Raw genomic sequence first — 71558 nt, 5'->3', positions numbered from 1 at the left:
CGCCCCAGCATGTGAAAATGGCCTAGGTTGGTAGTGACATTTCTTGAGACATGCAGAGTCTTGCTCCCATATCACCAGGTGTAATAACAATAACAGGAAAGGCCGAATATGGAAAACTGATTGTTCAGCTTGCTTTTGACCTGCATCATATTTTGCAATATATTCCAAGTAAGGAAATTAACGTGCAACGTATGTGTCATTGTTTGGGGTTTTAAGCTTTAAAAGGCTTGTGTGATTTTTAGCTCAGGGGGACAGTATTCCAATAGCTGTTGCTCCCTGTGCACTTTTAACCAAGAAAAGAGCCTCAGGCTAAGCTGATTCAAAATCAGTCATGTGGTTGTTTTCCACAACAGCTTCAAGAGGTCCCTGTGATGGAATGTAAATGTCTTCTTCACACCTTCCCCCTGCAAGAGAATGGCTGTTTGACCAGCTGTTTGCCTTGCTGTCTCTGAGGAACTGCTCTGTGGGTGTTCCCCAGAATTGTAACTTTTTCAGTAATATCATACAGTAAAATCTCATAACTTTACATACAGTGTTACTACACATTTTAACAGGAGGATAATATTCAGAAGATTATGCGTTTTCAAATGATACCTCACAAGCCATACTGTGTACAAAATTGATCATAATTTTCTAGAAGAGTGAACACAGGGGTATAGACTGACACAGTGTCTGTGTGTGTGTTCCCAGCAGATATGTGGGTATTTCAATCCCTCATAAGCATAGTGTTCAGCATCTTCAAGGACCTGGGGTACTGGTCCTGGGAATTCACTGGTTTACCAAGTGTGACACTGTATGGAATTGTGAGACACTTTGGTATTAATAATAAAATAATAATATAATCTGATAAAATTGCAATGAATTGTGCTAGATATGCCATGCCAGGTGTCAGTGAAAATGTTATGATTTGCCAAGTATGATAATATTGTTTCTATGTTTGTATCACCTTTGTATTGTGAGTTATAGATATGTAGGGTATATCTATAACTATATCTATACCGAATGGCTGGGCAGCAGTTCTGCAGAAAACGACCTAGGGGTTACGGTGGACGAAAAGCTGAATATGAGTCAACAGTGTGCCCTTGTTGCCAAGAAGGCTAATGGCATTTTGGATTGTATAAGTAGGGGCATTTCCAGCAGATCGAGGGACGTGATCCTTCCCCTCTACTCAGCACTGGTGAGGCCTCATTTGGAGTACTGTGTCCAGTTTTGGGCCCCACACTACAAGAAGGATGTGGATAAATTGGAGAGAGTCCAGCGGGGGGCAACAAAAATGATTAGGGGGCTGGAGCACATGACTTATGAGGAGAGGCTGAGGGAACTGGGATTGTTTAGTCTGCAGAAGAGAAGAATGAGGGGGGATTTGATAGCTGCTTTCAACTACCTGAAAGGGGGTTCCAAAGAGGATGGATCTAGACTGTTCTCAGTGGTAGAAGATGACAGAACAAGGAGTAATGGTCTCAAGTTGCAGAGGGGGAGGTTTAGGTTGGACATTAGGAAAAACTTTTTCACTAGTAGAGTGGTGAGGAACTGGAATGGGTTACCTAAGGAGGTGGTAGAATCTCCTTCCTTAGAGGTTTTTAAGGTCAGGCTTGACAAAGCCCTGGCTGGGATGATTTACTTGGGTTTGGTCCTGCTTTGAGCAGGGGGTTGGACTAGATGACCTCCTGAGGTCCCTTCCAACCCTGAGATTCTATGATTCTGTATTTCCAGACTTGTGCAGTGTTTCTGGGTGACACCCCCAGACATATTGACATCAACACTGCCTAGCCTGTTTGATGGCCCATTGAGGGTCATCAGCGGTACAATGAGCCCATGGAAAGGACCAAGGGGATACACCTATTGAGTCAGCAAGACATGTCAGGGTATGCCTATCTACTGAGAACTCCAAGGCTTTTCCATGCCACATGCTGTGAATCTTGTGTTTGGGACACAGGAAGTACAATCCACATGGCAAAAGGAATATAAAGGGCAGCTGCATCATCTCCATTTTATCTGCAATCCCCCTTCCTACCTCTGGAGCAACTTCTCTACAAACTGAACTCTGGAACAAAGGACTGAATGACCCATCCAAGCTGTGGATGTGTTCCAGACGGACTTTCAAGCCAGCAACTCACCAATACTGCTAAGAATGGGGGGAGGGATAGCTCAGTGGTTTGAGCATTGGCCTGCTAAACCCAGGGTTGTGAGTTCAATCCTTGAGGAGGCCACTTAGGGATCTGGGGCAAAAATTGGTCCTGCTAGTGAAGGCAGGGGGCTGGACTCAATGACCTTTCAAGGTCCCTTCCAGTTCTAGGAGATTGGTATATCTCCAATTATTACCTAACCTGATATATCAATTTTGGAATGTATCTGACTGCTTTCCCATTTAACGTCTTTCTTTCTTTCGTTTAAACCTTTAGTTTAGATGCTAAAGGATTGGCTAGAAGGATGGAATTTCGGGTAATATCCAAACTTATACTGACCTGGTGATGTGGCTGACCCTTTGGGGTCAGAGGAACACTTTGTTTATGTGAGCAGAGTTTTTAAATAACCTCTCACTGTACTGGACTTAGTTGCTGATTAGGAGCCAGAGAACTGGGATGGAATAAAGGGGGCTGCGTGATTTCTTTTTTCAGCTTCTCGATAACCCATGTGGGGGATCAGAAGCACAGCTGGTGACTGGTCGGTGAGTTTAACTTCAGTGTTAACCAGCAGTTTTGGGAGCATCTGCTCTCCCTTTTTCAGCCTGCCCTAACTTTGGCATTTTCAGTGAGAACTGCCCCTGGCCCACCAGGTCACACTAAGCACTGAAGTTAAATTAATAGAATGTTTTTTTATGACCAAGTCTTATGAAATCAACTGAATTCCTTTGTTTTCTTTCATCTGAGCAGGGTTTCTAGTTTTCCAGCATGATGTGATCTCCCAGCTGGAACAAGGGGAAGAGCCATGCGTCCCAGACCTCCAGGGTTCAGAGGAAAGAGAGATCCTGAGATCTCCCTGCACAGGTGAGGAAACATTAAACCACCTCAGAATCTGTAAGTGCCTGAAGGAAACATCTGGGATGCCCAACAAAGCCCTTGGGAGGTCTCTCAGTTCATTATTGTCCCTAGCAGGGGTTATATCCTCAGGGTAAATATAGTTCTTCTTCGAGTGCTTGCTCATATCCATTCCAGTAAGTGTGCACGCGCTGCGTGCACGTGCTGCGTGCACGCTCGTCGGAAGATTTTTAGCCTAGCAACACTCGGTGGGTCGGCTGGGCGCCCCCTGGAGTGGCGCCGCTATAGCACCGGATATATACCCCTGCCGACCCATCCGCCCCTCAGTTCCTTCTTACCGCCCGTGACGGTCGTTGGAACTGTGGAGAGTGGCTTTGCTGACCTCCACATCCCTAGCTTCTCGGAGTTATTTACCCTTTATCGTGTATATAGTTCAAGCTCTTGTAGTTATAGTTAGTTTTAGTACGTTTTTTCATAGTTAGTGTATATAGTTAAGCGGGGGATTGGGGGAGTAGCCCCCTTTCCTCCGACCCGGTGCGGGCTCATGCCCAAGGCGCCGGGATTTAAACCCTGCTCGGCGTGCTAGAAGCCGATGCCGGTGGGGGATCCTCATGACTCCTGCCTAAAGTGTTTAGGAGAATCCCACTTGACAGACAAGTGCCGAATTTGCAAGTCGTTCAAGCCAAGAAGGAGCGGGACTTCCGACTAAAGCAGCTCCTTATGGAATCGGCCTTTAGTCCCACGGTGCCGGCACCGACCGCCCAACAGACCGCATCGGTGAGGAGCGCACCTTCAGCACCGGATCGCTCTGGTACCAAGAAGGACTCCTGGCACTGACATCTGCCGGCACCGGCTCTCCGGCACCTCTCCCTTTCCTCGATGGGGAAACGATGTACTGCTCCGACCCCATCCTCGCAAAAGGAGCAAGCATCAAAGTCCATCCGTCAGACCCCAGTAACGGCTGCGGCACTGTCAACACAGGCACCGCAGTTGGCAGCTGCTCCTAGCGCGGCACCGTCGATTCTGGTACCGCAAGGGCTGTTGAGTCCGGTGCCACATAGCTCCCCGACTGACGCTGTGATCGAGCTCGCTCTCCCTTCTACGCCGGAGACATTCTCAATGGCAAGAGAGCTCATCATGCTGATGGAGTCGATGCAGCCTCAACCCCCGGCACCGCCGGTGTGGGTTATCCAATCCATCGGCAAGCCGGCCCTCATAAGGCCTCCTTCTGTTGGTCCACCGGAGAGACGTCTTTCCAGGTCTCGGTCTCGGAGACGTTCCCACTCCCGCCGTTCCCAATCCCGGCACCGCTCGCAGTCCCGGCACCGCTCTCCATCGTGGTACTGGTCGTACTCGCGGAGATGTTCAAGATGTCGATCACCGGACAGATACTCCCGGTACCGATCCGGCTCTCGGTACCGATCTCAGTACCATGCGTCCCGCAGTCACTCTCGGCACAGGGACTCGAGATCCCGGTCGACCTCCCGGCACTGGCACAGTAGAAGGTCCCGGTTTCGTTCGCGGCACCGACAAAACCGGTACCGCTCACTGGTACCGCCCCATGACCGCACGTCAGCAACAGCAGTACCTTACCAGGGTCTCTCGGCCCCGCCGTGTCCTTCGAGACACACATCAATATCGTCTTGGGCTGGGAGTGCTTCTTACTGCCAGGACCGGGCATCTGATATTCCGTGCCACCATCCAGAGGCACAAAGCCAGGAGCAAGGTCCTCATCAATGGGCCTTTTGGACTCCGTGGGCATATCACGAGGCCCAAGGTGCCCCACTTGTGGCTCAACGCTCCGGCCCCTCAGAGCACAGGGTTCCTGAAGTGACAGTAAGTCGTCCTCCTCCCGCGGGCACGGACGAGGATCCACTTCAATCTGCAGACCCTGAGATTCCACCAGATGCAGATGGTGCTCTGCCGGTCCATGACCCACCTCAGGACCCGTTGGTACCGGGCCTCTCCTCCTCCTCCTCTCCTGATGAGGCAGTGGCAGGAACATCCTCCTCTGGTCCTCCGCCTATTGACCTCCGGGCCCATCAAGACCTCTTGCGGAGAGTAGCACAAAACATGAATTTGCCAGTGGAGGAGGTTGCTGAAATAGAGGACCCTGTCATAGACATATTATCGGCGGATGCGCCCCTTCGAGTGGCTCTCCCATTCATCCGCACTATTCAAGCCAATGCAGACACAATTTGGCAATCCCCAGCTTCTATTACACCTACAGCTAGGGGAGTAGAGAGAAAATATATGGTCCCCGCCAAGGGGAAAATATATGGTCCTACACCCACCCACCTCTCTGCCCCCTGGTTGTCCAATCCGTGAACGAACAGGAGCGTCATGGCCAGCAAGCACCGGCTCCTAAGGCGAAGGAGGCTAGGCACATGGACCTCCTAGGCCGTAAGATCTACTCGGCTGGAGGCCTCCAACTTAGGGTGGCAAACCAGCAGGCCCTCCTAAATCGTTATAATTTTAATACGTGGGTGTCTGTGGGGAAGTTTGCACAACTCCTTCCCCAGGAGTCCCACGCAGAGTTTACGGCCCTACTAGAGGAGGGTAAAAAAGTGGCGAGAACTTCCCTCCAGGCCTCTCTGGATGCAGCGGACTCAGCAGCCAGAACGCTTGCGTCCGGGGTAACGATGAGACGCATCTCCTGGCTACAAGCTTCAGGCCTTCCCCCAGAATTGCAGCAGACAATTCAGGATTTACCTTTTGAGGGCCAGGGCCTTTTCTCGGATCTGCGCAGAGCCTCAAGGACAGTCGAGTCATAATGCGCTCGTTGGGTATGCACACGCCGGTGACCCAACATAGGTCCTTCTGGCCCCAACCATACCGCCCTTATAACCAGCCTAGACCGCGCCAGAATACGACCAGACGGCGCGGCATTGCAATCGGTGGAGACAGTCTGGCCTTCAGGGAAACCAAAGTCAAGCGCCCCCTAAACCACCTACGGGGCCAAAACAAAACTTTTGATGGGATGTTTGAGGACGGCCCACCAGTTTCCCTGCCGGATCCTTCTCCCTCCTTCTTCAACCGCCTCTCCCATTTCCTCCCTGCATGGTCCCAGCTCACCTCCGACCGTTGGGTCCTTTGCACGGTGGAAACAGGATACCACCTCCAATTTGTTTCTCCACCCCCATCCCACCCTCCCCACCCGTCCGTCTTCAGGGACCCCTCTCACGAGCAATTCCTCTTACAAGAGGTTCAGGCACTCCTAACGCTGGGAGCCATAGAAGAGGTGCCAGAGGGCATGAGGGGCAAGGGGTTCTATTCCCGCTACTTTTTAATCCCCAAGGCAAAGGGTGGTCTACGACCGATCCTCGACCTGCGAGAACTCAACAAATTCATGATAAAGCTCAAGTTCCGCATGGTATCCTTGGGGACCATCATCCCATCCCTGGATCCGGGAGACTGGTATGCCGCCCTCGATATGAAGGACGCGTATTTCCATATCGCCATTTACCCGCCGCACAGACGGTTTCTCCGTTTTGTGGTCAACCAACAGCACTTCCGGTTCACAGTGCTTCCCTTCGGTCTTTCTACGGCCCCGAGAGTCTTCACCAAATGTATGGCCGTTGTAGCTGCCTCCCTCCGCCGTCGTCGAATACACGTCTACCCGTACCTCGACGATTGGCTCATTCGAGGGACTTCCCAGGTGCAAGTATCACAGCACCTGTGTGTCGTCAAAGACCTCTTTGGGAGGCTCGGCCTCATGATCAATGTAGAAAAGTCTACTCTGACTCCAACGCAGAGAATAGACTTTATTGGAGCAGTTCTGGACTCCAATCTGGCCAGGGCCTGCCTTCCTCTGCCACGTTTTCAGTCAATGTCTTCGATCATTCGAAGTTTTCAATCCTTCCCGACAACGTCGGTGCGCACCTGCCTCAGTCTATTAGGTCACATGGCGTCCTGCACCTTTGTGACCAAGTACGTGAGACTGCGACTTCGGTGCTTCCAAACCTGGCTTGCTTCTCTATACCGTCCACACAGAGACAATATAGATTCGGTGATCACTATCCCCAGGACGGTTCTCGACTCCCTCACTTGGTGGCTGGACCTCACTGTAGTTTGCGCAGGGATGCCGTTCCACCCTCCTCAACCCTCGGTGGCACTAACCACAGACCCATCATCCCTGGGTTGGGGTGCCCACCTCGGGAACCTTCACACTCAAGGCCTCTGGTTGCCCCAGGAGCTGACCCTGCATATCAATGTGCAGGAGCTGAGGGCAGTCCGTCTAGCATGCCAGGTGTTTCGGGTCCATCTCCAAGGCCACTGTGTATCTGTGTTCACAGACAACACGACGACCATGTATTACATAAACAAGCAGGGCGGGGCGTGCTACTCCCTACTTTGCCAAGAAGCCACTCACCTGTGGAACTTTTGCATAGCCCACTCAATCGATTTGGTAGCGTCTTTTCTCCCAGGAGTCCAGAACACTCTGGCAGATCGCCTCAGCAGGTCCTTCCTGTCTCACGAATGGTCGATCCGTCCTGACATCATCCATTCCATTTTCCGGAGGTGGGGCTTTACCTGCATAGACCTCTTTGCCTCCCGAGAGAACAGGAAATGCCAGGTGTTCTGCTCCTACCAAGGACGCTCCCCAGGCTCCCTCTCAGACGCATTCCTCCTCCCGTGGACAAGGCACCTATTTTATGCCTTTCCGCCGTTTCCCCTTGTTCACAGAGTCCTTCTCAAGCTCCGCAGGGACAGAGCCAACCTGATCCTCATTGCTCCAGCATGGCCGAGGCAGCACTGGTACACCCTGTTGTTCGACCTCTCAGTGACGGATCCGATTCCCCTGCCACTGTGGCCGGACCTCATAACACAAGACTTCGGCAGGCTTCACCACCCAGACCTGCAGTCCCTTCATCTCACTGCATGGCTCCTGCGTGGTGGAACCAATCCGAGCTCTGCTGCTCTGCTTCGGTACAACAGGTCCTCTTGGGAAGTAGGAAGTCTTCCACCAGGACGACTTATCTCGCCAAGTCAAAGCGTTTCTCGCACTGGTGTGATCAGAGTAACTTGGTCCCAGGACAGGTTTCCATCCCTACTATCCTGGATTGTCTCTGGTCTCTCAAAGAGCAGGGCCTGGCGGTCTCTTCTATAAAGGTTAATCTGGCAGCTATTTCCGCCTTCCACCCAGGTGAAAGTGACTGTTCAATTTTCTCTCACCCCATGGTTTCCAGGTTCCTTAAGGGACTGGAACGGTTGTACCCCCAAGTCCATCACCCAGCCCCCACCTGTGATCTAAACCTGGTGTTGACCAAGCTTATGGGGGCTCCCTTCAAGCCTATGGCCACATGTTCCCTGCTGTACCTTTCCTGGAAGAAAGGTCGCTATCACCTCGGCGCTATCACCTCGGCGAGGCGAGTCTCGGAGCTTCGTGCCTTGACGGCTGATCCCCCTTATACGGTCTTCCATAAGGACAAGGTACACATGCGGCCACACCCCTCTTTCCTCCCTAAGGTGGTGTCTGCTTTTCATGTCAATCAAGACATTTTCCTCCCAGTTTTTTTCCTGAAGCCGCACTCATCGCACCGGGAACAACAACTACATACTTTGGATGTCCATAGGGCTCTCGCCTTTTATATAGAGAGAACAAAACCCTTCCGGCGTTCACCTCAGCTCTTTGTAGCGGTGGCAGACCGCATGAAGGGCATGCTGGTCTCTTCCCAACGGATCTCATCTTGGGTAACATCCTGCATCAGAACGTGCTACGAACTGGCTCACGTTCCCACTAGCCATCTCACTGCCCATTCTACGTGGGCGCAGGCCTCTTCTGCCGCCTTCCTGGCTCATGTCCCCATCCAGGAAATATGTAGGGCGGCTACCTGGTCATCGATTCACACCTTTGCCTCACACTACGCATTGGTCCAACAATCCAGAGACGATGCAGCCTTTGGCTCAGCAGTTTTGCATTCTGCGACGTCTCACTCCGACCCCACCGCCTAGGTAAGGCTTGGGAATCACCTAACTGGAATGGATATGAGCAAGCACTCGAAGAAGAAAAGACGCTTACTCACCGTTGTAACTGTTGTTCTTCGAGATGTGTTGCTCATATCCATTCCGCACCCGCCCTCCTTCCCCATTGTCGGAGTAGCCGGCAAGAAGGAACTGAGGAGTGGACAGGTCGGCAGGGGTATATATCTGGCGCTATAGCGGCACCACTCCAGGGGGCACCCAGCCGACCCACCGAGTGTTGCTAGGGTAAAAAACTTCCGACGAGCGTGCACGCGGCGCGCGCACCTAACTGGAATGGATATGAGCAACACATCTCAAAGAACAACAGTTACAATGGTGAGTAACCATCTTTTTCAGTGTGACGGGTTTGGGATGTGAGGATGTGACCCTTCGCTTCCCAGCTTATGGCTGCCCCTGCTGCTTAGCCAAAGGCCTTAGCCTAAGAACAAGGCCTCAGACTGTCACAGTAAGAGAAGGCCCTTACAAATACAGACAATGATTTTGATACTTTGTTTTCATACTCCTGTAAGTAGCTAAGTGATAAAAAATACACCTAAGTTCTTAAACTATAGACTTTACAGGCAGGCCTGAATATTTCTATTTTAACAGTGGGGTCTATCCCTTCCCCCATTCTGTGTCTGTCTTGTCTATTCAGATTGTAAATTCTTCAGGGCATGGGCCATCTACTGTTCTCTGTTTGTACTTTGCCGAGCACAATGGGGACCCACTGTTAGTCGGTCCTTAGGCACTAAGGTAATGCATATGATTTATAATCATAATAACTCTCCTGCCACTTTGAGCCAAGGAAGCTGGCCTTGGGATGTTACTGCTTAAAAATGAGCTGGGGGTTAAAACCATGGAATATTCTTTGTGACAAGTATCCCACAAATTTCACTGACCTCCCTCGTTTTCTTTACCTGCAGTAGGGTTTCCAAATTCCAAACCTGATGTGATCTCACAGATGGAACGAGGGGAACAGCCGTGGGTCCCAGACCTCCAGGGCTCTGAGAAAGAACTGCTTCCAAGAGCTGCCTTCACAGGTGAGGAATTGGTTAAACCAACTCAAAAACTGTGTGGGAATGCAGGAAACATTCGGGATGCCCTACAGAGATCCTGTGAGCTCTCCAAGTTCAGGATTGTTCCCTGCAGATGTGGAATCATTATGCAGATGTCAGTCAGAATAGGAGGGAAGCCATGAGTGACAACTGGCAGCAGGTCCCTCCCCAGTCTCACTTTCCCCCAAGTGTTCTCGTGAGATGCAGACCAAAACTGATCCCTTCCTCTCTCTTCTGTGGAAGGGTTTGGGGAAAATCAGCACCTGATAGGTTTGATCTCTCCCACACTTATTTTGGATTGTTCATCCCTTTTACCATTCCTCTCTCTGAGATTTTCTTTCTTTCCGGCAAAGGGAGTGACCTGTGTCTGGATTCTCTCTGTCTCCCATCAGGTGATGGGATGGTGAGTCAGAATGAGGAGGAGAAACCCCAGCAGGAAGATGCTGAGCAAGGAGAACCACATGGAACTTTATCAGGAAGATCCAAAGGGAATGTTTCTGGGAGTTGTCCACTCGCAGAAAAAACAAAAGCCTGTGAGACTCAGCAGAGGCCAGAGGAAAACTTTAGTAGCCACTCAGACCTTATAACAAGTGACAGAATTAACTTGGAAGAGACACACTACATGTGCCATGAGTGCGGGAAAAGCTTCAATTGGAGCTCTGCCCTTATCAGACATCAGAGAATCCACACAGGGGAGACGCCCTACAAATGTTCTGAGTGTGGGAAAAGCTTCAATCGGCTCTCTACCCTTATTAGACATCAGAGAATCCACACAGGGGAGACGCCCTACACATGCTCTGAGTGTGGGAAAAGCTTCAATCAGAGCTCTGTCCTGAGTACACACAGGAGAATCCACACAGGGGAGAAGCCCTACACGTGCTCTGAGTGCGGGAAAAGCTTCAATCAGAGCTCTGTCCTGAGTACACACAGGAGAATCCACACAGGGGAGACGCCCTACAAATGTTCTGAGTGCGGGAAAAGCTTCAATCAGAGCTCTGTCCTGAGTACACACAGGAGAATCCACACAGGGGAGACGCCCTACAAATGTTCTGAGTGCGGGAAAAGCTTCAATCGGCGCTCAAACTTTATTAGACATCAGAGAATCCACACAAGGGAGACGCCCTACACGTGCGATGAGTGCGGGAAAAGCTTCAGTCGGAGCTCACACCTTATTAGACATCAGAAAATCCACATAAGAGAGAACTGTAATAAATCCCTTGACTAGGGCTGGGCAAAATTTAAAAAAAAAATCACATTTCCTAATTCCCACATAGTGATTTTTGCACCATCTTCACCGTGGTCTCTCAGCTCCACCAGATGAGTTACCTGCTTCTGCCTTTTGCAGCTCACCCTTCTTTGGGGTCAGTGTGATCTTTTCTATCAACTCCTTTCCTTTTGAGCCAGGAATGTTCATCAGCTCCTGGAGGTTTGATCCCAACAAGGTACAGTGAGGCAAAAAGTATCTGTGCCTTCCATCCACTAGGGCTGTACATGGCGTTGTCTGCTCAAGTTAGTGATCTTGATGTAAAAAGACAATTATAGTTGTAGAACAGATGCCCAGGTGCAGTGGTTGGCATTAGCTTCCCCCTTCAACTGACCTAAATTCCATCACTTTTCCTAGTCTAAACAAACCCTGAGCATCACGGTTATACTGTTCCCCCATTTCAAAGCCATTGTTAGTCATCGAGTTCCCCTTTTGGAAATAAATTGTTTCATTCCCAGTTGCTCTGATGTTGCTTCAAGTTGTGTTGGAGAGCAGATTTTTTTTTCTACCATTTTTCTCACTTAAAATATATTGAACTAATACAAAGAGCAGGAACAGGGCAGGGATAGGAAAAATTGTCATTTCACCCTCTGTAAAAACAGTAAATCAGAGGGATTCCCAATGAGAGGCGTACAGCTTTCTGCACCGGGACTACAGCCCCGTGGTGCCAGTGTAGACACCCTGGTCGATTACAGTGCTGTGATTGGCCTCCGGGAGGTGTCCCACAATCCCTGTTCTTGCTTCTCTGGTCTTTGGTTTGAATTCTACTGCACTCCCTCAGGTGACCAACCGTGAACCCCACCCCTTAAATTCCTTGGGAATTTTGAAAGTCCCACTTCTACAGAGACTAATTATGGTTACAGACCCATCCTGAAATTAGAGCAGGATATTGTAAAGCTTTATCTCATAGTACAGTAACACAATTCAAACCTGTCGGCACAGAGGAGAAAGCACTCCTTCAGTTCACATTTATTGCTACTGATCTCACTGACAAACTTCATTTTCTCAGTACTGCTCCAGGTGTTTTCCCTCTGTTCCCTCCCAACTGTGGTTACGGGACTGCAGCAGCTCCCCAGGGCCAGCTTTGCTCTTTCACTTACATCCTTCACTTGTTTGGATAGAGCTGGGTCTGCCCCCAGTTTAATTCACATCTGAGAGCTCAGGTACCAGCAGATCGTTACAAAGGCTAAATTCCCATCACCACCAGTGGGAGGTTATCCTGGGCTGCCAGGGCTGCAGGATTTAGCCCATGGTCAGTCAAGGTGCTACAGCAGCTGCAGTCTTACATTGTGAGTCCTGCAACTTAATACCAAACTGCTCTGCCATAGTCTGCAGGGGGCCTGACTTGCTGAGAATCTGGCAGAAGAGAGACCCTGGAGTAGAGAAGGAAAATGTCCTCAGCAGTCACAGCTGGCAGGAGCAGGGAAGGTTCGGTTTGTTTTTAAACTTCTATCCCTGCTCAAGCCTTTAATCATTCCTGTGGCTCTTCTCTGAACGCTCTGCAATTTATCAGGGACAACAACCAACCAACCAAACCAGGCTGTTCTGCCCAAAGTAACAGTCTATTGCCTTTCAAGGCTGACTATAAATCAGCTCATTCTATTCACCCAAGAGTTCAACTTTAAGGGCTTTTTGTTTTCTAATTCCAATCAAATCCTATGCAACAGCATCATTGTTAACTCATCATCTGCTCACTTCACATTCACAGGTCACAAAGGGGGCAGGTCTAAGTCTTTCCTCCCACACCAACATGAAAAAAATCAGTGACAGAAAATGCCGTAAAGCGCCTCTGCTGCCTTGCACAACAGCCTGGGGAAATACACGAGGGGAAGTGCTTTCCTCTCTCCTCCTGACACCGGGTAACATTTCTGTCAGTCCTCGAGATCCTGCCTCAGGGACAAGGCTTGAGGATGCAAATGACATGTTAAGGCTTCATTGGTTTGCACGTTCCTTTACTCCTTCAATAGTGATAAGGGTGCGTGAGCGTGAAACAATCCAGCTCTGACTTTCACACAGGAGGCAATTTTCAGGCTCACAATAAAAAAAACCCAACTTTCTTTCTAACCTGAGCAAGTTGAATCGAGTCGTTGCGAGATGATAAATCCGGATCCCCAGGCTGACTTTCTGTCATCACATGTTTTTAGAGTAGATCACATTCACGGGGTGGGGCTCCTGTTGGGAAGTGTCTGTCCAGTGGCAGCACCCAGTGCACATTCCCCACTTACAAACTCATCTTCAGTATATCGGCCACTGAACCTAGCGAGGGGGGAGGGTCCCAGTGGTCGGGCTCCAGCCCCTGGATCCCGAGCCTGGCAAGCCCGAGTCAGCCGGCCTGGTCCAGCTGTGGGGTTTAATTGCGCTGCAGACATACACGGGTGTCACAATCCCAGCTTTCTCCTCAGGGAATCAAGCCCTCGTCCCCCCCGTGACAGGCAGGGAGCGTCGCCACTGTACTCGTGAGGTCGGAACTGACACTGCCCCTGCACAGGGACCCAGGGGAGCGGCTCGGGCAGCTCCTTGGCCAGCTGTGGCTGGCAGGAGACCCAGCGAGGCAGGAGCTGCTCTGGGTTCTCTGCAGGGGAGAGTAACTGGGAGAAGGGGGGAGTTTGTCTCTGATTTACAGGGAGCTTTGCCAGAGTGGAGCCTGTAGGTCACATGCTGGGGGGCTGTGACGGGCACACAGGCTCCGTGCTCTGGAACAGCTCTGAGTCAAACCCAGGCAGGAGCCTCGTCAGTGTGACCCCTCCAGGGGACGCTCTCACTGGGAGAAGCCTCCTTGGCTTCAGCACCTCCTGGGACTGACCTTGGACCTTTCAGCCCCCCTGTTCCACACCAGGAGCTTCCTGCAGTGAGTCCACCTGAATCGGACACCTCGGAAAGCCTCACCCCCCCCAAAGGGGAGTCCTGCACCCCCAACTTCCACAGTCACCAGTGACTCTCCGCCAGCGCTGTACAACAGAAGGTTTGTTAGGGGTCTGGGATCCAGCCTGGGAAAGTTCTGTGTTCGCGCAGGAAGATTCAGCAACGTCCATCTTGGGGAGACCCCGAACTCAGAGCCTGGGCTCTCCCCTCGAGTCCCCAACCCAGCAGACTCCTTGCTCCCAACAGCCCGACTCAGCCAGGCCCTTTGCCCCTCGTCTGTCCTTTGTCCTGTTTCCCTGGCAACCTGCTCAGCTGGCCTCCAGCTCGTTCTTTGTTCTCCGACTCCTCCCGGCCAGCTGGCCTCTTGCAGCAGGTGCGCCCCGGCCATCGGTTGCTAGGAGACAGAATTTGTGGCCATGTCTGGGCCCAGGCAGCCAGACAGCAGCCACACCTGCCCTTTGGGGGTCTCTGCCAAGATTTAACCCCCTTGTCCCACCACCGAGATCCGTGGTCCCAAAGCACTTCAGGGTCATGCCCCCCACCCCGTCCATGCTCCCCCCGAGTCGTGGCTGGGAGTGGGGCCGCAGCTACGGGGGAAGGGACACAGACAGGAGTAAGGGGGCTGAGGCAGGGGCCAGAGATGGAGCCAAGAGTGGAGCTGGGTGGCTCCTCCTCCCCACCCCAATGGGGGCTGGCCCGGGCCCAGCTGCATCCCCCTGAATGTTACTCCATCCCCCTGGCAGGGTGCACCCCACATTTTGGACTTTTAACCTAGATAATCGTGCAACAAATAGGGGAAACTGAGGTACACACAAGATGCAAACAAAACATCCAGAAAATTCCCACTTCATCACAGGGGTGTCAGTGGGGTCTGAGCTGGGCAGCAGCACAGGAAAGTGGGGAGGTTAAACTGCAAAACATCCCCCTGCGTTCCCGCAAAAGCTTCTCGTTTATCCCCTAACCCCCTCCCCATGAAAATCTCCACCCCTGCCCTGGCCCACAGAGACCCCCCTCACTCCAATGCAGATTTCTAACGTTTCTTACTTGTCCTTGGCCTTCCACAAACATTGTTCCCATCAAAATGGTCCAGGGCTTTTACAATGAGAATGAGAAAACAAACTAAATCAAACCCAAAGAAACCGCTATCGACCTCCCCACCACACACAGTTTGGGTCAGAATTTTTCTACTGAAATGTTGAGGCAATAAAACTCTCACTGCTCTTGTCCAGAAACAAACCTAACCCCCCCATGAAGTACCTGGGGCATCTATGTCTGACCCACCAAGGCTTCAGCTCCTTTGGGGAGATTTCCAGCTGCCCAGTCCTGCTGCTATTCCAGGGGAGCAATTCCAGACTCCTGTCAGCATTTATCTCAGCCCCGTTCTGGGCATCACAGGTTTCTCTGGGAAAGGGCAGCGAGTGGTTCTAGGGTCCAGTGATCCTCCTCCAAACCGAGCTAGAACCTGAGACTCCTTCCCCTTCCCCAGGCTGTGGGCGGGGAGGCATTTCACAGAGCTCTCGGAGCAATAGCCCATGGCTAAGGAGAGAGAAAAAGCCTCCCATCCCCCTCTGCTCTGGGGGCTGGGTTTCCTCCTGAAGCCTCTGCCCCCCACCTAGTGCCTATGGCTCATCCCTGACCCTTGCTGCTGCTCCTTGCTATAGACTGTGAAAGGAGCGGAGGCAGCAGAGGAGCTTTCTGGGGACGCAGATCTGAGGCTTTGGGAAAGACACATTGTCTGAGACATCAGAGCTCTGCAAACCAGGCAGCCACCCCCTCAATCCGAGGCCTGTTCCAGCCCTGAGTCTGGGCTGCCGCGATCCCTCCCCCAGAGCAGGGCGCCCACAGATTACAGCCTGGAAATAGGCATGTGAGATTAACTCCTGTTCTCCCTGACAGGGCCTCCCCTAGACCAAGTAGCGTCCCAGGCAAGACGTGTCTTCAGTGCCCCCCCCACTCCATATGTTAAACCATTGAATACCTTATTTTTATTGCATTTGTAGCTCATTTCATGATTTCGATGCACAATCTGGATGCAGGATTTTCTCTATCATATAAGACAATAAATGTTCATGCTAGGATGTGTAAATCTGTATTTATTCATGCCGTATATAAGCAAATGAAAAAATAATTTCTTTTAAGCATATAGAAACTTTTAATTTTGACAGTAACTGAAATGTACTAACATCTAGAAATGGAACTGTCACCAGCACAGGGTGGGCTGGTATTAAATAGTGTTACAGTCGGAGACAGACAGCGTTAGGATGTTAACCCCAGCCCTTTGTTCAAAGGTCGCTTCTCTCGCCTTTCCCCCATGAACTGAAGCGCAGCATTCAAGAGATCCAGAGACTAGTTGATGACGTTTCCAAGTGCTAAAATAGCAAGCGATGTCCGTCTTGCATTGGCCATTATTGACTGGAGCAATGGTTTATGGAGAATAAACTTCAAGGTGAGAAGCAGTAGCCCAAAGAGGCCCCTGCAGGTGCTGAAGTAGCTCAGTTGGGAGAGCATTAGACTGAAGATCTAAAGGTCCCTGGTTCAATCCCAGGTTTCAGCAGGGTGTTTTATCCCTCTTCCTGCAGCAGTGGGCTCTTTCCTGGAAGCACAGTACTGCCTTTACTCAATGCAAGTCCCTCATTTTGGGCTTCACTGCAGGAAAAGGCAGCATTGGCTTCTGCACCCAGTTGGCCCACCTGACCTACCTTTCTTCTCTTGCTGCTTCTCAGCAAGGGGAAGAAAAAGAAGCTCCCCTTCAAGCTAGAATCACAAAGGTGATGTAAGGACGACTTCCTGATCCCTGGCTCCAGTCCTCTGTTCTTCCAGCTGACCCATCAGAGAGCTGCTGCCAGTTTCTCCAGGTTCGCCCATCAGTGTGTGCCAGGGTGAGCACCACCAAAGTGCAGGGAATTTGAGGGCAGGGCAGGGCACTGTAATGGAGTTTCTGTAGTGTAGTGGTTCTCACATTTGCCTAACCTGCATCAAGCCGGCTAGGCAGAACTGACACCAACTTGTCTGGGATGTTCCCCAGAAGCAGAGCACAAGTTTGAAATACAGGCAGCATAGAACCAATATTCATAATGTCAACTACAAAAATGATACACATCTAGAGAGAGCATCATTATCAGCCAATCAGAACCTCTCCATAGACCCCCCTACACAACAACCTTTATACAATATTGGCTGCAAATATAGAACAGTGGTTGCAATGGTGATCTATACAGTTACAGTTTATGTCAATAACGTCACAGGAGGTGACACGGCATCAGTGAGACTGATACTGGAATACTGCCTCCAGTTTTGGTGTCCTCGTTTGAAAAAGATGTTGTGAAATTAGAGTTTGGGACAGCAAAGATCCACCAAATGTTCTGAGGGCTGGAGAAGATTGAAAGGTGACTTCATTGAAGTGTTGAAGTGTCTTAATGGAGAGAAAAGACTGGGTATTAAAGGGCTCTTGAATCGAGCAGAGAAAGGCATAACAAGACCCAGTGGCTGGAAGGTGAAAAGAGATAAATTCATATTACAATTAAGGCACAAATATTCAACAGCGAGGATGATTCACCACAGGAACAAGCTACCAAGGGAAGTGGTGGATTCTCCATCTCTTGATGTCATTTCATGAAGACTAGATGCCTTTCTGCAATGTGTTTGCCCCAAAAGTAGCTATGGTGTCCTACAGGAGGCCTGTGATATGCAGGGGGTCAGATTAGATGCTCTAATGATCTCTTCTGGCCATAAAGTTGACTCATTTCTGAAAATCTGAGTGTAGCATTGGGAGCAGCGTCTGATGTTTCCCTGTCTAGCCGGCTTGCTGCCTAGAACGAACGCTCCTTGAGTGGGGTGATCCACAGGGAGTAGCTCAAACCTGCAAAGTGCCTGGCCAGGGCAGGACATTAGCCCAGCAAGGGAGGGGTGTGGCAGTGACATCACAAAGGCCTTTTGCAGGACCTCAGACTATTGGTCCAAGGTGGTGGGGAGGTGGTGACCTCACAGAGAGATGCTGACATCAGCCAGGTAGGACAGGGGCGAGGGGCCAGGGAAACCTCAGAGACCCCTGTGGCTTTACTGCAGCAAGTCTCCTTCTCCAGGTCTCTCTCTGAGGACTGAGAGAGTATTCGGGTTCACGGACGTGAGCACCAGGAGGAACCTCTTTCGAGTTTTCTCCTTCCCCTTTAGTGATTTTACTGGAAAACAGCCGTCCCTGTTTACAAGGTAAGAGCCTCCTGGAAGTTTGAAACCTGTTCAGTCTGATCCAGCTGGTGACAGCTGAATTCTAGGCATGGAAAACACGAGCTTAAGGAGGCCGAATTTTATTCCGCACCTGGGATTTTGTCCCTTAGAATCACTGGGGACATTGGGGTTTGTCCTTTTTGTTTCACCTTTTTCTCCCTCCTTTCTCTTCATCTCTTCCTTCTTTTGTCCTTTCTCCTATTCCCCTCCCACTACCGTGTGTGTGTGTGTGTGTGTGTTTTGGGGGAGTGCTCTGCAGCTCCCACTGTGGGAGGTCCACTCAAAAATGTGGGGCTGAAATAGTGCTCGGGCAGTGATCCCCACCAGTGACCTGGGCCATCCTTTGGGCTCTCTGGTGAGAACCCTCAGCCTCCCGTCCTCAGTCTCTACCCTGATTGGCTCAGCAGGGGGTTACTGACAGGGAGGAGACTCAGGTCCTTGTTGGTCTCTTTCAATACCAAGGAAATAAGTCAGAACCAGTTCTATGTTTGATTAATTTTGCTGCTTCTCTGCATTAATGGTCTCTGAGCTGTTCATGATTCTCTCTAACATTGCAGTTCTCCTCAAATACTTGCTGAATAATTCCTGTGCACTGTTGTTGGTCTGGAGCTCATCTGAGAGCACTTTATTCAGGTCACTCAATGTCTGAAATTCAAGATCCGATGGTTAGTTTGAAAATCAGAGCTCTTGGGTCCTATTCCCAACTCTGCCACTGACTGGCTGTGTGACCTCAGACAAGTCAATTCTCCTTTCTCAGCCTTAGCTTCTCCCTCTTTCGAGTAGGGATAATAATGATCCGCTCCTACCTACCTCAACGTGCGTGGAGGCAGGGCTGGCTCTAGATTTTTTGCCGTCCCAAGCAAAAAAATTGTTTGGCTTCCCCCACCCCATCCCTGGGCTCCCCCCTGCACCTCCCTGCCACCCCAGCCCTGGGCTCTCCCCACACACACATACCCCTGCACTCTTCTTCCACCCCAGCCCTGGGTCACTGGTAACTTGCTCCCATGTGGGTCATTCAGCAGGGATTTTGGATGTGCACAGAACACAGACAGGACTGGTTCCCATATGGTTACAGAGCTGCAGTAAAGTGGAACAATTTTCAGCTTGTGTGATTGGAGGAGATCTGGATGCATATTGTAAGACTGTCCTCCATACATGAGGAAAAGTTGAGGTGCCTTTATTATTCTTTTGTTCCACTCTTTGTTTCTATGGGGAATTTGCCAATGCAATATCACTGTCTTCCTTTTAAACAAATAAAACAAAAACAAACAAAAAGGCAATGGCTGTTGAAAATAGCAATTCCAGTCCTAATAACCCCTGGGAAGCATTTCTTGCTCAATTTTATCCTACTTTTTCTACAGCAAATGACAGTGGATCAGTATATTTGATTTGGAAGAAAACAGCTGCCCAAACTGAGCTGGAGCACTCCTGAATGTTGAGGTGTTCAAATCTGGAAGGCAGGTGCTAGATTCCCTTTCTGAACATTAGCTAAACCTGGAAAGGAAAAGTCAATTCCTGCTTCCATGGTTCAGGAGTGGAAATCCTCCTACGTGCCTGGTGCTGTATCTAGAGCTGCCCAGGTCCAGCAGAGCCTCCCCTCCCTCACTTTTCATTTTAACTTCTGGTGGGATCCACGTACCTCCCTTGCCGGGCTTCAGCTAGAGAGGGGCCCTGTCCATTTAGTCCCCCCAATTCCTTCTTTGGGGGCTGCCAGGTGAGGTCACACCAGTATCCCTTAGCCGGTCTGGGGATGTCTTCTGAAGGGGATGTCTGGGGCAAAGCTTTCTAGTCCAAAACGTCAGTGGCTGGAGGGGGGCACCATTTTCAGTAGTTTAATTTTTGGTATTGCACTGATTGACTGCTGGGTGCAGTGATATAGTGACCCCCCCTGGGTCTCTGAATGAGGCTTTATACTTGGGGGGGTTGAGGGGGCAAGTGGGGAGCAGGTGGGTGAGCGGGTGGACAAGTGGCAGGTGGGCACAGAGGTGAGCAGTGAGCCAGCAGGGGCTCTAGGGGTGGGCACGGGGGTTTCTGGCAGGGGAGGGAGGAGGTGAAAGGAGGCGAGTGGTGGGTGGGGGACTGACTAGCAGGAGATGCAGCAGGCCAGCGGGAGGCTAGGGGGTGAAGAGGGGTGTGACGGTGAGATCTGGTCACTCTATGGGGGCCATTTCTTCTCCCTCCCCCAAACCTTCCTTTTTGGCCCACAGCTGTTTCGGGGGGGGGCGGCGCTGGGGAAGGAGGGTTTGTTTCCACAGGGATGGGTGGTGCTGGGGGGGTGTTTCAAGGGGGCTGGGTGGCACAGCGGGTGGGGGGCGCAATTTTATATTCTTGCCTTGGGTGTAAAAATAGCTAATTACAGCTCTTGGACCCCATATTGCGCTAGGTGCTGTACAATCCCTGGACAACACTGGGACACCCAGGGGGTTCCCCTCAATCTCCCTGAGCCTCTGCTGCCCAACTTCTTCTGACTCCATCTGGATCACACCTCCCCCCCCCGCAAAAAACCCACCTTTCCAAAGAGTCCTTCTTTCCCTGCCCCCTGATTCTGCTTTCACACCCTGGGCCCATCTCCTCTCTTCATCCCTCCCGCCCCAGGTGAGCAAAGATGGAGGCAACTTCAGCCACTGGAGCCAGCCCCAGCGAGCGCTGCAGCCCGCCCGGGGGGTGTTTGCAGACACAGGAAGGGAGCAGCTGCGGGTGGGGGGTGCTGGGAAGTAGGAGGCAGGAGAACAAATCCCAGAGGGGGGGGCAGCTCCTGGGGGCGGGGCTGTGGCACAGGCTGGGGGCGGGGCAGCTCCTGGGGGCGGGGCTCTGGCACAGCCCGGGGGTGGGGCAGCTCCTGGGGGCGGGGCTCTGGCACAGCCCGGGGGCGGGGCAGCTCCTGGGGGCGGGGCTCTGGCACAGCCCGGGGGCGGGGCAGCTCCTGGGGGCGGGGCTCTGACACAGCCCGGGGGCGGGGCAGCTCCTGGGGGCGGGGCTCTAGCACAGCCCGGGGGCGGGGCAGCTCCTGGGGGCGGGGCTCTGGCACAGCCCGGGGGCGGGGCAGCTCCTGGGGGCGGGGCTCTGGCACAGCCCGGGGGCGGGGCTCAGGCTGGGGGCGGGGCTCTGGCACATTGTGACGCAGGAGCCCGGGCCCAGCAGCTGCTCCCTGGTGGCCACGTGCTGCCAGCAGCGCTGGAGCCGTCCGGGCCGGAGCGGAGCCGCTGTTCTCAGCTGCAGCAGGAGCTGCCCCCGGCCCCGCTGGGCTCCAGGTGGGGACAGAGCCTGGGGCCCGGGGCTCCCCTGGGTGCGGCTGGCGGGAGGGGAGGGGAGAGGCCGGAGCTGCAGGCGGGGAAGGGTGGGGGGGCAGGCGGGGGGTTGATCGGTCTCTGGGCACCAGGGGAGCCCCGGGGCAGAGTGTGTGTGTGAGTGTCCCGGGCCCAGGCGTGCGCAGGGGGGGAGCCCCGGCACCCCAATGCCCTGAGCCCCGGCTGGGGAGGCTGCTCCCCCCCTCCCGTGGGGGCTCCGGGGGGGGAGGCTGCGGCGGCTGCAGGCGGGTGCTCGGCCCCCCCGGGAATGACCCGCTGCCGGCAGCTTGTGGCGCCTCCTCCGCGGAGCTTTTCCCCGGGGGCGGCCTGGGCGCAGCTGCGATCAGCTGTTTGCTGGGCAGGCTCCGCTCTGCTGCTCCCCCCCCGCTCCTGGGGGGCTGAGTGAGCCCCCCCCAAACAGCCCCAGGGGTCTGTGGGGGGGGCAGCAGCTCCAGTCCGAGGAAGCTGGAGCAGCTGGCGGGGAGGGGGGTGTTGCAGGGAAGGGGCTGGAGCAGCTGGCCGGGGGGGGGGGTTGCAGGGAAGGGGCTGGGGCAGCTGGGAGCGGGGGGGGGGTTGCGGGGCACAGGGAGGGGCTGGAGCAGCTGGGAGCAGGTGGGGGTTGCGGGGCACGGGAAGGGGCTGGGGCAGCTGGGAGCGGGGGGGGGGTTGCGGGGCACGGGGAGGGGCTGGAGCAGCTGGGAGCGGGCGGGGGCAGGAGCAGCGGGGTGCAGGTGGGGGTTGCGGGGCACGGGAAGGGGCTGGGGCAGCTGGGAGGGGGGGGTTGCGGGGCACAGGGAGGGGCTGGGGCAGCTGGGAGCGGGGGAGGCGCCGGGAGGAAGGAGGCAGGAGCCGGGAGGAAGAACAAAGAACCGGGACCATCAGCCCCCGGCAGCTCCGGAGAGACCAGACGCTGCTGCCTCCATCGGGAGCGGAGCAGCTGCTGCTTCCCCAGCGGGGTCTGTGCGGGGGGGTGGGAGGGAGTCTGGCATTAAACCCTCTGTGCCCGGCCGGGGGCTTCTCTGGCTAGAAACCGCCCCGGGCTCTGCTGAGGCTCCCGGTGACGGAGCCCGGGGGGCGGGGCGGGTCCCGGCTCTGCGCGGTGCCCCCCCCATCGCTGCCCCCCCCCCGGGGGCCCGGAGCTGCTGCAGCGCTGAGGCCGGGAGGATCCTTCCCGCAGCGAGTCTGAGCCGCCCCCCCGCGGCTCTGCTGTGCCCGGTACCGGGGGGGTGAAGCGGGTCCCCCCGCCCGGTGCCCCCTTCCCCGCACGGGCGGAGCGGGGCAGCCGCGGGGAGAGACCTCGGGAACGGGGCGGTGACCCCGGCTCCCAGCCCGGGGCAGGGCGCTAGGGGAGGGGGGGAGGGGACGGGAGAGGGTGTGAGGAGAAATTAGAGGGGGGGGGCAGGTTCCCAGATCTCTGCCCCCCCCCCCCCGGCACACTCACTGCAGCGTCCCTGCCCAGGGTCACTTCCCTGTGACCGAGGGGAGGAGCAGAGAGAGGAAGAACCAGCCCCGGACTCTCCCTGCTCCCCCTGCGGCAGGAGTGCGCTGCCCTGGGGGCAGTGTCGGGGGGGACCCCCCCCAAGAGGGCTCCTTTGGGTCTGGTCTGGTCCAGGGTTTGGTTCACACCCTGTGGCTGGGAGGGCTTCAAAATGTCTTGGTTGGTTCCTGCTGCTGGGGGGAGCACAAGGGGGACAGGAGGGGCCAGGGGCCAGGTCTGTGCTGCACTGTGGGGACTGAGCATGTTCCCAGCCTGGCAGAATCTACAATCTCTGTCTGCAGGGAAAGGGCCTGGGGGAATCGTGATGTGAAATGAACTGAAGCCTGTTCTGAAACCTCCACAACTGCCCTTCTCGCCCTGCCAGGCTGCAGAATGACGCCCACCTCTCGCTCCAGCTCGTCCCAGCCTCCCATGGGACAGGGAAGAGAAATGGCTGCAGTGGAGCCAGCTCAGGTAGGGGTTATTGGGGGGTTGCTGGTGGGTTCCTGCTGGAGGGGGAGGGGCAGGAAATACTGAAGAGGTGGCAACTTCCAGGGAGTTAGGGCTGGGGGGGGGCAGGGAATACCCTGGGTGAGGATAGGGAGGGGGACAGAGTGTGACAAACCTGCTGGGACTTGTTAACATGGGCCTAGATCCTCAGAACAAACACTTGGGTGTTGGGGGAGAAAATTCCCTAATTTGTGAAACAGGAAACAGACAAAGCAACTCCCTGGGCGGGGCTGGGAAAACTGACCAGATTTCCAGTGCTGGGAACCCTCAGCCTGCTAGCCAGGGGCTGGTGTGACATGGAAAGGGGGCACCCAGCAGGGAGGTGTAGGGAAGATGTCCCGGCCCCTCACATCCAGCTGCTGGCAGTGGGGAGGGCGTTGGGTTCTCTACCATGGGGTTGTGCCTGGACCCTACTGGGGGCTCCATCTCCTGTATCAGCCTCTGGCTAGTAGGTCTGTGGTGGATCTGCTGGGAGAGACAAGGGGCTCTCACTTCGTCCCCTCACCCAGATGTCTCCTGGCTGCTCTCAGCAGTGTGGGGATAGGACTCTGCTGACTCTCTCAGAGCTTCCATTTGATTGGCTCCTTTCCTCCATGAATAGTGGGAATGTGAGTGGGGCAGCAGGTACTGAGTGTGGGACTCTCGCTCTTTCAGGGGCCGGTGACCAGTGGTTTCCCCAGGAATTGAAATTAGGGGGGGTGTTGGAATTTACAGGAGGGGTGTCAGGACCAATGAGATATATAAAAGAGATATGAATAAAGTAAATGTTTTGTTAGGATTATGCAAATTTAACATAAGAATAATGCAAGTTACACCAAAACACATAACAGGTCTAGATTTCTAAAAAAATATACATTTAAAAAAAATATTTAATTTAAATTGACTTTTGAAAAGTAAGCCATCATGGGGTAAGAGGAAAGTCCTCTCATGGATCAGTAACTGGTTAAAAAATGAGAAACAAAGGGTAGGAATAAATTATCAGTTTTCAGAATGGAGAGAGATAAATAGTGGTATCCCTGAGGGGTCGGTACTGGGACCAGCGCTGTTCAACATATTCATAAATGATCTGGAAAAATGGGTAAACAGTGAGGTGGCAAAATATGCAGATGATACAAAACTATTCAAGATAGTTAAGTCCCAGGCAGACTGCGAAGTATTACAAAGGGATCTCATAAAACTGAGCGACTGGGCAACAAAAATGGCAGATGAAATTTAATGTTGATAAATGCAAAGTAATGTACATTGGAAAACAATCTCAACTATACATACAAAATGAAGGAGTCTGAATTAGCTGTTAACACTCAAGAAAGATCTTGAAGTCATTGTGGATAGTTCTCTGAAAACATCCACTCAGTGTGCAGCGGCAGTCAGTGATTCCCAACATTCTGTTTGCTTTTTTAAAAAGAACAGGAGCACTTGTGGCACCTTAGAGACTAACAAATTTATTTGGGCATAAGCTTTCGTGGGCTACAGTCCACTTCATCGGATGTAGCCCACGAAAGCTTATGTTCTTTTTGCAATACAGACTAACACCGCTGCTACTCTGAAACCTTTGCTTTTTTAAGAAGGGGATAGATAATAAGACAGAAAATATCATATTGCCTCTATATAAATCCATGGCACATGTATACCTTGAATACTGTGTGCAGAGCTGGTTACCCCATCCCAAAAAAGACATACTGGAAATGCAAAAGGTACAGAAATGGGCAACTAAAATGATTAGGGGTATGAAACAGGAGAAGAAATTAAAATGACTGGGAATTTTCAGCTTAGAAAAGAGACGACTAAAGGGGGATATGCTAGAGGTCTGTAAAATCTTGCCTGATGTGAAGAAAGTGAATAAAGTAAATGTTTTGTTAAGATAATGCAAATTTAACATAAGAATAATGCAAGTTACACCAAAACACATAACAGATCTAGATTTCTAAAAAAATATATAATTTAAAACAAATGTATTTAATTTAAATTGACTTTTGAAAAGTAAGCCATCATGGGGTAAGAGGGAAGATCCTCTCATGGATCAGTAACTGGTTAAAAGATGGGAAACAAAGGGTAGAAATAAATTATCAGTTTTCAGAATGGAGAGAGATAAATAGTGGTATCCTTGAGGGGTCAGTACTGGGACCAGTCCTATTCAACATATTCATCTGGAAAAATGGGTAAACAGTGAGGTGGCAAAATTTGCAGATGATACAAAACTATTCAAGATCCCAGGCAGACTGCGAAGAGCTACAAAGGGATCTCACAAAACTGGGTGACTGGGCAACAAAATGGCAAATTAAATTCAATGTTGATAAATGCAAAGTAATGAACATTGGAAAGCAATCTCAACTATACATACAAAATGATGGCATCTGAATTAGCTGTTAACACTCAAGGAAGCAATCTTGGAGTCATTGTGGATAGATCTCTGAAAACATCCACTCCATGTGCAGCAACAGTCACAAAAGCAAACAATGTTGGGAATCATTAAGAAAGGGATAGCTAATAAGACAGAAAATATCATATTGCTTCTATATAAATCCATGGTACGTGCACACCTTGAATACTGTGTGTAGATCTGGTCACCCATCCTAAAAAATATATATTGGAATTGGAAAAAGTACAGAGATGGGGTATGATGAGGGATATGAAACAGGAGGAGAGATTAAAGTGACTGGGAATTTTCAGCTTAGAAAAGAGATGACTAATGGGGATATGATAGAGGTCTACAAAATCTTGACTGGTGCGAAGAAAGTGAATAAGGAAATTTTATTTAATCCTGCATATAACACAAGAACTAGCAGTCACCCAATGAAATTAATAGGCAGCAATTTTTTAAAAAACCAAAAGGAAGTATTTCTTCACACAATATAAAGTCAACCCAGGGAACTCTTTGCCAGGGGATGCTGTGAAGACCAAAACTATAACAGGATTTTTAAAAGAACTAGATAAATTCCTGGAGACCAGGTCCATCTGTGGCTATTAGCCAGGATGAGAGGGATGCAACGCCATGCTCTGAGTGTCCCTAGCCTGTTTGCCAGAAGCTGGGAATGGACAACAGGGGATGGTCACTTGATGATTACCTGTTCTGTTCGTTCCCTCTGAAGCACCTTGTCTTGACCACTGTTGTAAGACAGGGTACTGGCTATATGGACCATTGGTCATACTGGGTCAGACCATTCTTATGTAAAAATTAATTATAATAAAAATGTTTAGTACAGAAACTCCCCAACATAATGACCTCCCAAGATAGCAACAATGTGAGATAACAACCTTGGCAAATACTGCATTTTAAAAATCTTGGCCTACTGGGAAACATATTTATATAAGTTTCCATTCCCAGTCACAAATCTAGCATTCTGGAGCAAAGTGACTAAAATATATTCCAACAAACAAATGTTTATTTAACATGCCCCTCACTTTTCCCTCCACCGCACTCCACTCACCGGTGTTGTCCTTGGTCAGTGGAGACTCAGAGTTCAGAGGTGCTTTTACGTGAGTACACCTCCCAGGTGGGGGACAAAAAGGCACAGTTCGCTCTGGCCACGGCTGTTCATTGTGCCACTGTTCACTCCACCGCTCTGTTGCCAATGGCCCTGCACAGTCACCTTCTGCTGTCACCTACCACTGTGAGTTGGTCTCTTGAGGTTCCACCAGCTCTCAGTGATTTCAGCTGAGCTCTCAGTGCGGGAACCTCGCTGCTAGTGAAGTCTGGGCTGTCTCTTACACAAAAACACTGTACACTGTCCCCACAACAGGACTAAGCACTTAGACCTGATTGTCAGTGATTTCAGCTGCAGTGGTCACTTAACAGAACAAAAGACTCTCTATGGAGCCTAATCAGCTCTGTCTTTAAACAGTGGAGAGGGACAGGTCCCCACCCTCTCTCTTGATGCCTTCAAATCATCACAGGCTAAGTACAGTTCTACTGCCCTTTACTCATACAATAAGAACAAATTTAAAGTTTATTAGAGAATATTTAAAAATAAACAATACAAAGTGTTTGAGGTGTCAGTTATTGTGTCATTGGGGGTAACATACAGGTTGTAGGGGGGTGTTAGCGTTTTGGTATTGGACGGCATATACATATACACAGTCTGTCATGTCCCCAATGCGGGGTATACGGTGGGTGAGTTCAAGGTACAGCCAGCAAGCAGTGAGGGTACATCACTCATACAAACAGGTTACGGATAGTCGTGGGCATGAATAAATGAGCGGACTGGGTAATGATGATAGGATGCCCCTCACAGGGCAGAGTTCAGTTTGGTTGGTTCAGGGCTCAGGGGATAAAGTCCAACAGGGGAAGTTTCCAGGTCTCTTCCTCCTTGTGGATGCGTGGAGTCACGCCGGCTCACTCTTGGTATTGACGGTGGCCGGTGACGTGCTCTGTGTAAATGTCTCTGGACCACCGAATAGTGTCCGAGACCATTAGGCATCTCATGAGCCGCGCGTAGCGACGGCCCACCCCACAGGTCCGCAGTACTCGTTCATTAAGGGGGTCCCAGGCGCCCAAGGCCCCAACGATCAGAGCATCGGTGTAGACCTCGTAGGCCTTTGCTCGCAGGGTGTCAGCCAGGGGAGCGTACTTTTCGAGTTTGCGGGCTCGGGCTTGGCGGAAGGCCATGGTCCTATTCTTGAACGGGACCATCACGTCGACGAGGATGATCTTTTTCCGGTCCTCATCCGTGATGACGATGTCCGGGCGCAGCAGGCTGTCGGTGCCGGGGATGGCGCGATTGACAGTGATCTCTCCCAGGTGAGGGGCGATGGCCTTCACCAGGCGGTCCTGGACGGCGTTGTGGCGCAGCTGCCAGGCTCTGCCATGGGGCCTGCAGCTGCACAGGACGTGGGGCAAGGTCTCCAGGGCGTACCCACACTTCCTGCAGCGCTTGTCCGGGTTCCCGTGGCGGATGGCTCTGTTGAGAGGGACACAGTTCAACCGGGCGCAGTGTATGAACCGCCAGTCGGCGAAACGGATGAAGCTGCCAGAGGGGAGGAAGTGGTTGCTGGAGTCCCACTTGCTGGTGACCTCGAAAGCCTTGCCCTGGTCCGGCTTTTTCTTCAGGGTGTGCAGGTAGAGCGCGCGGACGGCGACTTTCAGCGACCTTTCCAGCACGCCTCTGGCTCCGGGGCCGACAATGGTGTTGCCCTCCGTCCCGATATGTGGCACCAGGACTCCAAGCTCCCGCCGTTCCTTGCTCCACACCCAGCGGCAGCCCAGTCGTTTTCCCAGTCGGCGCGTGGCGTTGCGGGCGCGGGTCCACAGCGAGGCGATGTCGCCTCTGCCCCAGGCGAACTCACCGTCCAGGGAGCCGCTCAGGAAGGTGGCCACATCTTGGTCAGAAGGAGCTCCACCGATTCGCTTTGCGGTGGCGGCGCACAGGGCGGCTGTCGCAATGTTCTTTACCACGGCGTCCGGGCACGTCAGGAGGCGGAAGGCATGCGTGATTACCACGATGTCACACAGGTCTCCCATGCGGGGGACGTTGGCGCCGCTGTGACGGTGAGCAATGTATACGAGCTCGTTGCTGGCATTCTGGGGTAGGGACAGCCACTTCTTCACCAGCTGCCGGATGTTGTTGTCCGCCTTGTTGAGGGGCACCTTTGCTACGGCGGATCCTCTCAGGACGAAGGCGATGCGGGGGATCAGGAAGGTGTTGAGGGCATTGATTTTCTGCCATGGCGCCAGCAGGGATGCGTCGATCTTGGTGGCGTCCTGCAGGATCTCCCGGATGGTGTCCTCGGGGGTCTGCCAGACGCGGAAGCCCGTCGGCGTGCCGAGGTGCTGGTACGCCTGCCCCTCCGCCAGGGGGACGACGGACTCGCCCTGGATAAGGAACTCCATCGTCAGCACCGAGTCCCTCTTGTTCCCGTCAACGTGGAGGGACGCGCACTTCTTGGCGTTGAAGCGGAGTCCTGTCCAGTCCGCGGCTCTCCCGATGGTGTCAAGCATGCCCTGGAGTCTCTCGGGGTCGTCCGCGACCAGGACCAGGTCATCCGCGTAGGCCAAGACGCTCACCCTCTCGCCATGTAGGTCGAAGCCGTCGGCGCCGTCAGAGATCGCCCGCAGGAGCGGCTCCATGGCGAGGTTGAAGACGATGGGGCTGAGGGGGCAGCCCTGCTTCACGCCACATCCCCCCTTCTCCCAACATTCAAGTGATTTGTAACCCAACCCCAGCCAAAATCTATCACTTGGACAACACAGCTCTGTTTGCTGGATACCTAGGTAGATTAGGTGTGAATGTAAATATAATCTGGCCCTGAAGCCTTAGCCCCCAGCTCATCACTAGCTGTCAGGGAGAACTCATTTAGACTTTGCTTCAAATAATCATTTGAAATTATTAGGTTGGCCAACATCACCAAAATGAATGCACTGACATAATAAAAAACAGCTGTATAAGGAAGCAAGGAAGCTAGTCTATGTTCATACTTTTCAAATCTATTATACTTTTTCAGATACACATATTTTATCATACACTGTATAAGCTTTTAAAGTGTGTATTAATGTTTGTTTAAATTCAGATTTCCAAACAGTCACTAAATTGGTATGTAACTAGCTCACAAAACTGGGGGGGGGTGTTGGGAAAATTCAGGGGGGGTGTAGGGAAATCACTGCCGGTGACCTTCGAGGAGGTGGCTGTGTATTTCACCAGGGAAGAGGGGGCTCTGCTGGACCCCACTCAGAGAGCCCTCTACAGGGAGGTCATGCAGGAGAACTGTGAGAATGTGACCTCGCTGGGTAAGGAGTCCTGTTCCCTCGGCTCTTGGAACGGGAAATGCAGAGTTAAGGTTCATGCCACTACCCCAATGCCACCTCTGCTCTGCCCTGTTTCAGCATCACCCCGACATGCCAGAGACACCCACACTAGCCCTCTCCCCTCCCCCGTTACAGAGCGCTCTGGGAACAGAGCAGTGCAGCAGAATGTCTAACATGTTCTTCTCTTCGCTAAGATAATATTCCGGTTCAACTCCATCATAGCAAACAGAAGCTTCCTCCCCCTGGCCTGCTCTCCAGTACTGAACCTCCTGCACACAGGCCAGCTGAGACTTGCACAGTGTTACTACCCCCTTGCCCTCAACCTGAGTTTTCCTTGTGAGTCGCTGCCTTCATTTACCCCTCACTAAGCCCCACAGATCACTCGAACATACGCCACCAGGGTGCTGACAACCCCCATGGCAAGAACATACCCTTGGGCACCTTTGCTGACCAAGCCTACAACACTCAGCATGGAAATGAGGCAGAATTGCCCCCCAAGTTTCACATGCACCTCTCTGCATAGCACAGGCACAGCTCTGCCCAGCTGCTGCAACCCATCTCTCCATCAGCCAGTCACAGCTACAGCTGGCCCAGTGCACACAGCTGGAGGCATGCGGATAGATGCTGGGATTCCCACCTGTGAGCACAGCACAGACAATGTCTTAGTCTTTCCTCGGGTCGATTATCGGTTCATAGATTTTAAGGCCAGATGTGACTATTAGGTCGTCTACTCTGACGTCCTTTATACCACAGACCATAGAATTCATCCCGTTACTGCTGCATTGAGCTGAATACCTGAGTCCCTGTGGCAGTTGGTTAACCTTTGCACGGCCCACGCAGAACCATTCTCACTGGTTCTGGCCAGCTACAGGGTTAAGGGTTGGGGGAAAGTTTACATTAACTTTTCATTTCCTGGTCTGCAGAGGTTTAAGTTTACTCACCGTCCATATGGTGCAAAGCAGGAGACAGCACTGGGCAACCTTAACTCTGCATTAATGTAGCTTATGAGCATTTAGTTTCCTGTTTTAAAGAATGGATGCTTTTGCCGCTATAGCTGTGTCTGTAATTGAGCTTTGGCCAGCAGAGCCATGTTGGATGGGGTGCGTGTGTGCGCATGCGTGTGGGTACTTTTTCACAGCCTTAAACAATAGAGCTGGACTGGCAAAGCTTTTAAGAGCTACCTAAGACCTACCTAACTAGTTCCTCGACAGACACCTGACACGCCCCCTTTGGGTGAACGAATATGCGTGTACCTGGTCTGTGGGATCCCAGTAAAACATTAGGCACCCTGTGCCCTCTGCCAGGTGGCATCAAGAGGTCCATGATGAGTCACATCCTTCTCCTCCTCCAGTCACTGCATTAGAGTGTCTTTAGAATGAGCCGGCTGACCCCCGTTCCAGCCTTCTGTTTGGGTTCCACGGGGCTCTGTCCTTGGTCCTCTTCTTTTCCTCCTCTGCACCTTATTTCTGGGAATCTCATCCGCGCACACACACATTCAACTACCATCTCTGTGCTCCTAACTCCCAGTTCTGCCTCTCTGCTCCTGGCCTGTCTCCTTCTGTCGCAACTGAAATCTCAGCCCCTCTCTCTCTCATCTCCTCACTGATGTCCAGCCATCAGCTAAAGATCAACAGCTGAAGCAAAGCTCTTAATATTTCCCCCAAGCCCTCCTCCCACCTTCTTTCTCTACCGCCGCAGACAGCACCATTGTGCTGCCTGTCACTCAGGCCCATAACTATGCACACGGAGCTCCCTCTGGGGCCTCCTATCCAGGCTGTGCCTACACCTTGCATTTTCTTTTTGCGTAACATCCTGAACAATTGGCCTTTCCTATCCATCCGCGCAGCTAGAGCTCTTAATCATCCTCTCCTGTCTCAGTTACTCCAAGATCCTTTTCTCTGACCTCACCTTGCGCATCTCCATTCAGAAGGAAAAAGCGCCCTCCTGGTCCTCGAACATGACTTATGAGGGAAGCTTGAAAGAACTGGGCATGTTTAATTTTGAGAAAAGTGTGAGTGGGGAACTGAGAACAGTCTTCAAATATGTCAAGGGTTGTTATAAGAGAGCAGTGATTAATTGTTCGTCACATCCACTGAAGGTAGGAGGAGAAGTAATTGGCTTGATCTGCTGCAAGGAAGGTTGAGGGTGGGTAATACAAAAACCTTTGCAGCGATAAGGATAGGGGAGTGCTGGAATGGATTACAAAGAGAGGTTGTGGAATTCTTGTCCCAGGAGGGTTTTAAGAACAGGTCAGACAAACTTCTGGCATATTTACACCTGATCCTGCCGCAGGGCAATGGGAATGGAGTAGATGACTTCTTGAGGTCCCTTCCAGCCTATATTAGAAGATATTAGGATTCATTGTCTTAGCCCTTCGCTTTGATCACGTCTCCTGGTGGAGAATTCGGACCATTTTTGTGGATCGGCTGCGGGAACAAATTTTGTTCCTAGAGCCCTGAAAATCTGCAGATATCCATGGACCATTTTTGCGGATCGCAGATCGGAGGCGGATATAAATTTTGTATCCATGCAGGGCTCTACCTGTCTTACTTCTGTCTATACCTACAACTTAAATCTATTTCGTACACAGTGACTACATCTGAAATAACATATGAGATCACCATAACATTGATCAATGAATGATAAAACGAACTAATTGGCTCCATGAACCACAGAGACTCTTCCTTTTCCATCCCCACCTGCAAGAGCCGCCGTCTCTCTTCTCTGCATGTTCTTTGGATCTTCGAATTTGTCCCTCCTGAAGTCACATGGCCTGATTCTTATTTTTCACATTCTTCTTTGGCAGAAGAATTGGTCTGTGGCTCTTGAACTACACCATCTAATTTGCCAGCTTTCTCCACACACAGTGTTTTTTATGCTCTCTCCCTTTATACCTGACTCGCTAGGTTCCCTAATGCCGCAGGATGTGCTTTCCTGACATCTAATGCTGCTGAGATCCTGCCTTCAGTGATATCCCTGCCCTTCCTGGTCCTTACTCCACTGAACCCCCCCAGCCCATGCTTCCTGTTCCCAGCTTCCCCTGGACTCTCTCTTTGGCTCTGGACCTGTCTGTCAGCAAGAAGCAGTGCCAGGGACACTTGCCCTCTGTCTGGAGTCTTCACTTTCTGGGAAATGCAGTTCCAGTCTCTGTTTTTTAGGAGCCTCTTTGATAATGAGTGTCTGGCTGTGTGTGTTCCCAGCAAAGATGGGGATAGTTAAATCCCTCCTAAGCAGAGTGTTCTGCACCTTTGAGCACCTGGGGAGCTGGCCCTGTGATTTTATTGTTTAAAATGGACTGGGGTTAAACTAATAGAATGTTTTTTATGATGATAGATGGCCTATGAATTCCCCTGATCTCCTGTGTTTTCTTTCCCTTTAGCAGGGTTTCCAGTTTCCCAACCCTCTGTGATCTTCCAGCTGGAAGGAGGGGAAGAGCCATGGGTCCTGGCTCTCCCTGGTTCAGTTGAAAGCGAGATCCTGGGAAGTCCCTGCACAGGTGAGGAAACATCAAACCAACCCAGAAACTGTAAGTGCCTGAGAGAACCCGCTGGGATTCCCCACACAGACTCTGTGAGCTCAGGACAGTCCCCAGCAGATCTCACTCCTGGCTTCCTACAGATGATGATTGACATCTTGGCTGGAGCTCCCTCCCTTCCTACTGAGTGTTTGGATGGGATGTGGGCAGGGCCGGCCTTGGGGAAATGGCACCTTGGGCAAACTTGCATTTTGGTGCCCCTGGCTCCCATGGGCTCCCTAGGCAACCCACGTTCCCCTCCCCCCAACCTCTGCACTGTGTCCCTTTGCCCCAAATGCCTGCTCCCCCTCCTGCACCCCTAATCCCTACACCCCTTCATTCCTAACCTCTGCCCCCCTCGTGCACCCCAACACCTGCCCCCTCCTGAGCCCCTAACCCCTGCACTGTGCCCCCTTCACCCCAGCCCTTGCACTCCACTCCTGTGCCGCAATCATTAATGATCTGGAGGATGGCGTGGACTGCACTCTCAGCAAGTTTGCCGATGACACTAAACTAGGAAGAGTGGTAGATACGCTGGAGGGTAGGGATAGGATACAGAGGGACCTAGACAAATTAGAGGATTGGGCCAAAAGAAAACTGATGAGGTTCAACAAGGACAAGTGCAGAGTCCAGCACTTAGGACAGAAGAATCCCATTCACTGTTACAGATTAGGGACCGAATGGCTAGGAAGCAGTTCTGCAGAAAAGGACCTAGGGGTTACAGTGGATGAGAAGCTGGCTATGAGTCAACAATGTGCCCTTGTTGCCAAGAAGGCTAACGGCATTTTGGGCTGTAAATAGGGGCATTGCCAGCAGATCGAGGGACATGATCGTTCTCCTCTATTCAACATTGGTGAGGCCTCATCTGGAGTACTGTGTCCAGTTTTGGGGATCCCACACTACAAGAAGGATGTGGAAAAACTGGAAAGAGTCCAGCAGAGGGCAACAAAAAAATGATTAGTGGGCTGGAGCACATGACTTATGAGGAGAGGCTGAGGGAACTGGGATTGTTTAGTCTGCAGAAGAGAAGACTGAGGGGGGATTTGATAGCTGCTTTCAACTGCCTGAAGGAGGGTTCCAAAGAGGATGGATCTAGACTGTTCTCAGTGGTGGCAGATGACAGAACAAGGAGTAATGACCTCAAGTTGCCGTGGGGGAGGACTAGGTTGGATACTAGGAAAAACTATTTCACTAGGAGGGTGGTGAAGCACTGGAATGGGTTCCCTAGGGAGGTGGAGTCTCCTTCCTTAGAGGTTTTTAAGGTCAGGCTTGATAAAGCCCTGGCTGGGATGATTTAGTTGGGAATTGGTCCTACTTTGAGCAGGAGGGTGGACTAGATACATCCTGAGGTCCCTTCCAACCCTGATATTTTATGGTTCTATGCAGCCCTTCACTGCTACCCCCTGCACCACTCTCCTGTGCCCCCAGCCCCTGCACTGTGCCCCCTTTGCCTCTAACCCCGGCATCCCCCCCTGCACCCACGTGGGGAACCTGACCTGGATGCACAAAGCAGCTGGCATTGCTGCTCGCTCCCCCACTGGACTGCTGCTGCCCCGCCCCACGCAGCCCTGGGGGCTGGGAGAGGGGAGCAAGGAGCGACGTCAGGGCTTCCTGCACCCAGGTCACTTTCCCTGCAGGCTGTGTAAGGGGAGGGCAGGAGAGCAGCTGCCCTGATGTCTCAGCACCGCCCAGGTGGGGAAGTGACCTGGATGCAGGGAGCCCTGGTGTGTGTGTGTGTGTGTGTGTTGGGGGGGAGGATATTAAACAGTGTGTGTATGTTGAAGGGAGTGTGTAAAGGACTGTGTGTGTGTGAAGGTAGTATGTGCCTGAGTGAGTGAGCGCGCTGTCTCTTTAAGAAAGTTCCCAGGGTCAGGAGCCTGAACTAGGCTTGTTGAGACACAAGCAGCTGCCGGCAGCTTTGGCCCCAGAGAGGCAGCAGCACACGCAGATTCCCCCGTCCCGTCACCCCAGCTCAGTGGAAATCGGCTACCTGGGTTGGGGGGAGGGGATCACCCCGCCATCAATCAGCACCTCCCCCCTGCAGAGCAGTCAGGAGGATGCTCCCAGTCGGGGGTGGACGGGGTGACTCCCGGGGTGAACGGGGGGTGGGGGGACAGGAACAGCAGCAGCTGCACACGTGGAGCAGGGCGGAGAGGGGCCCCTCTGCTCTGGAGCAGTCACCTGGCTCTGACGGCTGGTTGTCCAACTGCCCCATGCAGCTCGGGTCTCTCCCACTCCCCCACGCTGCTGCTTATCTGCTCCCTGTGCCGCTTTCATCAGCCCAGCGAGCCTCTCGGCAGCAGGTCAGGTGGGAATCCAAACCCTGCGCCCGGCACCCCCTTGGGTGGGGCACCCGTACTGCCCCCCCTAAAGGCCGGTCCTGGGTGGGGAGCAGAATTGATCCCCTCCACTGTCCCCTGTGGGGAAGAGTTAGGGGGAGTTCAGTCCCTGATTTTTATTTTCTGTCTCTCCAGCACTTACTTGGGTTTGTTCTCTGCCTTTCCATCCCCAGTTCTGAGATTTCTCCTCTCTTCTAGCAGGTGATGGGGTGGTGAGGGAGAGCGAGGAGCAGAATCCTCACCAGGAAGATGCTGAGCTCGTCGAAGCGCATGGGGAATTACTGCGAAGAGCCAAAGGGAGCGTGTCCAGCCCCCGTGAGCAGGGAAAAGCTGGTGAAAGTTACCCCAGACCAGAGAGAGAGCAGGGAAACCACTCAGAGGAGAGAGTGGATGAACCCATTGATTGTCAGAGAACTCACAGGGACCTCAAAGAAACTACGTCCCAGGAGAAAATCCTCACGGAAAAGCGAGAGACTACGTGTAGTGAGTGTGGGAAAAACTTCCATTACCGCTCAGCCCTTATTTGACATGAGATAATCCACACGAAAGAGAGACCCTACGAATGCTGTGAGTGTGGGAAAAGCTTCAATCGTACCTCAGCCCTTAGTAGGCATCAGCGAATACACAGAGGAGACAAACCCTATGAATGCCGTGAGTGCGGGAAAAGCTTCACTCAAAGATATACCCTTAACTCTCATCAGAGAATCCACACAGAAGAGCGACCCTACGAATGCTGCAAGTGCGGGAAAAGCTTCACTCAGAGATCAGCCCTTATCTCTCATCAGACAACGCACACTGGAGAGCGACCCTACGAATGCTGTGAGTGCAGGAAAAACTTCACCCGAAGCTCAAACCTTACTAGGCATCAGAGGATCCACACAGGAGAGAGACCTTATGAATGCCCTGAGTGCGGGAAAAGTTTCAGTCACTTCTCCTCCCTTATCTCTCACCAGAGAGTCCACACGGGAGAGAAACCTTACGAATGTTGCGAGTGTGGAAAAATCTTCTCTCGGAGCTCAAACCTTACTATGCATCAGAGGATCCACACAGGAGAGAGACCTTATGAATGCCCTGAGTGCGGGAAAAGTTTCACTCACCTCTTCTCTCTTATCTCTCACCAGAGAGTCCACACGGGAGAGAAACCGTATCAATGCAGTGAGTGCGGGAAAAGCTTCTCTCGGAACTCAACCCTTGTTACACATTACAGAGTCCACACCGGACAGAGACCCTATGAATGCTGCAAGTGTGGGAAAAGCTTCATTCATAGCTCAGGCCTTTCTAAACATCAGAGAATCCGTAAAGGAGATAAACTTCATAAAAACCTTCTCTAGAGCTGTCAGAAGATTTTTTTCTTTAATTCTTTTGACAGTTCCCAGGTAGTGAGTGTTAAGGCTGTTTGCATCTTTTGCACACTGTAGTTCCACAGCTCCCACACATGAGTTGCCCACTTTTGAAGCTTGCCCATCTTTGGGGTGGATCCTGTGGTCCTTTGTATCAACTCCATTGTCCTTCGAGTCATTGGAGTGTGTGTCCTTTCTACCAGGAATGTCATCACCCCAGGTGGGGGAGATGGTGGGTGTCTTCAACCAGCTACGTTGAGATAAAATCTACCTGGGTCTCATCACTGTGGTTGCCGTGGAGTTAGCTAGCTTGAGTTCACTTTCCTGATGTAATAAGACAGCTATTCTTGCAGTAAAGACATGTGCTAGATAACCCCACTGACTATCCATAGCCCATTTCCTCCTGATATGACCTAATCACCGTCACATTTCCTTGTCTAAACAAACCTGGAGATTCACATTTATACTTCTCCTCCCAGTGCAAAGTTATTGTTAGAGACGTCAAGTTCCTCTTTGAGGACAGATTGTCTCCTTCCCAGTTGTTCTCACATTACCCTGGATTGTGCAGAACAGCAGTTATTTTGTTGACTTTTTTCTCATTTAAAATATATTTAAATATGATGAAGAGCTGGAGCAGTGTCAGGGAAATAAGGGTCATTTTAGGCTCTGTGACACTGGAAGGAGATGGGGCGACTCAGACATTCCATCCTTCCCCATCACCCCAGAACTGTTACCTTGTGCCTGAGCCATGCACAGTTCACCCCTTCGTATTCCTTCGCTTCCCAACGTGTCTGGTGGGGTCATGTTCTTGGCTGTCCATGCTTGGGAATGGTGCTTGTACGTCTTTGATCCTAAATCAGAGTCAGTCTGGCAGGAGATGAAAGTGTCAGACTTGGAAAGGGATTTCAAATGGATCCCAAGCACCGTTCAAATCCCCTTTTCCCTCAATGGCAAAGCCGCTTCTGGGAAGGTCGGCTGTTTTTTCTCCCGTTATGAAAGTGCTAAAACTCCTTTAAATAACACTAATGAGAAAGGTATAAGAGGGGTAGCCGTGTTAGTCTGGATCTGTAAAAGCAGCAAAGAATCCTGTGGCACCTTATAGACTATCAGACTTTTGGAGCATGAGCTTTCGTGGGTGAGTACCCACTTTGTCGGATGCATGAGAAAGCGCCGGGTGAAGCAAGTTTCAGTGGATCATGGGAGAATCTCTCATCCTGATAATGAGACATCAGATGTAACCTAGTCTGGAATTTCACTTTAAATTAAAATGAAAGTGTCTTCTACCTCTCTGTGATATGGGTTCTCTATCTTTCATGAAGGCTCCTTGGTCATATAACTGCATGTTAGTTTTGTTTGATAGAATGTAGCTCTGATTTTTTGTGAAATTTCAGACAAATTACCATTTTTTTTACTTCAGGTTTGTTTTCCCCCTATCGCTGCATGATGACATGAAGAAAATTCAAATGCAGTTCAGTCAACAGGAGAGAATACTCCAAGCTGTTGGACATATTATCAGAGAAACAGTCGTATGTTTAAATCTCCACTCTGAAAAGGTGAACAGCAGCAGACCCCAAATGAGTGAAACTGACGGAAGTAAGTGCACATGGTCACAGGGTAGTTCAGTTGTTTAAGTCAATATTGTCTCAGATGATCCAGGGATAGAATTCCACAGCAAGTGATTCGGAACTAGGAAAACGCCCAGGTATTTGGTTCCCAAGGTGTTCGTGACCCAGTCCCTACAGGAGGTTACTCCTGAAGAGATCTCCTAGCTAATCCCAAAATTTGGGAAATGCTGTCTGTGATGAGCTGTATCAACCCTGACCTGGCACTGCTAGGGTTAACTGTGCCATGTGGGCTGAAGAGGCCACACCCCCTCACCCTCTCTGGGCATGTGCCGACTGGAGACGGAGTATAAATGGGAGCAGCTCAGCCTGAGCGGACTGGGGAGAACAAATCTATGTTGTCGGCACGGGGTGTGTGTGTGTGTGGGGGGGAGAGCCCAGGGCTGGGGTGGCAGGGGACTGCGGGTGCGGGGGAAGCCCAGGGCTCGGTCAGCAGGAGCATGTGGTGGGGGACCCCAGGGGTGGGGTGGGGGCAGCCAAAATATTTTTTGCTTGGGGCGGCAAAAAACCTAGAGCCAGCCCTGCCTCCACACACTGTGAGGTAGGTAGGAGCGGATCATTATTATCCCTACTTGAAAGAGGGAGAAGCTAAGGCTGAGAAAAGAGAATTGACTTCTCTTAGGTCACACGCCCATCCAGTGGCAGAGTTGGGAATAGGACCCAACAGCTCTGATTTTTCAAACTAACCATCGGATCTTGAATTTCAGACATTGAATTACCTGAATAAAATGCTCTCAGATGAGCTCCAGACCAACAATAGTGCATTGGAATTATTCAGCAAGTATTTGAGGAGAACTGCAATGTTAGAGAGAATCGTGAGCTGCTCAGAGACCATTAATGCAGAGAAGCAGCAAAATTCATCAAACATAGAACTGGTTCTGACTTATTTACTTGTTCTTAAGAGAACACCAAGGACCTGAGTCTCGTCCCTGTCAATAACTCCCCTCCTCAGCCAATCAGGGTAGAGACTGAGGACGGGAGGCTGAGGGTTCTCACCAGAGAGCCCAAAGGATGGCCCAGGTCACTGGTGGGGATCACTGCCCGAGCACTATTTCAGCCCCATATTTTTGAGTGGACCTCCCACAGTGGGAGCTGCAAAGCACTCCCCCGCAACACCCCCCCCCACCCCCCCCACACACACCCTCCTGGTGTTGGGAGGGGAACAGGTAAAAGGACAAAGGAAGCAAGAGAAAAAGAGGAGGGAGGAAGAGGGGAAGCAAAAAGAACAAACCCTAATGTCCCCGGTGATTCTAAGGGACAAAATCCCAGGTGCAGAATAAAGTTCTGCCTCCTTAAGCTCGTGTTTTCCATGCCTAGAATTCAACTGTCACCAGATGGATCAGACTGAACAGGTTTCAAACCTCGAGGAGGCTCTTACCTTCTAAACAGGGACAGCTGTTTTCTAGTAAAATCACTAAGAGGGAAGGAGAAAACTCGAAAGAGGTTCCTCCTGGCGCTCACATCCGTGAACCCGAATACTCTCTCAGTCCTCAGAGAGAGACCTGGAGAAGGAGACTTGCTGGAGCAAAGCCACAGGGGTCTCTGAGGTCTCCCTGGCCCCTCGCCCCTGTCCTGCCTGGCTGATGTCAGCATCTCTCTGTGATGTCACCTCCTCTGACCAATAGGATGAGGTCCTGCCAAAGGCCTTTGTGATGTCACTGCCACACCCCTCCCTTGCTGTGCCAATGTCCTGCCCCTGGCCAGGCACTTTGGAGGTTTGAGCTACTCCCTGTGGATCACCCCACTCAAGGAGCGTTTGTTCTAGGCAGCAAGCCAGCTAGACAGGGAAACATCAGACACTGCTCCCAATGCTACACTCAGTTTTTCAGAAATTAGTCGACTTTATGGCCAGAAGAGACCATTAGAGCATCTAATCTGACCCCCTGCATATCAAAGGCCTCCTGTATGGCACAAGAGCTACTTTTGGGGCAAACATGTTCCAGAAAGGCATCTTGTCTTCATTAAATGACATCAGGAGATGGAGAATCTACCACTTTCCTTGGTAGCTTGTTCTTGTGGTGAATCATCCTCGCTGTTGAATTTTTGTGCCTTAGTTGTAATATGAATTTGTCTCTTTTCACTTTCCAGCCATTGGGTCTTCTTATGCCTTTCTCTGCTAGATTAAAGAGCCCTTAAATACCCAATCTTTTCTCTCCATTAAGGCACTTCAATGAAGTCACCTTTCAATCTTCTTTTGATCAGCTAATCAGGTTGAGCTCTTTCAATAGCTCACTAGAAGGCATTTTTTTCCAGTCCTCAGAACATTAGGTGGCTCTTTGCTGCCCCAGCTCTAATTTCACAACATCTTTTTCAAACGAGGACACCAAAACTGGAGGCAGTATTCCAGTATCAGTCTCACTGATGCTGTGTCACCTCCTGTGACGTTATTGACATAATCTGTAACTGTATAGATCACCATTGCAACCACTGTTCTATATTTGCAGCCAATATTACTGAGGAGTGGTCATGTAAGGGGTCTATGTAGAGGTTCTGATTGGTTGATTATAATGATGCTATCTCTAGATGTGTATCATTTTTTTGTAGTTGACATTATGAATATTGGCTCTATGCTGCCTGTATTTCAAACTTGTGCTCTGCTTCAGGGAATGATACCTTTGTTTAATTGATGAAAACATAAACTAGACACTTAGAGGATTGGAACTGATTTCAGCTGATGGACAGGTGTGCTAGGGTTTTATGCATTTGGACAGCAAAATGTTGAGTGTTCACATTCATTTCAAGCATCCTCGTATGGTGGAGCTCCTGAACATAATGGAGAATGGAAATGAAAAATTTTTTCTTTATTTTAAGAGGGCACCTGGGTTTGAACAAAGGACCACTTGATCTGCAGTCAAACACTCTACCACTGAGCTATACCCCCATTACAATGGGAGTATGGAATCGTGGTCTCCAGGACTTTGAAGGACAGACCCTGCTTCATCGAGCTGCTTTGCCATTCCCAGACCACAGGTGGTTTTAAAAATGGGGGTTGATTAAACTTCTTAAATGTGGTAAACACCACAGCTTGCACCCCCACTGATATAGCTTCTCCCCATGACAGAGCTGCCACCTCCTGGGGAAGTGGATTGACTACACCAACAGGAAAACTCTCCCCCCTCAGCATGGAGCCGTGGTTCTCAAGCTGTGGGTCAGGACCACAAAGTGGGTCGTGACCCTGTTTTAATGGGGTCACCAGGGGTGGCATTAGACTTGTTGGGTCCTGGGGCTGGAGCCAAAAGTCTGAGGCCCCCCCACCCAGGGCTGAATCCCTCAGGCTTTGCCCTCCCCCCACTGGGGCCCAGTCTTTGGCACTCCCCCCCCCTCGAGTGGAGGGGCTTGGTCCCTCTTTCCAGGGCTACGTATTAAGTTATTTTGGCAGAAGGAGGTTGCAGTGAAAGGACGTTTGAGAAACCCTGGCACAGAGCATCTCCATTACTGAGCTGCAGCAGCATAGACTCACTGTTTGAAACATTGACCTGGCCTTAGCCTCTGAATATGTCTAGGCTTGGCTCCCTCTGGCACTGTTGTGATCAGACCCTGGAAGTGCAGCCATGGAGACACCACACATCAGCCTTGCCTAGCTGGCAAGGATCAAACCTTCACAGAAAGGCACCCATGGTTTTCTAGCCCAGCTCCCTAAGGCCTCAGCCACAACCACTTAACACAGGGGCCTTTCTACACTCTGGTTCTGTTCTCACTGAAGGGTCATTACAAATTGTTTGCTCAGACCAGCTTCCCCAGCACACTCACTGCTGTGCAGCTCTGTATGTGTGGCCATGGCTGAACAGCAAGAATTCCTGCCCATTTCCCTACTGGCTGGAGCATGATTAGAGTGTGTTTGTGGTTAATGATGTTGCTGTAGATTGTTCATTCCCTGCCTTGGCAATTCAGACAGTCCCTTTTCCCGTTGTATCGCCAGCACCTCTGTGAATCCAATAACAGGGGCAGGTTTTCTCTGGGCACTGAGATTTTTGAGGGCGTTGGTGGCTCCTTTCTTTCCTCACCCTGGAGTAAACTCAGCTTTTTATTCCACCCTTGATGACTCATGGAATAACAACAGCAGCATGAAGAGGAGAGTGAATATCTCACTGCCAGGGGGAAGGTGGACGCATCCCCTCTGTCTGACCATTGCCATTGCAGGAGAGAAGGTTTCAGTGGAATCAAATGCCCTGGCTCAGACAATAGACACAGGGAGGTTTTGCTGTTCATGGATCTGTGCAAAGGAAATTGTGTGTCTGTGTGAAAATGAGGAGGGATATGAAATGCCCACGTGGTGGTGCCTAAGGCAAAAGGGAACCCTAGAGGATTAGAATAGGATAAGCTCTCAAGCAACATGTTTCTTACTTTGCCTATGTGTTAGTTTTGATGATTATCGATGGAAAGATTTTGCCATTGGGTTGTGTGTTTACACAGAAATTGACATTTTACCAACAAATAAGTAATTCTTCCAAGCATGCCTAGTCTGCTGGTGGTGAGTTTAGAGGGACACACTCACTCTTCCCACCCCCATGCCGGGCTGTGCTCTCCAGAATGTCAACTTCCCACAGAGCTGGGATCCTTCCCTCATCTCCCCCCAGACCACTGCCCCACCCCCACTTCTGGGGTCCCCTCCCAACACTGTCCAACTCCCCTGCTGGCAGGATCCCTTCCCATTCCTTTCATCTCCTGCCTCCCCTCTGAGCAAAAGCTCTGCATTGTTCCCACACTGGGAATTGAACCCAGGCCGCCTGGGTGAAAAACCAGGAATCCAGATCATGAGACCATATGGGACTTATACAGTCAATAGCACATTTGCACCCAACAATTCAAAGTAGCCATTCAAAAAACCTTCAAGAACAGACTTCAAAGAGAAATTGCAGAGTTACAATTGATTTGCAAACTTAACACCATTAATTTGAGCTTGAATAAGGACTGGGAGTAGCTGGCTCACGACAAAAGCAATTTTCCCTCTCTTGGTATTGACACCTCCCCATCAATTATGGGGAGAGGACCACATCCACCTTGACTGAATTAGCCTTCAACACTGGTTCTCCCCTTGTACGGTAACTCCCGTCGCTTCATGTTCCAATCTATATTTATGCCTCTATCTGCAATTTCACTCCATGCATCTGAAGAAATCGGCTTTTTACCCACGAACGCTTATGCCCAAATAAATCTGTTAGTCCTTAAGGTGCCACCAGACTCCTCATTGCTTTTAATTCTAAGCTGATCTTAACCCTTTCAGTACCCTTACAAACTCAGATGCTTCTCACCACAGGCTGGCTGGTGGCTTTTCAGCCAGGCTCTCCCCTTTCATCAGCGCTTCAGTTGCTTGGTGTGGGGGTGTCTGTAGATGCAGGTGGCAGAGAGAGATAAAGCCTGGCAAATGTCTCTCCTTTTATCATGTCCTTTCTTCCCTCATGGCTTTGCACCCCCCCTCCCCCCTTCAGAGTCAGGTGAGCATCACTGCGTCTCTCCAAGCAAGTCTGAGCAATTCCCCTGGGGTGTCCTCATGCAGGTGAGTCAGTGCATTGTAGCTCCCTTGCTGGACAATGGCTGTCGATGGGTTGTTTGACACCCTGTCTGGGTGCTGGTTATTTTCCTTGCTGTTGCCACTGGGGAGCTAATATTTGGCTGACTCCCCCACCTTGCAGCACAGTGACAACCACACTGCACAATTCTCATAACTTCATATGCATGAATGGTCTACATCTATGGGTAGAGAAGTGACTTTCAGCAGATCATATCCTTTCCCCGATACCTTACAAGTCATGCTCTATATGTAAGATCACGATGATATGAAAATGAGGATTATGGGGGTTACAGCCGCTCCCCCAAAGGTATAGAATGTCACACTGAGATTCTATTTTCCTTTGTTCTGTAACAGCATTACAGAGATCCAATGACTGACCAATGGCATTTCCAAGTGCTAAAACAGCAAGCGATGTCAGTCTCTCATTGGCTATCAGCGACTGAAGATGTGGTTTAATGAGCTGGAGCTTCAAGGCGAGGGTGGCTCTGTCCACTGCCTTCCGTGGCGCTGCTGGGCCCCAAGTCCCTGGTGGCCAATGTGTGACGCTGGGAGAAGAGAGTGGGGTGGCAAGTGGTGGCAGGACTTTTGCCACCAGGGTCTAGCTGCCCAACTTCCTCCTGGTACTGCTGGCCCCCCGTCACCTTCAGGTAACCCAGGAACTGAGGCAGGAATAGGGCGAGGAAGCAAGTAAAGCTGAGCAAGGAAGGCAGAAGTGAATCTTGTTTTCATGGGCCACTCGCAATGACGTCCTTTTTCTGTGCCACAGCCGACAACAACATCCCAGACAGAAAAGCAGGAGGCCAAAAAGAAACCGAGCAGCTGCTGAAGTAGTTCAGTTGGGAGCGTGCTAGACTAACAGGCTCTTCTGTCCCCCTTTGTGCACGGGTGGGATGTTTTCTGAAAGTGCAGCAGTGCCTTTAACTGCCACGAGTCCCTCATTTCAGGCTATGCAGCAGGAAAAGGCAGCATGGGTGTCATGAATAGTTAGTAAAGGGTTAAAGCATAGTACCTGGTGGGCATCTGACCTGAGGACCAATCAGGGAAGAGAATTTGAAACTCCTAGGAGGGAACTTTTCCCTCTGTTTGGGGGGGTCTTTGTCTTTGGCCGTTTGGAGTTCAAGAGACCAGACGAGTTAATCAAGTCCCTACAAGTTCCACCTTTCTGAACTAATTTCTTCTAGTCAAGATAGTGAGTATTAGAAAGATACTTTGTGTCCTAATCTGATAATCCTATGTTTGCAATTCTGTGTGTTTGTTATTGATTATTCTTAATTCTGCTTGTACTGGTTGTACTGAGAAAGAGAGAGGATTCTCTCCAGAACTTAGCAAGGTTATACCCTATGAGTGCCCAGCTTGGATTCATAGAGATTCTGTATTTCCTTTTGTTCTCTTAATAAATTCTTTTCTTTTCTTTGGACTTGGTTAATTCCTTCCCTTGGGGAAATTCAGGGGAAGGGGAGGGGGAAGTGGGCTGCTTCCCTGTGTGTAGAGATTCAAGGCGTTTGAATCCAGGCACCTCTGTCTCCAGAGCAGGCTGGAGAGAGGGAAGAGGGGGGAGGTTCCTCCTCTGTGAATTGATCTGTGTTCCCAAGGGGGGAAACAGGGGTGTCCCGGCCCACGGAATTGACCGGGTGGTGGCAGCCGAAGGGGAGACCTACCCTAGGATTTTGGGGTGGGGGGAAGACATGCGGGTCCTCACTTTGAAACCGCCCAGTTTCAAGTGAGGGTAGACTCCTGACATGGTGGCAGCGGAGTTTCGAACCCATTGTTACAAGCAGTTTTTTTCAGCTGGGCTACGCTGAAGGGAGCTATTCTCTTCTTCTAGAGCAGGAAAGCAACCTGACAGAAGAGGGAGTTTACAGTTTCAGCCAGGTTGGCTGGAGGGAATTAAGTTCCAGCAGGCTTTGTTGGAAGCAGTTTTCTTCTGTTTGCTTGAGGCAGCTTGAGGAAAAGGCAAGTTTCAAGCAGTTTTCAGGGTTGGGAGGAGTTTTTTTTCTCTGCTGGCTATGCTGAGGAAAAACTCTTCCCTAGAGGTGTGTCCTTCCTTTGTGATATCAGGGATCACTCAGGATTCCTAAGGTGGGGGGAAGTGCTCGCCAAAGTACATTCCCATCCAACAGGAAAAACAGGTTTGGGGGGGGAAGAGACAAACCCTCCAGCCAGGTTTTTTTTTTCTTTTTTTTTTTCTCCCTGTGTCTTTTGAAAGGATCAGAAGACAGGAGAACACAAATCCCTGAGGAATAGACCAGATTTTTCTCAGGGGTATTGTTAGCAGCAGCCTTTCTGCTGGGCTGCTGGGTACAGCAACTCAGAGCAGAGGGAGACAGAGGAATTTTTTTTACTCTTTCCCTCTTTCTCAGTACAAACCAGTAACATTACACAAACCACAATTTGCTATACAAAGGATTGATTTCTCTTTCTTTACTCAAGTTATCATAGCCAGGGTTAGGGACTGTCAAACACCACAGACAGTTCACTGACTGCATAGGGGTGTGGCCAGCACCAGAAGGCACACAACCATGAGTACTGGTGAAACAATTAGCAAACTTGACCTGGCCAGGCTGCAGGCTGAAGAAAAACAAAAAGAACATCAAAGACAGATGGAACTAATTATTGCAGAAAGGGCCAGGGAAGAAGCTAACCACAAGAGGGAGCTGGAGAAACAAGAGGCTGAGCACAAGAGACAAATGGAAATCCTGAGGGAGACCCACCAGCAGGCTCTGGAATTAGCAAAGACTAAGCAGCAGGAGCCAACCAATCCAACCCCTTTTCAACCTACTGATCAACCTTCTCGGAGAAAATTTCCCGCCTACAGGGCAGGGGATGATGTTGAGGCCTTTTTAGAAAACTTTGAGAGGGCCTGTATTGCATACCATCTTCCTAAAGATCAATACATGCTGGAGCTGAGGTCACAGCTCAGCGGACAATTATCCCTGGTGGCAGCTGAAATGCCTAGAGACCTGATGGATGACTTTCCACTGTTCCTAACCAAGGCCAGACTCAGAATGGGCATCACCCCTGATCACGCCCGTCAGCGTTTCAGAGCCCAGAAATGGAAACCAGAGATGTCATTTCCAGAGCACGCTGCTTACCTGGAAAAACACTATTTCTCCTGGATATCAGGATCCAAGGTTAAGGAGCTAGACGACCTACACCTCCTGATATTGATGGAACAGTTCCTAGATGGTGTTCCTGAGAACATTAGACGCTACATCCAAGATGGTAAACCAAAAACTCTCACTGAGGCAGGAGAGATTGGAGCCAGATGGATGGCATCGGTAGACAACACGAAAGCTACTGCCAAGGGGAGCGAATCCAACAGGGTACACACCGACACTAAACCCTACCGTCGCGGACCAATCAAACCCACACCTACAACCCACGGACAGTCACACTCTACCTCTTCTTCTACCTCACCAGTCTCCAGTAGACCAACACAAACCGGTGACCCATCAACTGGGCGATGTTTTCAATGCAATGAATTGGGGCATATCAAAGCCAAATGCCCAAAGAACCTAAACCGAGTGCAACTCCTTGCACCTTCACACCAAGGAAAGCCGGACATAGATGTATCTCAAATACCCTTAGAACATAGGGAAACTTTGAGAGTGGACGAAAAGGAGATCATCGCATGGAGAGACACTGCAGCACATGTGTCAGCTATCCACCGAACCTTCGTGGACCCCAAATTCATCAACCAGAAAACCAAAGTGACAATTCGACCCTTCATGTCAAAACCTGTAACATTACCTACAGTGCGTTTACCTGTCCAGTACAAGGGCTGGTCAGGGAAGTGGACTTTTGCTGTCTATGACAACCATCCGATTCCCATGCTACTGGGGAACGACTTGGCCCGACACATTGAACAGCAAAAAACAGAGGGAGTGGTTACACGCAGCCAAGCCAGACGAGCTGCCGGACCCATCCCTGTTCCTGAGCCATCCACCGGGACCCCGTCTGTGTTACCAGAGACCCAGACAGAGGTGGTGGAACCGGATCCCAGGCCAACACCTACAGCAGCCATAGTACATCCAGTCCCAGAACCGGAACTGGAAGAGCAACCAGCGCCAGCACCGGCGCCAGCGCTTGCAACTCCACCGCCAGAGGGCGCCAACGGGCCTGAACTGGCAGAAGCAGCAAACAACCCTACCCAAGAGGCTCAGCCGGAGCCTGAAATGACACTTTGTGCACCAGCGGGGAGCGGTCCACAGTCAACGGAAACAACCTCATCACCTACATCGCTTCCAGAGGAACTGGTGTCTCCCGCCTCAAGGGAACAGTTCCAGAGAGAGCAGGAAGCTGATGACAGCCTCAAGAAAGCATGGGCGGCGGCACGCAGCAACCCACCGCCTCTCAGCTCTACTACCCGATCCCGGTTCGTTGTGGAGAAAGGACTGTTATACAAGGAATTTCTTTCTGGTGGACACCAGGAGGGCTGGCATCCTCAAAAACGGTTGCTCGTTCCGACCAAGTACCGGGAAAAGCTCTTAAGCTTAGCCCATGATCACCCTAGTGGCCATTCTGGGGTGAAACGAAGCAAAGACAGGTTGGGAAGGTCCTTTGACTGGGAGGGGATGGGCAAGGCGGTAGCCACTTACGTCCGGTCTTGTAAGGTATGCCAAACGGTAGGAAAACCCCAAGACCAGATCAAGGCCCCTCTCCAACCACTTCCCATAATGGAGGTCCCATTTCAGCGAGTAGCTGTGGATATTATGGGTCCTTTCCCAAAGAAGACCCCCAGAGGAAAGCAGTACATACTGACTTTTGTGGACTTTGCTACCAGATGGCCGGAAGCAGTAGCTCTAGGCAACACCAGGGCTAACACTGTGTGCCAGGCCTTAACTGACATTTTTACCAGGGTGGGTTGGCCCTCTGAAATTCTTACAGATTCGGGAACAAATTTCCTATCAGGGACCATGAAAGACCTGTGGGAAACTCATGGGGTGCATCATTTGGTTGCCACCCCGTACCACCACCAAACTAATGGCCTAGTGGAAAGGTTTAATGGAACATTGGGGGCCATGATCCACAAATTCGTCAATGAACACTCCAATAATTGGGATCTAGTGTTACAACAGTTGCTGTTTGCCTACAGGGCTGTTCCACATCCCAGTTTAGGATTCTCACCATTCGAGCTGGTATATGGCCATGAGGTTAAGGGGCCATTACAGCTGGTAAAGCAGCAATGGGAGGGGTTTACACCTCCTCCAGGGACTAACATTCTGGACTTTGTAAGCAACCTTCAAAACACCCTCCGAGACTCTTGGGCCCTTGCTCGAGAGAACTTAAGAGATGCTCAAGCGGAGCAAAAGGTCTGGTATGATCGACATGCCAAGGAGCGGTCCTTCAAGGTAGGAGACCAGGTCATGGTCTTGAAGGCGCAACAGGCCCATAAGATGGAGGCGTCCTGGGAAGGACCATACATGGTCCAGGAGCGCCTGGGAGCTGTTAACTACCTCATAACATTCCCTGATTCCTCTTTAAAGCCTAAAGTGTTTCATGTTAACTCTCTAAAGCCCTTTTATCCCAGAGAATTACAGGTCTGTCACTTTACAGTTCAGGAAGGAGATGACACCGAGTGGCCTGAAGGTGTCTACTACGAAGGTAAAAGAAATGGTGGTGTGGAAGAGGTGACCCTCTCCACAACCCTACAACGTCTACAGCGGCAACAGATCAAGGGACTGTGCACTGACTTCGACCCCTTGTTCTCAGCCATCCCAGGACGGACTGAGCAAACCTACCACTCCATTGACACAGGTAATGCTCACCCGATTAGAACACCACCCTACCGGGTGTCACCTCATGCCAAAGTTGCTATTAAACAGGAGATTGACAACATGTTGGAGATGGGTATCATCCGCCCTTCTACCAGTGCATGGGCATCTCCAGTGGTTCTGGTTCCCAAACCAGATGGGGAAATACGCTTTTGTGTGGACTACCGTAAGCTAAATGCTGTAACTCGTCCAGACAACTATCCGATGCCACGCACTGATGAGCTATTGGAAAAGTTGGGACGTGCCCAGTTCATCTCTACCATTGATTTAACCAAGGGATACTGGCAGGTACCACTAGATGAACCCGCCAGGGAAAAATCTGCCTTCATCACCCATGCAGGGGTGTATGAGTTTACTGTGCTTCCGTTCGGACTGCGGAATGCACCTGCCACCTTCCAAAGGCTGGTGGATGGTCTACTAGCAGGATTGGAAGACTGTGCAGTTGCATACCTCGATGATGTGGCCATTTTTTCTGATTCATGGCCCGAACACCTAGAACATTTGAAAATGGTTTTAGAGCGCATCAGGCAGGCAGGACTAACGGTTAAGGCCAAAAAGTGTCAAATAGGCCACAACAGAGTGACTTACCTAGGACACCAGGTGGGTCAAGGAACCATCAACCCCCTACAGGCCAAGGTGGAGGCTATCCAACAGTGGCCTGTCCCAAGGTCAAAGAAACAGGTCCAATCCTTCTTAGGTTTGGCCGGATATTACAGGCGATTTGTACCACACTACAGCCAAATCGCTGCCCCACTAACTGATCTGACCAGGAAAACCCAGCCAAATGCAGTTAAGTGGACTGATGAGTGTCAGAAAGCCTTTACCCAGCTTAAGGCGATGCTCATGTCGGACCCTGTATTAAGGGCCCCAGACTTTGACAAACCCTTCCTAGTTACCACCGATGCATCTGAATGTGGGGTAGGAGCGGTACTAATGCAGGAAGGACCGGATCACAACTTCCATCCTGTCGTGTTTCTCAGCAAGAAACTGTCTGAGAGGGAAAGCCACTGGTCCATCAGTGAAAAAGAATGTTACGCCATTGTGTATGCCTTGGAAAAGCTACGCCCATACGTTTGGGGCCGGCAGTTCCAGCTACAAACTGACCATGCTGCGCTAAAGTGGCTTCACACCAACAAGGGAAACAACAAGAAACTTCTCCGCTGGAGCTTAGCTCTCCAAGACTTTGACTTTGACATTCAACACATTTCAGGAGCTTCCAACAAAGTTGCTGATGCACTCTCTCGTGAAAGTTTCCCAGAATCAAGTGGCTAAAAACTGTTCTTAATATGTTTTCATGCTTAGTAGTCGATGTAATAGTGCATGTGTTTTATTACTCTGGTTGTTTTACAGTTCTAGGAGGAAATCGCCGCCAGTGGATCCCACTGTGACGATTTGGGGGGCGTGTCATGAATAGTTAGTAAAGGGTTAAAGCATAGTACCTGGTGGGCATCTGACCTGAGGACCAATCAGGGAAGAGAATTTGAAACTCCTAGGAGGGAACTTTTCCCTCTGTTTGGGGGGGTCTTTGTCTTTGGCCGTTTGGAGTTCAAGAGACCAGACGAGTTAATCAAGTCCCTACAAGTTCCACCTTTCTGAACTAATTTCTTCTAGTCAAGATAGTGAGTATTAGAAAGATACTTTGTGTCCTAATCTGATAATCCTATGTTTGCAATTCTGTGTGTTTGTTATTGATTATTCTTAATTCTGCTTGTACTGGTTGTACTGAGAAAGAGAGAGGATTCTCTCCAGAACTTAGCAAGGTTATACCCTATGAGTGCCCAGCTTGGATTCATAGAGATTCTGTATTTCCTTTTGTTCTCTTAATAAATTCTTTTCTTTTCTTTGGACTTGGTTAATTCCTTCCCTTGGGGAAATTCAGGGGAAGGGGAGGGGGAAGTGGGCTGCTTCCCTGTGTGTGTGAGATTCAAGGCGTTTGAATCCAGGCACCTCTGTCTCCAGAGCAGGCTGGAGAGAGGGAGGAGGGGGGAGGTTCCTCCTCTGTGAATTGATCTGTGTTCCCAAGGGGGGAAACAGGGGTGTCCCGGCCCACGGAATTGACCGGGTGGTGGCAGCCGAAGGGGAGACCTACCCTAGGATTTTGGGGTGGGGGAAGACATGCGGGTCCTCACTTTGAAACCGCCCAGTTTCAAGTGAGGGTAGACTCTGACAATGGGCTTCTGCACCGAGTTGGCCCACCTGACCTTTCATTCTTCTCTTGCTCTTTGTCAGCAAGGGGAAGAAAAAGAAGCTCTCCCTCAAGCTGGAGTCACAAGGGCGACGTAAGGACGACTTCCTGAGTGCCCGCTCCAGTCCTCTGCTCTGCCAGCTGACCCATCGAAGGGCTGTCACCACTTTCTCCAGGTTTGTCCATCGGTCTGTGCCAGGGTGAGCAACAGCCAAGCAGATGGAGTTTCTGTAGTGTAGTGGTTATCATGTTTGCTTAACATGTGAAAGGTCCCTGGTTCAAAACCAGGCAGAAACATGCTGGCTTCCTTTTGCCAGATCCCCTTGCTGTTCAGGAAGGCCTCCTCCTCCTCCTATTGGCCTGTCCCTGGGATAACTCCAACCCCTGCATGACAGAGGGTGCTGACAGCAGTGGAGAAAGCACCTTGGCATCAGGCTGGAGAACCTAGAGGAGTGCGGCGTGTCACCTTTTGGAGGCTTGTGGCTTGGCCTCCTCTGCCCTGGGAGGTTGGCCAGTGGAGGCCGGCTCTTCCTGCTGGCCTCCTCTGCGTGACTTGCCAAAGGAGGAAGTGAGGCAGGAATGGGGCAAGAGAGGAAAGTCGAGCTGAGGAAGGCAGGGCAGAAGCTAAGCGCCTCAGTGCGGCTAAGTGGGGTTAGTAGAGCGTCACCATTCGTTCTGCAAAGCCGGGGGAGGTGCGGTTGGCTGCTGGGAGGCAGAATCCTGTGCCTGCCTCTTGGCTTCCCAGGGGTGGCTCCTTGCAGCCCAGGAGAAGCGGGGTTCTGGGGGGAAGGAAAAGCAGCAATGGCGAGGCTGAGTGGGCTCCTTTCTGGCCGACATGGTGGGTCTGGGAGTTGCCTGTAAGCCGTAAGTGGACTTGGTGCAGTGAAAACCGCTGCTCCATTCTGGCTGACCTGGGGGAGCCATTAATGACTTGGGAGTGGGGGCAGGGCGCTGGCTGTGAGCAAATGGGATCCAGGAAGCCCCATCCTGCCCCTCCAGGGGCCGAGTTGTCTTCTTCTCTCCTGCCACGGGGAGCCCGGCCTAGAGCCTGCCCAGCATGTGCTGCAGCTCGAGCATTAAGCCTTCCTGTGTGGCCTGTGCTGGAGCTGACCCTGGACCCCTGCGGGGCACTGTTGGGGGAAATCCCGACTGCAAATAATTCTGGCCACAAGATCAACCCATTGGGTGGAATGGGCAAGCTGGAGGCCTGGTGCCTTAGTCCGTGGGGCCAGCAAGTCAAGCCATTTTCCTGCATGTGGGGGGGAGGCAGCCGCTGTGGTTCGCCCTTCCTGCTCCCTGCGCTGCTGCACCCTAAAATCCCTGTGGGCCGGCAAGATGGGCTGGGAGCCTGGAGAGAGGAGGCAAAGGGGTGGCCCGAGCCCCCTCGGCCACTGCCCCTGCCCCAGGCAGCCCACAGAGACCTGATGCCTCCCCAAGTGACACACGGAGATGTGCCAGCAGCGCTAAGGCGGCTCCCTGCCCACTCTGCTCCCTGCCACACGGCTCCTGGAAGTGGCCGGCATATCCCTGCAGCCCTGAGTGCAAACTCCACAGCTGACCCGCCCCCCGTATCCCACTGCGTAGGAGCCACTGCCGGAGGGGAGTGTGTGCCAGTCACTTTGGGAGCTGTGCTGCCCGAGGTAAGCACCTCCACCCCCGACCACCTCCTGCACCCCTACCCCTGCCCCAGCACAGAGGCTCTCTGTGTCTTGAACAAGCACTTTCAAGGATTGGCCAAGAACGTCTGCTCTGTTTCTGTGAAAGAGACACAAAAAAGGGAGCCCAACGGACAAGTTTAGTTCACAAGCACAAACTGGCAGGGCCAAGCCTGGATCTCTCAGTTACTCAGAAGGCTCTTCAGCCAGCTAGTGACCCCTGCCGAGGAGGGTGTTCAACAGCCATGAATCAGCAGAGGAATTGTAATTAAGGGATTTCCAATTCAGTGACAGATGCCCAAACACAACACTGTGGGGACCGCTCAAGTCTATGACTCAGTTGCACAAGACCACACCAGGAGGATTCCCCAACCTAGTGACTCAGCAGAGCCCACCCGGACACGTCTGGGCAAGTGTCTTCTAGACACTTGAACTAAGGATATAAAATAGGAGACTGTGGCATCATGTTTTTGCCTTTCTCCTCCCCCACCTATGCTGGACGCAGCAGGAATCCTGAGAAAATGAAGGTCATCCGAGGACAGTAATCCAGGTTTTAGGGGGAATTCTATGTATTAAGGAGGGTAACATCCAATAGGATGAGAAAATTGCTTGACCTAACTACTGCCTAGTGTAATAAGGTGTAAAGTTTAGATTTTGCTGTGGTCGTACAGTGCTTAGTGCTCTGCGTTCTGGCCTCAAGAGCCATGGATGCATGTTGAGTTACGATGACCTTTTCCTTGTCTCCACATTTCTTAGGTGCCTCCTTCTGACACTTGTCAGAAAAAACAACTGGTTTCTTTTGCAAGCATTTGCATTGCAAGGCAGAGGCAGTCTTCTCTGTTTCCGCAAAAGATTCACCAAAAGGTGGGAAGAGCAGACACATTTGTTAAGGCACTACTGGGAGCTGCATCCCTAACTCCACTTTCCCTGGCAGGTGAGTCACCCAGCTTAGCCACGGTGCGACTCTCTGGGACTTTTCTCCCAACCGCTCCATTTTTCATCAATGACAATCAAAAGGAAGGTGATTTGACATCTGTGTGTGAACATCTCCAGGGAATCACAAGGATGTGTGGCGCAGGCTCTCGTGTTGCAGCAATTGCAGTTGAAGCAACTGCCATGCCAATGCCAGTCATAGCAGCGTTTTCATCAACTCCAGGTTTGTGATTTGATTGTTTCCAGTGCTTCTCTCCAAAGAAGCCTTTTCCTTAGCAAGCAATGACTTGGATACCAAGGGATGCCTCTTCTGTTTCCTAGGAAGACACAGGAAAATGTGAGTAGAGGAGACAAAAGCCATACACCAAGGCACCACTGGGAGTTGAACCCAGGATCTCCTGTTTACTAGACAGGTGCTTTAGCCAGCTAAGCCATGGTGCCTGCCTCAAGAAAATATTTGCAACTGTTTCATTTGCTGGTTCAAGTCAACACCTGCAAATTCTTAAGTACAGACGTTCCCCATTTCCCTCAAGACTTGCAGTCCTTGAGGTGTCTGGCTCTCTGTGCACAGAAAGCCACAGCTGAGTAGACAGAGGGCTTCTAACATGTGCCTCTCCCACCAGTCACTGTGATCATATAATGGTTAGTGATCTGTGTTTCAGTCGCAGCAACCTCGGCTCAGTTCTGAGTCATGGTAACATTTCCTTCAGCTCCAGACTTCTCATTTGCCACTTTCCATGTGTGGTGGGCTGTCTGCCCCAAACAAGCAGGAGAAAGATTAAGGCAGCCTTGAAGAGGCTGTGCAGAACCCAGCCTATCAAGAAAGGGCTTATTGGGAGAGCCAATCAGGAGAAGGCTTGCTGGAGCAGCCCATCTATAAAGAGCTGCTCAGCACAGCAAGAGTTAGTCACTCCTTGGAGTTTGAGGAGGGAGGATTGGCTGCTATGAAGGAAGGGAGGAAGGAGTAGTGCTGGGGTAAGGGGTGCATGAGTGACCTCCTGGCTGACTACTGCCAGACTAAGGCCCTGATACAAAGGTGGAGGAAGGTTCTAGGTCTGTTGGGAGATGGTCCAGGGAAACAGATGGCAGGGTTGGAGGTTCACACCTTTTGCCTCAGTAGCCACTGACACAGGTGGCTACACCCTGGACTGCAGCCGGCCACGGAGGCAAGTGTCTGGGTAGAGGACACCCCACCCCCCCAGCAGGGGGGAGAGAACTGAGTGGGGCACAGCCAGAGGGCTGTGTCCATAAGAGGACACTGAAGTCCTGAGAGCAACATGGGTCCTAATGATAGAACAGATGGTGGCCAGACGCTACTAGATGAAGGCGCACCGGAGAACCAGAGCTAATTGCTAGGATGGTCAGCAGGAGGTGCTGCAGTGAGGCATGCCCCATGGCACCAAGACTTAGCCGCAAGGAAGGCTCTCTCTGTCTTGAACAAGCACTTAGAAGGATTCTGCTGACAGATCTTTTCTTTTTCTGAAAAGAAATACAAAAAAAGGAGCCAACAGACACACTAGGTTCGGCAAGGAAGAACTGTCGGGCCAAGCCAGGCTCTCCTGGTTAGTAGGAAGGTTCTTCAGCCAGCTCTTCCCAAAGATCACTATCTAGAGACCTTTTAACAGCCACTGCAGATGTTCACCACAAAAGAGATGCCAAAATGGAGTTCTCCACTGCCTGCAGCCATCACACTACCAGGAGTTCTGTGCACAGAGAGGCCCCTGCCGGTGGGAAAAGGCTTTGGTAGAGACTCTTCTGACACCACCCGTTCTCATATAGTGTTTAGCGCTCTGTGTTGTGGCTTCAGCATCCACAGATGCCAGTTCAATTGGGGGACATTTTTCCTGTCTCCACATTTGTCTAATGGCTCCTTTCAATACTTGTCACCAAAAATACCTGTTTCTTTTGCAAGCGATGTACAGCCAGGCAAAGGCAGTCGTCTCCATTTCCTCAAAAGATCACCAAGCTGTGGGGAGAGGAGACGCATTCAGCCAAGCTGGATGCTGAATCTCCTCTTTATTCAGCAGGTGTCTGTGAAGGACACAAATCTCCACCGCGTAGAGGTCAAGAATAGGAGTTTATTACACACAGTGCTGGCGGAGTGGGCTTATTAGGCTCAGAGACACTGTTAATTAATTAATTACAATAGAATATATAGATTTTCCACGGGCGGGGGAAAGTGAGAGGCTAGGTAGTTCCATACCCCAGGACAGGTTTTGCAAGACAGGATAAGCACATTAGCCAATGATTAACAGATTAGATAATGTCTCCACCCATGGTCTCAAGTTAGCAAGTTAACATTTCATTAATACTTTGATAAAATGTTATTAGTATAAAATATATATGTTGAATTCGGATTTCAACATATATATTGGGATCCATAGGAATGGAGCAACTCCTTTGATTGTCCAACAGGTACATTCCTAGGGGTTACAGAAAAGAAACAGTTAAAGTACATGGCAATAAAGACTGTTTTCTGTGTGTCTTAAGGCAGGCATTGGTCCCTTGGAAGGGAGGTGGAAGGATGCCATATCTTATACTGACATGTGCCAACTTTTCATAAACTCAAGGTTGGATCTGTGGGAAGAACGTCTCCCTACAGAAGAAACAAACACAATAGGAATAGGGATTCTTTGTTCAATCTGCAACTCTGAATAAGACACAATTCTTTAGTTCTTAGCTCCAACACCTGGCAATTTGCTGACCAGCCCTATCTTAGCAAGCAAGGCTTTCTGTTTACCCAGCTTTCTCTTAGCTGATCACTATTTGCTAGGCCTCTGGTCCCTTGACCATACTCTGGACTTTGGGTCTGGAAAAGAGCTGGCACAATCCATAGACCAGGTTGTTATACAAAACACACATGGATTTTAACCCTTCACATACAGTAATGGCAAAGTTCTTGGTTCAGGCTTGTAGCGGTGATGGAATAAACTGCAGGTTCAAATCAAGTCTCTGGAGTACATCCTCCTCTGGGATGGGGCATTCAGTTCTTTGTACAGAGCTTCAGTTTGTAGCAAAGTCCCTCCAGAGGTATGAAGCAGGAATGAAGACAAGATGGAGATGAGGCATCAGCCTTTTCTAGTCTCTTGCCATGTGGTCTTTGCTTTCTTTGTCCCAAGGACACTCTATCCAGCACGTGGCACAGAAAACCTTAGAGTTCTGTCCATAGGCAGGTCCCTGCAGACCTTGCTGAGTTACAAGGTGTATCTGCCTTCGCTCAATGGGTCGATTGTATAGCTGATGGTCCTTAATGGGCCATCAAGCAGGCTAGGCAGAACTGACACCAGCTTGTCTGGCTGGGGTGTTTCCCGGAAGGAGAGCGCAAATTTGAAATAGGGACAGCATAGATCCAATATTCATAACTTTAACTACGAAGATGATACACATCTAGAGATACCATCATTATAATAATTCAGTCAGAACCTCTCCATGGACCCCTTACACGACAACCTTTCTACAGTATTGGCTGCAAATATAGAACAGCGGTTGCAACGGTGATCTATACAGTTACAGATTATGTCAATAATGTCACAGGAGGTGACACGGCATCAGTGAGACTGATACTGGAATACTGCCTCCAGATTTGGTGTCTTCATTTGAAAAAGATATTGTGAAATTGGAGCTGGGGCAGCAAAGAGCCACCAAATGTTCTGAGGGCTGAGAAAAATGCCTTCTAGTGAGCTATTGAAAGAGCTCAACCTGATTAGCTTATCAAAGAAGATTGAAAGGTGACTTCAATGAAGCGTTGAAGTGCCTTAATGGAGAGAAACTATTGGCTATTAAAGGGCTCTTTAATCGAGCAGAGAAAGGCCTAACCAGACCCAATGGCTGGAAGGTGAAAAGAGACAAATTCACATTACAACTAAGGCACAAATATTCAACACCGAGGATAATTCACCACAAGAACAAGCTTCCAAGGAAAGTGGTGGATTTGCCATCTCCTCATGTCATTTAATGAAGACTAGATGCCTTTCTGGAATGTGTTTGCCCAAAAGTAGCTATTGTGTCATACAGGAGGCCTGAGATATGCAGGGGGTCAGATTAGATGCTCTAATGGTCTCTTCTGGCCATAAAGTCGACTAATTTCCAAAAAACTGAGTGTAGCATTGGGAGCAGCGTCTGATGTTTCCCTGTCTAGCCGGCTTGCTGCCTAGAACGAACGCTCCTTGAGTGGGGTGATCCACAGGGAGTAGCTCAAATCTCCAAAGTGCCTGGCCAGGGGCAGGACATTGGCACAGCAAGGGAGGGGTGCGGCAGTGACATCACAAAGGCCTTTTGCAGGACCTCAGACTATTGGTCCAAGGTGGTGGGGAGGTGGTGACCTCACAGAGAGATGCTGACATCAGCCAGGCAGGACAGGGGCGAGGGGCCAGGGAAACCTCAGAGACCCCTGTGGCTTTGCTTCAGCGAGTCTCCTTCTCCAGGTCTCTCTTTGAGGACTGAGAGAGTATTTGGGTTCACGGACGTGAGCGCCAGGAGGAACCTCTTTCAAGTTTTCTCCTTCCCGTTCAGTGATTTTACTAGAAAACAGCCGTCCCTGTTTAGAAGGTAAGAGCCTCCTGGAGGTTTGAAACCTGTTCAGTCTGATCCATCTGGTGACAGTTGAATTCTAGGCATGGAAAACACGAGCTTAAGGAGGCAGAATTTTATTCCATACCTGGGATTTTGTCCCTTAGAATCACTGGGGACATTAGGGTTTGTCCTTTTTGTTTCACTTTGTAGCCTGATTTGGGGAGGGTTAATAGGGACAGTGGAATTTATCCACTTAATTTAGTTTTATTTAATAATTAATTTTCTAATTAATTAGTAATGTTAGTAATAATTGATAGATATTAATAATATAGGTATGGCTCGCCAATATGTGTGATCAGAAGATAAAAGTTCGTCTTGAATCAGGCTTCACAGAATTTATACAAGGAGATTGGTGTAGGTTACAGAACTATACTGAGACAGAATTAGTCAAACAAGACCTTTTATTTAAAATCAATGAAACAAGAAGTAAATGTAAAATGTTAAAAGCAGTATGAGATTACAAAGTTACAAAATATCACAGTTCTTTAAGAGATATGATATGATATTACACAGTTCTAAATGCACTTTGCAGCAATAGCATTCAGAAGATTTCACACCTTTGCTAGAGGGAGTAACCAAGAAACTGGCTATACCCTTCTTAGGATAAATGCTTTAGAGTAAAACAGAAATAAGTTCATACTTACAGCTGTGAAAAGAAATACCATCAGTAGTTGACAGCCTTCAAAGGGGAGACGGGGTGAGACGATGGGAAATAGCTGGATGTATCGTCTGCCCTAATGGAGGATTACCACCCTTTTTATAGGGAGAAATCCTTCCTCCTATGCCCAAATTTGTCTTTCCCCCATGGAAAGGTGAGGGTACCTGTTTTCATAGGTTGACCTTTTATGTGCGTATGGATGACAACTATTTACGTATCTTGTGGTGTACTTGTCAGATTTTGTGGGCAGAAATACCCTCCTTTTGCACCTAACTAGGTGAAAGGTTAGCAGATATTCAAAAAGTCCCTAGACAATTTGCGTAGGTTTGTCTCCTATTATTACTTTTCTGAGTAAGGGTCTTAAAGGTTGCTGTCAGCGTCACAGAGGAAATAGGCCAGGATGTCTGGTCTAGAAGTTTCTAGGTATCTTCATTACAGCTTATTGCAAATTCTATTAATCTATGCAGCCTACACACTTTTATCAAAAAGACATTTTATACAGACCAACAGATTAATCCTCAGGGCTACACGCCCCCCTTTGACGGGGTGGTTTACATAAAGAAACCCCGTCACCTAGGACTTAATATCTGTGGGGCCCTTTTTAGTTTCATACCTGGACAAATTTTGGTATGTATCAGGAATGGGCACCATGTATATATATTCATCTTTATCCCCAGATGGTGCTCGTCTGTGCATTTGTTTAGGTGATTGTCTGGGTGTCTGTCTAGGTCTCTGCCTAGTTCTTGGCTTGGGTTTGTTGCGTTTATACAGCATATAACCTAACATAAGGAAATTAATCACAATCCCAATTCCTTGGATAATCATCCATACTTCTAATCCGAAATTTTCTCTGGAAGTTGTTGCAGGCTCATTCCCTTCATTCATTAATTGGGTAATAACTTGTTGGGCTTCATCCATATTATTAGTAATTTGAATGAGGTGAGTCTCCTTACGAGTCATTAAGGATTTCAGTTGCAACCCTAATGGTGGAATATAAGCCAGAAAAGTAGGTATACTTTGAATAGTTAAATTCTGGTAATCAGGGTTAGACTGAATAATGGTAATGTTCTCAAAAATAGGAATAGGGGAAATAACTTGATTTCCTATTACCGTGGGTTGCTTTGGGGTAAAACAGAAATTTGGCTCTGTGACCGGACACTCCAAGGGACCATACTGGTACCTCTTTTGGTTGGTAACCACGCAAAATTGGTTCCTTCCAGCATAGGTCACCCTCTCCATCGGAGTCTTCCATGTGGTCAGCCTCACCAGGCATGACGATGATGAATTCTGTGCTTTCTCTCCCTGTAGTCCACACAAAACAGTGTCTGTTTCAAACACATTACACCTACAGATATACTGGGGTCCTTTTTCAGAACAACAGGCCATCTGTGGTACCTTCCAAGTCTGAGTTGGAGTGTGATAGACTACCAGGGGAGGTGCATTAACGCGTTCCCTGTAGATGTCATCTTCGAGGTGACCTATAGAATGGATAGCAGCCAATTGCCTGTACACATCTCTGTCTGGGTCAAACACTGGTAACGAGACCGTGAATGAGACATACAAAGATCGTGCCATTATACAATCTTTTGTAAGAGAACAACTGTCTCGGTTGGGGTGAGGTGTCACAGATCCTATCTCTCTCATAGCACCCACTGACAAATGCTGGCATGCATCCAAACAAGTGGATCTTTCCTTTTCCAGCTTTTGAAAACATTTAGGACAATACCAACTCATTAGTTGTTCATCCTTAATTAAGTCAGGGACTTCTCCTAATTTTAAGGATCGCAATGCATCAGTAATTGTGCTTACAACATATTCCCCATATGCAGAACATATAATTTCTTTCCCCAAATGCTGATCTCTTTTCTGATCATTGTTTAAAGCAATTAACTGGTTAATTTTTTGTTGAGTTTCATTAAACAATTGGGTTATATCATGCATATTATAAACAGTAAATCGTTCTTCCTGTGCCAATCCCTTTATTCCCTGTAACATTGGATTGACTACTCGGTTAGCTTCCTCTTTTAACACATAATCTATATGTTTGCGGATTTTTCCAATATCCGCTTGGTTCCAAATTGACATTCCTGCACCAAATAGTCCTGTTAGGGATCCTAAACCTCCAAGGAGATTTAAGCTACGTTTTCTCCTAAGAGTTGGTGATTTAGGGACTTTATCATCCTTCAACAGAACAATATCCCGCACTCGTTGCTGATAGGCTACAATCCTATCCACAAGTCGTACTGAGAAAAAGGAAGCTACTTTGGTATGCTGACAATAGCTAAATTCTCCCAAGTACCAATTAGACAAATTTAGCACTACAGGAATATGCATAAATTGAACTTGATTAATTATTTTCCCCATGATGGGTGTTGTGGTAAGACCACTAACAGGTCCTGGGTTTAATACTGGACAATTTACATTATTTGTTCTTGACTGATCAAGATCATAGTCAATAACTGGGTCCTGAACTTTAAGTTCAAATGTCATATTCTGGACATATTTTTTGTTTCCTGTTTTGGTTTGAAAGGTAGCTATGATGAGCACCTCATATCGCCCTTGATCCTCATATTCAAGCTTATACAAAGTTAAACTTCCCCCTGTTATCAAATTATTACAGCTAGCTTTATTTTTCCAAGTTCCATAAGCTATACCATGTTTTAGGGAAGTTGAATTTATAAACGTCTTGCAACCACCACCCTTTGAATTCTCATCCAAGGGCCACATCTTTTTCCAACCACTAGAGGGTAGTGCAGTTACTTCCACCAATTGATATTCAAAAGTAACATCCTCCCCCCGAATTCCCTTAACCTGTTGAATCGGGTTGTTGACCAGTTCTGGATTAAGTATAATAGTCCGTTCCTTCTTTGTTGGTATGTTCTGTTGCTTGGGCTCAGACAACTGAGTACGATCTGGTCGTCTGGTTTCCTGGGGTTGCAATAGTTCAGTATCAGACTTAAGATTTTGGCATAGTCCTACCCTTAGAGCAACAATAAGGGTGTAATAAGTCAAAAATGTCAATGTCAATTTCATGGTTGCAAACTGCTGGGCTCCAGTTGTTGCGATTTCGTCTGATCACTTAAGTCCTGAGGAGGAAGTTGCTCCTGCGACCTGGACGATCGATACAGCTTTAACTGGTTAGCATGATAAATCTTGTCTCTATTATGCTTTCCTCCTGTTATTCTGATCTTATATACTGCTGAACTGAGTTTATCAATGATTTGGAAAGGTCCAATCCATCGATTACACAACCCATGTTCTGGTGACTTATATGACAATAACATTACTTGATCTACTACCTCCCAAGTATTCTCTCTCTGGTTTTTGTCAAAGTAAGCCTTTGCCTTACGTCTGGATTTTCCCAATTTAGCAGCTACCTGCAAGTGAATGTGATTTAAATGTTTTTGCAGATTTTGCAGATAGGTATCCATTTTTATTCCCTCTAATTGAGTGCCACTAGCTTGCCAAATTAAATGTTCTGGTAATCTCATTGTTCGGCCTGTCATCACTTCAAAAGGTGTTTTATCAGTAGATGCAGCCGGTGTCGCCCTCAATGCCATTAAAATTAAAGGCATGAGGGTGTCCCAGTTACGTCCATTGGCATCAACCAGTTTCCTCAACATCACTTTTATAGTCCGATTGGTTCGTTCCACCATCCCAGATGACTGTGGTCTGTATGGGATGTGTAGTCTCTGCGGGACTCCCATCAATTTAAGACAATCCCTAAAGAACTGTCCTGTGAAATGTGATCCCTGGTCTGATTCTACCTTCGCAGGGATCCCCCAGCGAGAGAAGACTTGTTCTACCAAGACCTTGGCAGTGGCTTTTGCAGTACTGGCTTTAAGAGGAAATGCCTCTATCCACTTTGAGAAAGGATCGATAATCACCAATAAATATTGGTTACCTCTTTGGGTCCTTGGCAAAGGACCTACAAAGTCAATCTGCAAAGCCATCCACGGACCTTCATACACCTGGGATCTTAGTGGCGCATTTCTTTTGGATGGAGTAGGATTAGCTTGGGCACATGCCAGACAATTTTCACAATATTGTTGCACATCCATCCTAAGAAGTGGCCACCACCCTACAGATGCAAGACGCTGGACAGTTTTGTCCACTCCCTGATGTCCTCCTGTAGGAGTGTCATGGACCATGTACATCATTTCCCTCCGTAGGTGAGCTGGAACTACCCACACAGGGAAAGGACCTCCCGTATACATGAGAACTCCATCTACGACTTGTAACTGCTGTTCATGTCGTTTGTACAAAGGGTCTATAGTTAGTGATCCCTCTTTGTCTATTTTGGAAAGCTCTAGAATTACTTTTATTATGTCCTTATCCAATTTTTGCATATCTTTTAGATCTGGTATATTGGGTTGTACCAATTTAGTTGTAGCTATAGGACATTTAGGATTAGGGGTAATAACAGAATACTCCTGATCCTTACCTTCCCAAAATTCTCCTGATCGGGCTCCTTCACGGGCCAAGTTATCAGCTTTCTCATTTTCCATAGCATAGGGGTCTAATTTCCAGTGAGCTTTTACTTTTTTAATTTTGATTGGCCGCTCTGAAACAGTAACTATTACTGTTAACCAATGGACATATCTCATCAATGATGCATACCTAATAGGTGTGCCATCAGAAGATGTAAAACCATTCGTTTCCCAATATAGTAGGAACTCTGTGAGAGAATTGCATACCCATGCAGAGTCTGAAAACAGACAGATATCTTGGTATGTGGTGGTGATGGAGAACTGCACACAGTACTCCAACACACAAGCCACTGCAGCTAATTCTGCATATTGAGCCGAATGTGGAGTGCATGAATATGCCTTTTCCCAAGGCTCTCCTTTCTCCTCAGGGGGAACTGCATAGATTCCGAACCCAGTATAGGGTTTGCCTTGATGGTAATAACTAGAACCATCAACAAAGAATTTATACCTATTAATGGGATCTGTCTCCTGGACTAAAGGTTGAAAGAGCTTTTGTTTTTCCTCCCCCCTTAGATCCAATTGATCAAAGTTGGGACACTTGTGTGGCTCTCCCTGATACAATAGAGCTGTTGGTAACAAGGATGGTGTCCTAATAGGTTTGACTGCAATATCTTTCCCTTGCAGTAATAATGCCCAGTGAGCAAGGCGAGCATTTGAAACTTGCCCATCTTTTACCCTGTTGGACAGTAAAAACTGAAGAGGAGTGTGCGATGAGTGTAATATGATCGGGCTGAGGCCAATTAGAAAAGAAAAGTGTTGTATGGCCCAACTGGTTGCCAATAGATACTTTTCACAATTGTCATATTTAAGTTCAATTGATGACATTAAACGTGAGGCATAGGCCACAGGTCTGATTTTCCCATGCCTTTCTTGTGAGGCCACAGCCGCCAACGCATTAACACTCACCGCTACCTCCAGATGATAGGGTATTTCAGGATTTGGTGTGATCAACACCGGAGCCTTGATAATGGCCTGTTTTAGTTGGGATACTGCCTCCGTGTGTTGCTCAGACCATTCCCACTGTACACCTTTCTTTAGAAGTTGGTACAAAGGACCTGCAATAGAAGCAAAATTAGGGATGAAATCCCTGTGGTACCCAGTTAAACCTAGGAAAGCTCTTAAAGCTGTAGGTTCCTGTGGTAAAGGCAATGTTTGGATTGCATCCACCTTCTGTTGCGCTGGGGTTCTACCCCATTTTGTCAGGGTGAGGCCCAAGAAAGAGACACAATTAGCCATTAGCTGGGCTTTGGCTGGATTGCACTTTAACCCTGCTTCTTTTAGAATTTGCAGAAGCTCGTCAAGTCTTTCTAAATGCTCCTTTTTCGTCTGTGTTGCTAAACACAGATCATCTACATATTGAAATAGAACATTTGGTTTAGAAAATGATGACAGTATCCGTCTCATTTGTGCATGAAATAAAGCTGGAGAGTTTTTATATCCCTGGGGCAAACGTGTCCAAGAATATTGCACTCCCTGAAAACTAAATGCAAAACGGTACTGTGAAATGTGTGCCAATGGTAATGTCCAAAAGCTGTTACTGATATCTAATACAGTAAACCATACAGCCTCTGGATCAAAGGATTTGATTAGATCTGGCATTTTGGCCACTGTGGGGGCACAAGTTGGTGTGACCTGGTTTAGGCGTCTGTAATCTATTGTGAGACGCCACGAACCATCCGGTTTCTTAACAGGCCAAATAGGTGAATTTGCAGTGGAAGTACATTTTTGTAGTACTCCCTGTGTCAGCAAGGACTTAATAGTCTTTTCTATGTATGGATTTGCTTGTTCTGGGTAAGGATACTGTTTTTGGGCTGAAATTTCTCCTCCTTCCACCACAATAGTGACGGCCATGCATCCACAGTCATGTTTGTGTTTAGCAAAGGCATCTGCATGTTTGTACAGTAATGCCTGTAACTCAGGTTGGTCTGCATGTTTAGCCACTATTTCGTCCAAATCATACCCTTTAGGTTCAAAGTCCTCCACTGGAGATACCATGCCACACTCAGGTATGACTACTGGAGAGTCATCCTTTTCCTGTTCTACTGAAAGACACAATAATTGGTTACACAAATCAAGAACACATCCCTGTTTGTATAAGAAATCAGTTCCCAATAAGGAATTCTTTGGGTCTGCTAACTTCATTAATGCAAAAGTATGATTCTTTTTTAGGTGACCTATCTGTACTTTAAGGGGTATAGAAAGTGTGGTAGTAACCTGATTACTTGCAAAGGTTGCAAGTGTCTTGGTACATCCTGATGATAGAGGAGAGGATCTAGGATCCTCGACATGGAGAATACTGATTGCTGCTCCAGTATCTATAATGAGATTCCTGTCTAGTCCCTCTATCACTGCAGATATTGTGGGTCTTCCACTTGTATCTCTGCCTAAAGGGGTTATGACTACACTCGGGGTTGTTTGTAGTCATGCAGCATATGCTGTCAGATAATCAAGGGGTTCCTCCTCTATCTCCTCAGAGGCAGCCAATTCTGGAGGAGTGGCTGTCCACTGGGGAAAAGGGGATGGATCAACGGAGGCCACTGGACGGTTTAAGGTTGCTGAGCCTTGGCCTTCCATCATCATCAGCTCATTCACACGGGCATGAAGTTCTCGGATAGCCCGTCGTTGAGCCTCAAGCGTCTGTTGCACTGTTTTAAACATTTTCACAACTGAGTCCTCAGTTTTGTGCAAAGGCGGTGATTTAGGTCTCTGCAGACGTGAACTGTTCTGTGCAGCATCTGAAAAGAAAGGAACACGATCCCGGGCTTCTGCATAGGATCCAAACGCATAACCCTGTCGAGGGGCCTGGCCACTTGAAGGTCCAGGGTTATTATGTGGGTTAGGGTCATTTTGCCAACGTTGATACTTAGGGAATTTAGGAACTCCTCGTCCTAATCCTGGCTGAGGTTGAGGTCCCTCAATCCTCACCGTAGGATTAGTTTGTGGTTCCTGAAGTACTGCAACCGGGGCTTCACGCCGACCTAATTTAGAGCCTCCCTGTGCATATGCTTTAGCCAATAAGGCTAATGTTCTTTTTAAAGAAATATCATCAGTGATATGCATATTAACCATTTCTCTTAACTGAGGAAGAGAATTATTAACTAGCAAACTGATGTATGGCAGTTCATCTGTTTCTTCTTTGATATGACTCCGCCAAGCTGCACTTAACCGCAAATGAAACTGATGTGGAGTTTCATTAGGTTTCTGCTTTAAGTTAGACAGAATTGCTACTCCAGCTTGCCCTGGGTGCTGATTATGTTCCAATAGGGCTACTGTCTCTTGAAAAGTTTTTTCTCCTACCCTAAACTTAAGTGGCAAAGTACTCCACAATGCTTGATTCACTGTGAGTTGTAAGATTTTAACCCAATCTTCCCTTGGTAAGCCAAACACTTTTGCTGTCTCCTGCACACGTTGTGCATGCATAGCAACTGAAGAATCCTCCATCATTCCTACTTGCTTAGCCACCAGGTCTAAGGTTTTAATATCTGTAACAACTGCTACAGGACAATCAGAATTGGAACCTGCAATTCCTTCTTTTGGATCTGAGTCTGAGCTTTCATCTGAACTTAAATCTACAATTTCTATTCCTTGACTCCTTCTACTTGGATTCACATTTTCCTCATCTGAACCATCAAAACTTTCCACTGGAGATAATCCTGGGTATCTAGGATAATTTTCCATGAAATGTCTATGGCTTACATTCAAAGTGTCTCCACACTGACGCAGGACATCCCTTAGTCCACTAAAGTCTGGCGTGGTAGGGCGTTCTACCGATACACTAGGTGATACCAGCATATACCACGGGGGTGTAGAGGACCCACGAAATTCCTGGGGTCTAGGCAATGTTGATTGCCCGAATGCCAATAAATGTCCACCCAAAGGGACTGGATCTTCTACTCTATATGGTGCTAATGTAACATTGGGTGGAGGAGCAGGAATTCTATTCCCTGCTTGTTGTTGTAGCTCTCTTTGTAACTTAGAGATCACTACATCACATGCATTAGCTACAAGTGTTACCTGTGATACGGCCTCTTCTAATCCCTGAATAATGACCGATTCTAAAGGCACTGCTTCTTCACTCACAGAAGCTGTCTCTACAGAAGTAGAGATTTTTTCCTCTTTCCCTGCTTCTCTGTTTGTGTCACTAACTGCTTCACTGACTGTGACACTTGTCTTTGCCTCCTGAACTGTCACTTCAGAACTTCCGTCTCTTGTCGGCAGACTGTCAGTACCGTCTGCACTGCCAATTTCCTCTTCTGACTCTACAGATTCAATCTGCAACTTTGCTTCTGAAGGTACTGTGTTTGCTTGAGCTAATTCTCTTGTTTTACTTCTAGTCACTGGTCCAATAGGATTTTCTACCTCTGTTGGTTCCACCATACCAATAGGGATGGGAATCAATTCTTCAACCTCCTCTGCTCTATTTTCTCCCTTTTCTAGTTCTTTAATCTTTTCCAACAGCCGACCACGGTCTACTCTATAGGCTACCAGCATCTGCTGAACTTCCCTGAGTAACTCCATCTTTTTATCCAATTTCTTTCCCAATGAACTACAAGCTACAAGCAAGCATTCAACAGCTATTCCCTTCACCACCTTAGCTCTTTTCTTTTTCTGCTCTGTTTTTTCCTCAAATACATTACTCACAAAACCCCACGGGTTTCTCTGCTCAGAAATCATTCCACTATTTCTCAGCTGCTCCAAACCTCCACCATGTTCCTGAATATATTTCCTAGCAAAGTTTTCCAAAGCCAGACTGCTAGAAATTCCAACACACTCCACTCCTGTTCTATCTTCACTTTTCATACTCTTAATACGAAATAGAGAATTCATCTCTTTTTTCTTCTAGTATATTCACTAGAATCTAGTATAGTCTAGTATATTCACTAGAATCAATCCTCTGTTGATTTAATTCTGATCCAAAAAGGCGTCCCTTTTACAGAAAACAACAGGAATAATACCCCTTAACCGGTTTAAACACTGTATCATAAAAGTCCCAAGTAAATAGAGGGAGTGGGGGATACTCTCTTCTCTCTTCTCTCGATGGCTTATAGCAGATCGAGAGGTCTTTCCCCTCTGTCGGGACCTGCCAAATATCGGGGAATACTGAGGCAGACGGATCAGAGGTGCAGTCCGGAAGAGTTAATGGGACTGAGATAAGGTATCTTTGAACTGTTCAAGTTCTGACTGATTGCGGCCTTTCTGGCGGCTATGAATACCTTGCTTTATTAACTCCCCGCCACCACTAGTGTGGGTCACTGGATCCCATGCTACTGCAAATATTTTATTTGGTACCATTCATTTCTTTCTTCAACTTATAAAACCCCTTTCTTACGCGCGTATCACTTTTAAACAATATTACTTTAATATTCAGTTATCAATACAGTTAAAACCTTTAGGCAAAAGTGAAAGTAAAGACCTTAAGATGCTTAACCACAATACAAAACGGAAATACTGGGCGTACTGCCAGCAACAATAATCACAGGAAGTTGACTCTGGTTTAAGAGTTTCAGAGTTTACTGAAGTTAACTATTTACTTGTGTTTCAAAGGGTCCAGGAATATCTGGATACCTGAAATTCCTGTCACACACTCCTTAAATCTCCTCCTGCTGGCTCGCCAGCCTGTAGCCTGATTTGGGGAGGGTTAGTAGGGACAGTGGAATTTATCCACTCAATTTGGTTTTATTTAATAATTATTTTTTAATTAATAATATTAGTAATAATTAATAGATATTAATAATATGGGCATGGCTTGCCAATATGTGTGATTAGAAGATAAAGTTCGTCTTGAATCAGGCTTCACAGAATTTAATACAAGGAGATTGGGGTATATAACAGGAAATTACACTGAGACGAAGTTTAGTTAAACAAGACCTTTTATTTAAAACCAATAAAACAAGAAGTAAATGTAAAATGTTAAAAGCAGTTTGATTACAAAGTTACAAAATATCACAGTTCTTTAAGAGATATGAGATGATATTATACAGTTCTAAATGCACTCTGCAGCAAAGAGGGTGTTGTTCACACCTATTGATAGAGGAAGTTATAAAGAGGTTATGAGTGAAACTCTCTTTTTAATCTAAATGCTCTAGCAGAAATAAGAATTTGTTCATACTCACAACTTTGAAAAGAATTAATACTACGACTTAGTATTGACAGCTTTCGTAGGAGAAAGAGGCTTCGAAGCAGGTTGAGACGACAACGAAACAGAGAGATGGAACGCCTGCCCTAATGGAGGATTGTCACCCTTTTTATAGGGAGAAATCCTTCCTCCTATGCCCAAATTTGTCTTTCCCCCATGGAAAGGTGAGGGTACCTGTTTTCATAGGCTGACCTTTGTGTACGTATTAAATGACAACTATCTACGTATCTTGTGGTGTACTTGTTAGGTCCTTTTGCACCTAACTAGGTGAAAGGTTAGCAGATATTCGAAAAGTCCCTAGACAATTTGCATAGGTTTGTCTCCTATTATTACTTTTCTGAGTAAGGGTCTTAAAGGTTGCTTTCAGCATCACAGAGGAAATAGGCCAGGATGTCTGGCCTAGAAGTTTCTAGGTATCTTGTATTACAGCTTATTGCAAATTCTATTAATCTATGCAGCCTACACACT

At 49.4% G+C, this 71558-nt stretch overlaps 1 long non-coding RNA gene and 3 other non-coding genes across 4 annotated transcripts; 2 read left to right on the top strand and 2 right to left on the bottom strand.

Moving 5' to 3' along the window:
• Positions 1-16604: 16604 nt before the first annotated feature.
• TRNAF-GAA lies at positions 16605-16677 on the top strand. The gene has a single exon. It is a non-coding gene; the product is annotated as a tRNA-Phe (tRNA).
• A 13607-nt stretch (positions 16678-30284) lies between these two features.
• LOC123358296 lies at positions 30285-39066 on the top strand. The gene is made up of 3 exons (XR_006575710.1): positions 30285-30342; positions 33743-33856; positions 38971-39066. It is a non-coding gene; the product is annotated as an uncharacterized LOC123358296 (long non-coding RNA).
• A 2918-nt stretch (positions 39067-41984) lies between these two features.
• Positions 41985-42056, bottom strand: TRNAC-GCA. Its single transcript has one exon. It is a non-coding gene; the product is annotated as a tRNA-Cys (tRNA).
• Positions 42057-55601: 13545 nt separating this feature from the next.
• On the bottom strand, positions 55602-55675 carry TRNAT-AGU. The gene has a single exon. It is a non-coding gene; the product is annotated as a tRNA-Thr (tRNA).
• Between the last annotated feature and the right edge of the window lie 15883 nt (positions 55676-71558).

The sequence above is a fragment of the Mauremys mutica genome, unplaced genomic scaffold, assembly GCF_020497125.1.
Source record: "Mauremys mutica isolate MM-2020 ecotype Southern unplaced genomic scaffold, ASM2049712v1 Super-Scaffold_100036, whole genome shotgun sequence".
Taxonomy (NCBI): Eukaryota; Metazoa; Chordata; order Testudines; family Geoemydidae; genus Mauremys; species Mauremys mutica.
Note: the sequence above shows the minus strand (reverse complement) of the source record. Positions and strands in the feature narration are given on the sequence as shown.